Raw genomic sequence first — 72,089 nt, 5'->3', positions numbered from 1 at the left:
TCCAGTTGTGTTATGATATGTTTCTGCTTCTGATTATTGACTGCCCAATTATTTTTCAAATCCCAACATCTTTTTGGTTGTTTTAATGACCACTATTGACTCATATCACACATGTGGTCTACAATGTCTGTCCCCCACCTTTTTAGGTATTTTTCTTATTCATTAAAATTTCTTTGTCTTGACTTTGGAATTTTGAGTCTTAGATTTTTGGATGCTTATGTAATAGGACAGTGGTCATTAATATCCACATATAAGATAATAAAAGTCTAAAAATTAGTTCCTTTCCCAGACATATATAAAACTTGCTATCCTATGGATCTCTCCCAGGTACATGTAACAATTATTGCAATATGCCAGGTTTCTGACGAAGTTTAAGGAATGGAGATAAAATGTTCTGGTTCCTTAAAAAAATAGATAGAAACCTGAAAAACAAGCCAAGTTGGCAATATTATTAACTCAAGGGTCTCGATCCACATGTACCTAGCTACCCTAGAAAATGCCTATTTAAGCCATAGTGCCTCCTGGTTTCATTAAAGTCCTCTTCTTCCAAAAGTAGCTGCCTAAGAGGCTGTGGAGGGGGCTATAACTGTGAACAATGAGTCTTCCTGATTAAAATGATGGCGGAAAATTGCTCCTGGAGAGTGGAGAAGATGTGTGTGAACCACTTGCTGTCTGTATCACGTACGTGGCACTCAGGATATCTTTTTATGTGTATTTGTCTTTTCCCTTTGGCTAAAAATATACTTTCTGAGGGCAGCAAACTCAGCTCTTTGGATATCTTGTAAGATCTAGCAGAACATAATATCTCACTAGCACATTGCCTTGCCCATAGTAAACACTTGCCATAGGTTTCACAGTTCGTGATCTCCTATAGTCCAGGGAGTTGAAATCCTCAGTTATAACCTAAATGCTCAAATCTATTCACTTTCTGGAAAAATCCTAAAACAGGAGGGCATATATTCAGAAAATCTCATACCCACCACTAGGACTGAAGTTAGTCTTACTTCCCTAAGGAACTTATAAAATCATGTTCTGTGACATACCCAGGGCTCTGTACTAGGGATAAATAATGAGTTCTAACTTTAAAAACTTCAGAACTCTCATAATGTAATGTATCTTCATAAATCCCCAGCCAAACCTTAGCATAACTAGTAGTACCATGACTAGTGATATATATTATTCCAAGCCTTCCTGGCTTTTAGAGTGTGGGATGAGAAATCAGTTAAAATATGAATTAGCTAGCCTCTAAATGTGCCGTGCCATTTTTCTCTTGTGACTTTTAAAATTCTATCTATCTTTATACATTAGGCATTTTCATTAGAATGTGTCTTGGAGAGGATCTTTTTTGACCTTGCCTATTTGGGGTTCTACATAGTTGTTATATTTGGATTTCCATCTCATTCTTAAGATTTGGAAAATTTGGGGATATTATTTCATTAAAAAGATTTCACCTTACTTTAGTTTGTATTTTGGAACCTTGTTCTGCCCCAATGATTCTTAAATTTGGTCTCTTAATGTTACCCCAGATTTCTTGAGTACCCTGATATTCTCTTAACATCTCAATTTTATTTTCAAGATTATATACTTTATGTTCAAAGCTTAAGAATCTTTCTTCAAAGTGATCTAATCTATTGGTGATGTTTTCCATTGACTTTTAAATTTTTATTTGTTGATTCTTTCCTTTCCAGGATTTCTGTTTGGTTCCCTTCATAATCTCCATCTCTTTGTTGAAATGATCTTTCACCTCCTGTATATTCTCTTCAAGTTCATTCCTTACATCTTCTTTTAGCTCACTGAACATTTTAACTATGAACTTTGTAAATTCTTTCTCCATTTTCTCTGCTGTGGTGTCAATGGGAACATTTGTTGAAGTGTTGTGGGCTATTTGGTATGGCTTGTTCTCTGGATTTTTCACATTGTTCTTAGGACTACCTATTTACTAGGATGATTATCACATTTTCTTTAATTCAGGGAACTATTTAGAGAACTTATTTCTCTCAAAAGCCCCAGCTGGGCAAATATCCAAGTTTTGATAATTTCACTCAATGTTTGTTTTTGCTGTATCCAGTATCAGCACCACTTTGAGAACAGACAGTAACTCTAATTATTATAATCATGTCAGCAAAGCTACATACTAATTAACCTTAGGAAAAATTAAAACTTGTTGATATTATTCTCTATACCTGGATAATTTTATCTCTAATCCAGGTATAAACTTGTAGTAATGTTCATAATGGGTTGAAAATTGGCTAATGAAGATATAAAATTGCTAATATATCATATAAAAACTGAAAAGGAAGAGAGAAAAAATGAGTAAAATAAGAGAGAAAGAAGAAAGGGTAGAAAGGAATAATACTAACCAAGTTTTAAAAAGTAAAAAAAAAAAAAAAAAAAGAAATGATGGAGAGGGATTTGAACCAAAAATAGGAAATGTAAGAGGGAAAACGGGGGCTCAAGAGGAGAAATTTTTAAGTCTGAGCTAGGAAAACAAAGATAGAATCATTCTAATTAATGTTTTAAAACATTAGAAGAAATACAATCAAATGTGTTAAGGGCACAATATCAAATAGAGTATCAAATATCAAATCAAAATGAAGAATAATACATGCTCAAAGTTAGAGTTATTTATAGTAAACCATGCAAGGTACAGAAAATTCTTATTGAATCATCTTAGTGTGAATTTAATTAGGCTTTGGGACCTTTAGAAAATGTTTATCACTTTTCAGCTTTGGATCCCTCAGGAGGCACTAGGGCACAAGAGGCACTCCTCTGATTTCTATGGAACTCACTCCAGTGACTTCTCATTTTTTAGCCCAGGAGTCTGAGATTGGATCCTTGGAGGGTGCTATGATACATCTGTTAGCTAATTCTATAGTGTGCAGGAGCACAGAATGCAGGCTGTCGCTCTGACTGCAGGAGGACATCACACACAGGCTCCTTTCTACAAGGCCCTCTGCAAAGTGGCATAGAGCCTGATGGCTATCTGCAAGCACAAGACCACTACAGAGGTACTTCCCCTCATTTTATTTGTTGCTATGTGAAAGTGGGGAGATGCTGTGTCGATTTAATTTCTTTTAAGGAGGTTATCCAGCTGTGAACTCTACAAAGTGGCTGCCATGCCTCTCATGGTTTTCAGTCAACATTTTGTGTTAAACCACTTATTTTCCTTCACTGACTCCATTAGTTCTGTCCCATTCTAATCTTTTCTGCTCTTCTTTCCAGTTGTTGTTACGGTAGCGAGTTTATGTGATTTTTTTCTCTTTGTCTCACTCTGTTCCCCCTCCTCCTAGTCCAGGTTTGAGGTTAAGGAACTCTGTCCTTATTTTCGGCTCTGGTAACCAAACTTGAAGGCTCTCAAAGTCTCAGACTGTCAAATATTAGGTCTTATATTTATTCTCTGACCCACCTCTCTGGCCAGCTGTTTCTTCCCTGTCTCCTTTCTATACTGTGCAGAGTTCAGGGTTGCCCCCTAGCTTCCTTCTGTCATCTCCCTGAAATTTCCAGACTTTGTCCTTTTATAACAACTCTCTCATGAATCACATGAGAGTGGATCACATGATAACAAGTTTCCTCCCCCAGTGACCTAAGGACTTCCCATTACATCCCACCTCTTGAAGGTTCTACTACTTTCCAATATTTCCAAGTTTCCAACATGTTGACCTTGGCTAGAAATAAGCCATATTCAAACCCATCGTATCACCCAAAGTGGTGGTACCCAAGAGTAAAATGACTACCTAGAAACTCCTCATGTTATACCTTTCTCCTTCCCATTACAACTATGATTATTACCCTAATCATTCATTATTTCATTTTTTATTTTATTTAATAGAAATGTACTAAACACCTATTCTATGTCAGGCACTGAACAAATCTAAGGTGTTTCTATGAAATTTTTTATGTACGATATTTGATGTGGAATGTATGTAAATTAATGAAAAATAATAACAATGCACAAAATCTCAACTAAACTTAAGTAATGAAATATTATCAAAACCCTTGCATTCGCCAGTTTATTTTTCTTCTGTCCATTTCTACAATTGGTTTAGAAGTGCCATCACAAGAGCACTGGTTTGATGTAATTAGACTTGAATTCAAATCAAGGTTCTATATGTACTGTGTGCCCTAGTGCAAAACACCTCTCCTCCCTGAGCCTGAATTTAATCATCTCCTTAATGAAGATCATAATTTAAATCATACTCCTTATCCCAGTGCCAAGTAGGAAAAGATAAGAGAAGCTATTATTCAGTCTAGGTTTCTGGGCAGGAAGACATCAATTCAGTTGAGGACTAGTTAGCTGCCTCATTTTATAGTATACTAGAGTTTTAAAACCAGAAAGTGGAACCGAATTCAGGTAAATGTTCTCCTAAAGTATCTGATTTTTACTCATTGGAAAATGGATATATAAATTCATAAAATTAAATAAAAAGTTTTGATATTCGGATAAGTGTCATAGTCATGATAACCTTTCAGACATACTCATGGCCAGGCCCTGATACAAAAACTAAATTGGTAAGAAGAGACTATATACTGATAGCAGAAATCAGTAGCTCATGGGAGAGCTAATAAATTTCTGACCTAAAATAGCACCAGTGTTTATATAAGGACTGGGTTTGAGAGTCACTGTTGGTAACTGATTAAATACACTGAAATGACTGATCAGAACGAAGATCCCATGTTTGATTCTATTTATTAGGAAGGATGGTGATGTCATCTCACTAATTGTAGAATTGGAAAACATTCAAGAGAATGAACATAATTGGGATATAGAGGAGGATTATTAATTGGCTTGGAGTTTGGATTATGTTATTTTGAGAAGCTAATGGGACACCCAGGTGGAATACTCTTGTCTGTAGTTAAAATACTATACAGCCTTTAAAGGGAAGGAAATTCTGTTATTTGCAACAACATGATTAGAACTAGAGGACATTAAATTAAGTGAAACAAGTCAGGTACAGAAAGAGATGTGCCAGATATTTTTGCATATGGAATCTAGAAAAGTCAGTCCCATAGGAACAGGGAGTAAAACAGTGGTTACCAGAGGCTGGGGCAGGATGATCCTTAATGTATTCAACTAGAGAAATAAGATTTTGATCCCTTGCACTGTGTGGTGATCACAATTAATAATACAGTATTACATATTTCAAAATTGCAAAAAGAAAAGATTTAATGTTTGTTCTATAAAAAATGAAACATTGATGAGGTAATGCATATGTTAATTAGCTTCATTGGATAGAATGTACACATAGGTCAAAACATTATATAAGTACACATAATCATTATTTGTCAATTTAAAAGAAATTTTAAAATGAGAAGTTTGACCTGTAGGAAAGTGTTTGAAGTGCAGTTTGTGGAGAAGAAGGGATTCAGGAACCTACAGGTGTAGTTAAAGTCATGAGAATGAATGAGAGGAGAAGGACCTTACAAGGCCAGAACCTTGGGGAATACTGAGATTTCAGAGGATAAGCGCTAAAAGAGGTCTCAGTGAGGAAAAAAAAAAAAGAAAGAAAAACGTGATCAGAGAATTGCGAGGTTGTAGCATCATTGATACCAGGGAGACAAAGTTTATCAAAAGATTATACAGGTCAGCAAGATCAAAGTCTGTCAGAAAACAAAGGGCATTAAGTATTAAGAACAAATAAAGTTTGTACTTGGTGAATTGATCACTGGTGCTCATGGTCAGAATCAGGAAGTCAGAAGAGAGTTTGGCATGGTAATCAGATTTGCAGTACATTGAAAGCTTCCTGAGGGCAGGTACTGTTCTGATCTTATTCACTTTTGTGTATCCAAGGCCTGGTATAGTGATTTGCATACTTACTAGGTGATCTATAATTGATGAGTGAATGAATGAACAAATGAGTGAATTTGAAGGGGGGCGGGAATGCAAAGAGGAGAAACTATTTCGTCAAGGAGTTTGACAGTAAAAGGGAAGAGGGAAATTTGAGGAAGAAGCAAAAGGTAAAGGATGTTCAAGGAATAGGCAAAACTCAAGTGTGTTGTATACTCAATGAAAGTCCTAGAAACAATATTTAGGGTTCAAGATGATTGGTGAGAAATTGATGAAATCAGGTCCAGATGGAGGCCTGAGGAGTTCTGATTGAGTGGTTTCTTGATGATAATGATGATGATGATGATGATGATGATGATGATGATGATGATAGTTTATTTTGTGATGCCTTGATTTTAAAATAAAGAGATGGATGATGGATCCTACACTCAATTCTGGTGAAAGGCAATCAGTAGACTAGAAAATATTGTGAAACAGGAAAGGGAAAGGGAATAACTGACATAACTTTCATGTGCATGAATCCTTACAAAATCCTCATGATGTAAATACTATTGTCCCCAATAAATCTATGACAAAATGGAAATCTAGAAAAATAAAATGGTCTGGCCATGCTACAAAAGTACAGGGGTTTTTTGTTTGTTTGTTTTATAGTACAGAAATCACATGTTTATAAAGGTAGGAGTACAAATTAATAATAAGAGCTGACATTTATTTAGCACTTACTGTGTGCCAGCACTGGCCTTTTACATAGGATAATTCAATATTTTTATGAGACAGTATTGTTGTTATACCTGTTAAATATGAAGAAACTGAGGCAAGAAAGAGTAACTAACTTGTTCAAAGTCATGAAGCTAGTAGGCAGTAGAGGCAAGCTTAGAATCCAGTAAGTCCACTCAAAATTTAGGGAAAATCTAATAATCTGAATTATTTTAATTAAGCCAGAGGCTTAGGGTGATATATCCAGAGTGGACATTAAGGGATGATTTATGCCAATGAAGCATTAATATGTGCACACTTTTATCTAGGGTCATTATAGGGTTGTTATTTCTGCCTGGTGAGCAATGACTTTAGTGAATAGTACTTAAATCTATAAATTATTAGACACGATTTCTGATCTAGATTTTGTCACCAACATTGCAATTAGAACTTAGGCAAGTCTCTTCCTCCACATGTCAGCCTCATTTTTTCTGTCTGCACATGAAAATGTGTTTGAATCTGATTATCTCTTTGGATCTTTGTATCTGGCTGTGTAAATATTTCTGTGGTCTGAATTCTCTTTTGTGAACTCAGGGACTGTTTCAGGATAAAATTACTGCTCCTTTAAGGAAAATGTACAAGATAGTTATTGTGATCTGCAGAGTCTGTCAGAGGAATATTCTTACATTGTGGAGCACTTTTCTGCAGAGGCACCTGTAGTCTGGGGGCCGCATGATAAAGAACGACGTCATTAGTGCTGATGGTAAATCATTGAGGTGTCATGGAAACCACATAGGAGAATGAAACTTGAGATGTGTTTGTTCTTAGCTCTGCTGCTAATGAGCTACTGCATGACCTTAGAGAAAGCTTTTGGAATGTCTAATAACCTCAGTCTCCTAATCTGTAAAATGAGAATTCCATGTGGACTGTGTCTTATGTTTGTTATAATTTAAAATATTATTTTAGAGGTAAGCAAAAATCTATTGGTTAATGGAAATATTAAAACTGCCTGGAATTTCTGAGAAGATTAGGTGGATGGAGCTTTACATTTTGGTCTGAGACTTCTGGCAGATAAACATTTATTGTCCTGTGGAGACATTATTGCAGCCTGAAATTGTGATTGTCTGCACATTACGACCCTTCATGAAATGGTTTCTACTCTGGCCTTGTAGCCCTATTCCATGAATTTCATTACTATCAGTGTAGAGGTAACATTCATTCATCTAATCACTTGCTCATTTTATTCAACAAATATTTTATTGAACTTTATTGTATGCCAGGCACCATACTAGACAATGGAGGAAGCAGAAATAAATAAGAGGGGTCCTGTTGTCAAGATAATCACAGTTTAGTGAAGAAAATAACCAATTAAAATAAAAATCAGTTTAAAAGAATAAAGGCATACACCAGATAAAGTAGGAGGACAAATGAAGGGCATGAAATGCAGCAATTGGAGTAGGCACTTTGTAGAATGTGAAGCTCAAATTTCATCTTGAGAAAATTAGGATCAGGATAGGAGCTGGAGGGTATTAAGAGAAGAAGGAACAGCATGAAAAATACATAGATGAATGACATAAGCTTATTTCATTCCAAAAATTGCCACAGTTTTGCTGAAATAAGTAGAGGTCAGAGATGAGAGTGAAAAGAAAGACAGCAGTGGATAACTAAACCCATTACATTCTACTACAAGGTGTTTGACCTTTATCCCAACCAGGAAGGGGAGCCATAATAATATTCCAGGTAGGGCAGTAAAGGGATCAGAGGCCTTTGGTTTGGAGGAGGGAGTGATCGCATGTTTGGCACCAGTGTGAAGGATGGAGAAGAGAGAGGAGAACCTGGAGGCAGGCAGATCCATTAAAGAATTGCAGAATACAGATACCAGGGGATATGAGTGGCTGAATGAATTCACCAGGGTGAAAGTAGGCTTAGTGGATGTGCATTTGGGAACATTTCTGAGCAATGATGAGTGGGCAGTGTCTAATATAGTGACATGGAAATGTCTGTGTGATAACAGACAAGAGGCAATAAATGAAGACCACCCAAATGAAAATAAGAAAAGAATATTTACTAGAGCTCGCTTTAGCAAGGGAGTCAAACACCATTAAAATGTGTTTGGCAGAGACTAAAGAGCATGCAGAGGGGTTTAAAAGCTTTATAGTAGGGAACCGAAGCAAACCTTCAGGTATGCCCTGAATGGAGGCTATTGGCATGGGGAAACTGAAAAACAGATGACCAAAAGTGAGACAACTTGTGTGATTGGTTAAGGGAGAATATTTATCTAACTTTGGTTGCTCCTAAATTGAAAGCAGGAGAAAAATTAGCGAAGTTGTTGTTTACTAATTATATCCTAATAATTTTGGATGAAAGATTACAGTGGTTTGGGGTTTGGCATTGCAGGCAGGTTGCTGTTAACAGTTTGTAGATCAGTGATCCAATTTGTATATGGCCTTCCCATAATCCACTATCCATTGCATATTCAACTTCTCACATGAAAACTTGCTCTGCCACTAACTATGTAAACACAGTGAGGCAATGCTAGAGTCTTCACTAGCCTATATGAGTCATTTGTGTATCTTCTGGGCAGGCAAATAAGATACTTGGTGGCACAAATTCTGGTACAGTTCTAGGCACACAGGTTAGAGATTGAGCCACAACTCTGTGGGAAGGAAAAAAAAAACATTTTTTGCCCTTGGGTATACAGCTTGGTAAGCAGGATGCAGGATACATTTTCACACATGCTCACCCCCTCATCAGGGCACTCTTTTGCAGCAACAGCCTGCATAGCCATATGTAGACATTTAAAAAGAAATGAAATATTGAGAGAAGCCACCACATGAATAAACCTTGAAAACATTATGCCAAGTGGAAATAACAAGCCTTAAAAGACCATATTTTTATTTTCCATTTATATTAAGTTTCAGGAATAGGCAAATGTTTAGAAGCAGAAATTAGATTAGTGGTTGCCTGGGACTGCAGTGTGGGGAAGGATTAGGAGAAAACAGAAAATAAATTGCTAACTGGTAAGGGGATTTGGGGGGAGATGATGCCAATATTCTAAAATCAATTGTGGTGATGTTTATCCAACTTTTTTGTGTATGCTATAAACCATTGAATTGTTCATTTTAAATGGTGAACTTCTTGGTATATTAATATGTCTCAATATAGATGCAGTTTAAGTAATGCAGAATTCTGTATAGCTCTTATATAGCTTCTTTCAATGCAAATATCTAAGAAAATTATAATGCAGTGGTATAGCCAGAATATTGATATTGATATAATTCGCCTATGACAAATACTTTTTAAATATGGAAAAGTCCTTGGGGATGGTATTTCTTAAGAAGAGGAAATTGAAGCTATTAGAGCCTGTGTGAATCAGAATTTAATTTATCTACTTTGACTATATACCCAGGTGTGGGTTTGTTGGCCCATGTGGTAATTCTATTTTTAATTTTTTGAAGAACTTCAAAAATACACAAATGACTCATACTGTTTTCCATAATGCATATGCCAATTTACGTTCCCGCTAAAGATGTAGTGTTCTTTTCTCCCCACGTCTTCACCAACATTCATTACCTTTTGACTCTTTTTTTAAAATTATTTTTTAGTTGTAGTTGGACACAATACCTTTATTTTATTTATTTTTTTGTGGTTCTGAGGATTGAACCCAGGGCCTAGCATGTGCTAGGTGAGTGCTCTACCACTGAGCCACAACCCGAGCCCCTCCTTTTGATTCTTATAATAAGCCATCCTAACAAAGGTGAGGTGATATATAATTGTGGTTTTGATTTCCATTTCCATGGTAATGAATAGAGTCGAGCACTGTTTCTCATATACCAATTGCCATTTCTATGTCTTATTTAGAATAATGTTCTATTTGTGTCCTTTGACAATTTTTATTTGGGATTTTTTTTCTTGCTACTGAGTTGCATGAGTTTCTGATAGATTTTAGATATTAACATCTTATTGGGTATATGCTTTACAATATTTTCTCCTAATCCAGAGAGAGAAAGTATTTGAGTTGAGGGGATTGAGTCCAGGGCCTAACATATGGTAGCTAAGTGGTCTGCCATTGAGCTACATCCCCAGCCCTTTTTATTTTGAGACAGGGTCTTACTCAGTTGCCCAGGGTGGTATTTTCTTATTGCCAGTGTTTCTAATAATGTCATATCCAAAAATCATCACCAAGACTAATGTCATGGGCCTTCCCTCCTAAGTTTTTTAAATATTTTATTAGTTATTGGTGGACCTTTATTTATTTATATGTGGTGCTGAGAATTGAACCCAGTGCCTCACACATGCTAGGCAAGCACACAACCATTGAGCCACAACCCCAGCCCCCTTCTAAGTTTTATTCTAGGAAGTTTCATGATTTAAGTTATTATGTCTAAATCTTTAATCTCTTATGTTGTTTTTATATATGGAGTGTGATAAGAATTCAATTTTATTTTATTTATATTATTTTTGGTTTGTGGGTACCTAGTTTTTCCATCTCATTTATTCGGGATGCTAACCTTTTCCCATTTGTGTTCTTGGCCCTTTTCTCAAACTTCAGTTGACCATATATCCTTGAATTTATTTCTGGGCTTTCTTTTCCATTGGTTTATGTGTCTGTTTTTGCTACTAACATATCTCTTTAATTAGTATAGCATTGAAATATAATTTTAAAACAGGAGGCATAATCACTCTAACATTTAAAAAATATTTCTAGTTGTATATGGACATATACTTTAATTTTATTTAGTTTTATGTGGTGCTGAGGATTGGACCCAGTGCCTTACACATGCTAAGCAAGTGCTCTGCCACTGAGCTACATCCTCAGCCTCACTCTATCCTTTTTGCTCAAATTATTTTTATAATTTGGGGTCTTTTGTTCTTCCATATGAATTTTCTTGGATGTAAAATATGCAGTTGGGATTTTTCATAGGGATTTCAATAAATCTGTAGATCACTTTGAAGAGTGCATTCATCAGTATTCTCCAGAGAAAGGGAACCAATAAGATATATAGAGACAGAAATTATAAGTGGGGATTTATTATAGGATTATTTCACACAATTATGGAAGCTGAAAAGTCCTTGATATGCTTTCTGAAAAATTAAGACACAAAAAAGCCAATAGTGTCATTCAATATGAGTGTCATGATGTCAGAACTATTAGGAGCCACTGGTAGCACTCTCAGTCTGAAGTTAAAGACCTGAGAACCAGGGAAGTTGAAGGTGCATTAAAAGAATGCCTGAGGGACTAGGGTTGTGGCTCAAATGGTAACGTGCTCGACCTAGCATGTGTGAGGCACTGGGTTCAATCCTGAGCACCACGCAGAAATAAAATAAAGATATTGTGTCCACCTAAACTAAAAAATAAATAGAAACAAAAAGAATGCCTGAAGTCTCCCAATTCTGTGGGCCTGAGCACCTGGAATTCAAATGTTTGAGTGACAGAGAAAAAGGATATTCCAACCTCAGAAGAGAGACCATACCATATTAACTTCTCTTCTTACTTTTTGTTCTATCAGGATCCTCAGTGGATTGTATATTACCCATTAAAATTGATCAGAGTGTATCTTCTCTAGTTTGTTTACTGATTTAAATGCTATTGCTTTCCAGAAACACCTTTATAAACACACTCAGAAATAATCTTTTATGAATGGATAAAGAAAATGTAGCATATATACACAATGGAATATTACTCAGCAATAAAAGAGAATAAAATCATGGCATATGCAGGTGAAAGTATGGCAATGGAGAAGATAATGCTAAGTGAAATTAGCCAATCCCAAAAAGACAAATGCCAAATATTTTCTCTGATATAAGGAGGCTGACTCATAGTGGGGTAGGGAGGGGGAGCATGGGAGGAATAGACAAACTCTAGATAGCGCAGAGGGGTGGGAGGGGAAGGGAGGGGGCAAGGGGTTGGCAAGGATGGTGGAATGTAATGGACATCATTATCCAAAGTACATGTATGAAGACACAAATTGGAGTGAAGATACTTTCTATACAACCAGAGATATGAAAAATTGAGCTCTATATGTGTAATGAGAAATGTAATACATTCTGCTGTCATTTATTTTTAAAAATTAATATAAAAATTTTAAAAATAATATTTTAAAATTTGGCTGGGTTAAGTCCAGTGAATTTCACACATAAAGTAAATCCCTTGAAGATATAGCATCTGTATGTATCTTCTTAAGTCATATTTAATCTCCAACTAAAGAAAATAACAAGGTCATAATTCTGCCTAACATAATACAACCATCTTTTATACAACCTAAAATGTACTGATTCTTCTCCAAAAGGGAACATGAAATCATTGAGTGCTTTTTGTTCTTCTGAAATCTCATTGTTTAAATATTATGATACAAATTTAATAATACTTAAATATTGTATGAAGTCAACATATATTACATAATGAAGGAATAAAAGAAAAGAATACCTGTATATTTTATTTATATACCTAATTTTTATTTGCATATATACATATATATACATATCCACACAAATGTACTCATTATTATAATCTGTCATGGGGCTATATTCAATTTGCCTTAAACAAACACCTGAACTGGTCTTGGCTGTTTATCTGGTAAGGTGACTCAAACGTTCTTCCCTAAATGATCTGGGTCATTTGTCACCCTGCCTCAATTAGGTGTTTGTAGTTTTCCACAGACTTGGTAATACTGAGGGATGACCTAACGAATCTCCTATATTCCAAATATAATCTTCCTTACATTCATGTGGAAATACAGTTGAATTTATAAGCAGTACTCCATATAAATGACTCTAGCACAATACATTTTATTTATTTTGATGTGGTGCTGAGGATCGAACTCAGTGCCTCACAGTACTCCACCGCTGAGTCACAACCCCAGCCCCAGGTGGCAGTCTTAAATAGCAGTTCAATAGAATCCTTGTACATCCTGGTGGGAGCATTCTTTCCTCTGTAACTAAGTACTCCAAGACACCAGAGCTTAAAGTTGTAGGAACAGCAAGCAAAAATGTTGGATGTTTCACCAGGGGAATGATCAGTGATGCCACTTCCATTTCTACAACATGATTACTGGACCCACAAATACTGGCTGTTAGAGAAAAAATGCTATATTGTATAATGACGCAAAACATATATAGCATTTCAGAGAACCTTTCCACATCTCTACAAGGTTTTACCACCTACCTGGTGCTGTAACTTGAGTTTTCAAAAGGCTTTTCCATAGTCCCATCGAACTGACTGCTTTAGAATGGTAGAGAACAAAGAAAGACCAGTGATTCCTGCAAGCATGGGCCCATTGTTGTATTTCTTTGATTGTGAAGGGTTCCCTAGCCAGAAGCAATGTTGTTGAGAATACTACAACAGTAGATAAGGCCTTATATAAGTCTATGAATGTATTGGCAGAAGCACTGTGTCCAGGCAAGGTAAACCCATAGCCAGAATGAATACCTATAAGAGTAGTAACAAAACAATGTCCTTTATATGGTGGAAGAAGTCCAATGTAAAGCACCTGCCATCAGTTAAGTGACTGATCAAACTGTGGAATTGTACCATGTTGGAAGAACAGTGGTAGCCTTTGCTGTTGGCAGATTGTGTACTCAGCAGTGGCCATAATCAGGCCAGCCTTGGCTAGTGGAAGTCGATGTTATTATGCCCACTCATAACTTCCATACCCTACCACAATATCCACGTTGATCATGAGTCCATTGGATGATGACAAGGTTTTCTGGGGGAAGTGGCTCAGTGTTATCCACAAATAGAGTCACCTGATCCACTAGATTATTACAATCTTCCTCTGATGAGGTCTCCTTTTGTGAAAATTTAGATGGGACAGAAATATATTCACATTTTTGCCCACTTAGAGAGGTCTACTTATATACTAATTCCTCAAATTACATTGCCACCAATTTTCCAGTCATATCCCTTCCAAGTCCCTGGCCATATAGTTCATGATCACAGATCATGAAGTGGTATATAATTTCACCTTTGCACACTTCTACTTTCAAGGAAAGTGCACAACCTCATATACAAAATTTTGCCTACTGGGAATATTTTCTTCCACTGCTATACTTTAGGGATTTCCCAGATTGGCTGCAGTACTATAGCCATTCACATTCAGGTGATATTTGGATAGCATGCATAATCACTTGTAAACTACACCCTAGTCTTTTCTTCATCTGTCAACTGATCATAGGGAGCTCTTTATGAGACTATAGGTGCAGGTTGGTAGAGAGAAAGCAGTCTATCAGGAAGGGGGAACATGGGTATTTGAGCCACATCTTCATGGAATATGTACATATGCATATATATATACTCATCTCTTATTCAATTTATTCTGTAGTACTTTATTATTTTGATTCTATTATAAGCAAGATTGTTTAATTATTGGACAGTTTGTTAATAGTGTATAAAAATGCAACTGATTTTTATGTTGATGTTGTGTCTGAAAATTTATTGAGTTTATTAATTCTTATAGTTCTTTTTGTATTTTCTCTATAAAAGATCATGTCATGTACAAAATAATTCAAATCATGCTTTCTAATTTGAACGCATTTTATTTTTCTTGTCTATTTGCTCTGGCTATAACGGGAATTATAATAATTATTATATTAGAATAATTATTATAATAATTATAATAAGTATTATAATAATTATAATAAGTACCTCCGGTACTAGGTTGAATAGATATGATATGAATGGGAATCCTTCTTTTTTTTCTTGATTTTAGAGGGAAAGTATTCAACTGTCACCCTTGAGAATGAAGTTAGCTATGGAAATTTCATTTATGACCTTTTGTTTATATTTTTTTTCTAAAATTGTACAGACTTTTTATCAGAACTTAACTCTGTTAAATGATTTTTAGCACTCATTGTAATGCCTAATTTTTATGCCTCATTCTGTATTGCCAATATTTGCATATGTTGAATTATCATTGCATTACATGGACGAATTTAACTTGATTGCGGTAAATCATCTTTTTAATTTCTTATATTACCATTATGTGGCTTTAGGATAGTATAAAGGTGGCCATATAAAATAGGTTTAGAAGTCTTTCCTCCTGATCTGTTATTTTTTGGAAGTGCTTGTGAGACACCAACAGATCTTTAGCTTTCATTTAATAAAAAAAAATATTTACTGAACCAATGTCCATATTTATTATTGGTTTGTTCATATTTTATATTTCTTTCTAGTTCAGTCTTGGTAAGTGATTTATTTCTAGGAATTTACCCAATTTTTCTAAGTTATTCAATATTTATAATTTTTGTAGTAGACTTTTATCTTTTATGTTTTTGTAGTATTGGTTATAACTCATTTTAATTTATGGCTTTAGAAAGTCTTCCGTATTTTTTCTTAGGCACTCTAGCTAAATAATTGCCATTTTGATTTTTCTTTTCAAAAAATGTCAGTTTTATTTATCTTTCCTAATCTTTGTTATTTTCTTCCTTCTAATAATTTTGAGAATAGTTTGACTTATCTTTCAAGTTCCTTGAGGTTGATTATTTGAGATCTTCCTTTATCTTCATGTAGATCATCATTGATATGAACTTCCTTCTTGGAACCACTTTTTTCTATGTCCAGTAAATTTTAGTATGTTATGTGTCTATTTGGTCTAAAGTCTGGATAAAATATAATGCTTCCTTGTAAATTTTTCTAAATTTGAATAATCTATCCATTGTTGAAAGGGAGGTATTGATGAAGTCCTCTACCATTATACCATTATTATGTAGTGTCTGTGTACTTTTATATATATATATATATATATATATATATAAATATATATATATATATATATATATATATTCAGAATTGGGGCATTATATATATATACAATTTTTATATCCTCTCAATGATTTAACATCTTTTTCCACCATATAGTGACTATATGTGTCCCTTTTCAAGATATTTGACATAAATTCTTCTTTGCCTGAAATAAGTATAGCTACTTCTATTTCATTTGCAACGGATTTATTTTTACATTCACTCATATTCTGCCTAGATGTATTTAAAGTTGAAGCATTCTTTTGCATGCAACATACAGTTGTGTCTCATTTTTTCTTTCATTCAGCTACCCTATGTTTTTAAATTATTTCTTATTGATTTTTTTTTAAAAATTAAATGACAGTGGAATGCATTACAATTCTTATTACACATATACAGCACAATTTATCATATCTCTGTTTGTATAGAAAGTATATTGATACTAATTTGTGTCTTCATCCTTGTACTTTGGATAATGATGTCCATCACATTCCACCATATTTGCTAATCCCCTGCCCCCTCCCTTTCCCTCCCACCCTTCTGCCCTATCTAGAATTCATCTATTCTACCCATGCTCTTCCTTATATTAGAGAAAACTTTTGGCATTTTTGGGGAGGGATTGGCTAACTTCATTTAGCATTATCTTTTCCAACTCCATCCATTTACCTGCAAATGCCATGATTTTATTCTCTTTTATTGTTGAGTAAAATTCCATTGTGTATATATGTCACATATTTTTTTATCCATTCATCCACTGAAGGGCATCAAAGTTAGCTCCACAGTTCAGCTATTGTGAATTGTGCTACTATAAATATTGAAGTGGCTGTGTTTCTCTAGTATGCTATTTTTAAGTCTTTTGGGTATAAACCAAGGAGAGGGATAGCTGGGTCAAATGGTGGTTCCATTCTCAGATTTCCAAGGAATCTCCATACTGCTTTCCACATTGGCTGCACCAATTTGCAGTTCCACTGGCAATGTATGAGTGTACATTTTTCCCTACATCCTCTCCAACCCTTATTGTTGTTTGTCTTCATATAGCTGCCATTCTGACTGGAGTGAGATGATATTTTAGAGTAGATTTGATTTGCATTTCTTTCATCTGGAAAAAATAAGAGATACAGAATAGCTAAAGCAATCCTTAGCAGGAAGAGTGAAGCAGGTGGCATCACTATACCAGATCTTAATGGTAACAAAAATAGCATGGTATTGGCACCAAAACAGACCGGTAGACCAATGGTACAGAATGGAGGACACAGAGACTAACACACAAAATTACAATGATCTTATATTAGACAAAGATGCCAAAAACATGCATTGGAGAAAAGATAGCCTCTTCAACAAATGGTGTTGGGAAAATTGGAAATCCATATGCAACAAAATTAAATTAAACCCCTATGTCTCATCATGCACAAAACTCAACTCAATGTGGATCAAGGACCTAGGAATTAGACCAGAGACTCTGAATCTAATAAAACAAAAATAGGCCCCAATATTCATCATGTGGAATTAGGCTCCAACTTCGTTAATAAGACTCCTATAGTGTAAGATTTAAAACCAAGAACCAATAAATGGGATGGAGTCAAACTAAAAAGTTTCTTCTCAACAAAAGAAACAATCTTTGAAGTGAATAGAGAGACTACATCCTGGGAGCAAATTTTTACCCCTCATGCATCAGATTGAGCACTAATCTCTAGGGTATATGAAGAACTCAAAAAGCTAAGCACCAAAATAATAATAGTAGTAGTAGTAATAATAATAATAATAATAATAATAATAATCCTATCAATAAATGGGCCAAGGTTCTGAACAGACACTTCTCAGAAGAGGATATACAATCAATCAACAAATATATGGAAAAATATTCATCAACTCTATCAATTAGATAAATGTCTTTGAATTATTTAATCCATCAATGTTTAGAGTAATTTTTGAGAGTCAAGAAATTATTTTAGCTATATTGCTATTTTTTTGGCTGTCTGATAGATTCTCCATTCCTGTCTTTCTCTCTTGTTGCCCTTCTTTGCAATTTGATGCTTTTCTATAGTGGTATGCTTTTATTCACTTATCTTTATTTTTTCATGGTCATATTTTTCCTTTGTGATTACCATAAGGCTAGCATAAAACAAAATATAGCAATAATAGTTCATTCTAAGCTGATAAAATCTTCTCTTTGATTATATTTATAAAGTATAATTTACTTCCCCCAAATATTTTATGTTTTGATGTCACAATTTGCCTCTTTTTATATTACATATCAATGAACAAAATAATTATATTTTATAGCATGTTTTAATTATTATACTAAAGGTATAAATAATTTCTATGCTATTGCAATTGCATTTGAGCATTCTGAATTTGACTTTGTACTATCTTTTACCATTGGATTTTATACTTTCATTTTTGTAGTTAGAATTCTTTTGTTTTAGCTTAAAGAATTCCCTTTTATATTTCTTGTAAGACAGATCTACTGCTGAAGAACTCCATTGGTTTTTCTTTGTTTGGGAAACTCTTAACCTCTCTTTCATTTCTGAAAAATAGCTTTGTTGGAGAAAGTATTGTCCTTTGGTATTTTTTTTTCTTTTGACATTTTGATTCCATCTATTATCACATTATCTCCTGACTTGCAAGGTTTATGCTGAGATGTCTGCTTATAGACTTCTGGGAATCTCTTGACGTGTGATGAGTTGTTTTTTCTTGATTCTTGCAATTTTTTCTTTGTCTTTTGTGGGTTTTGTTTGTTTGGTTGGTTTTTTTGTGCTGGGTATCAAACCTAGCTTTTTAGAGGCATGGTAGGCAAGTGTTTTAACACTGTACTACATCCCCAGGCATCTTATATGTTTGACAGTTTAATTATAATGTGTGCTGATGAAGCATTTTTTGCTTTAAACCCAATTGGAGTTCTTTGAGCTTCCTGTATCTGGATGTCCATGTCTCTTGCCCAGTTTTTGAAAGTTTTCAGCCATTATCTCTTTAAATACACATTCTGCCCCTTATTTTCTCTTTCTTCCTCTTAAAAAAAATAGTTGTAGATGGAACAATACCTTCATTTTATTTATTTTTAATGTGGTGCTGAGGATCAAACCCAGTGCCTCACACATGCTAGGTGAGTGCTCTACCACTGAGCTATAACCCTAGCCCTTCTTCCTCTTTTTTTTTCAATATTCTTTTTTCTTACTTGTAGTTGGACACAATACCCCCATCTTATTTATTTATCTTTATGTGGTGCTGAGGATCAAACCCAGGGCCTCACACATGCTAGGCAAGCGCACTATCATTGAGCCACAATCTCAGCCCTCTTTCTTCCTCTTTATGCAAAAGTTAGCCATAGACTTTGTTCATTCTTTTTATTGTTTTTCTTTTTTCTCCAATGACTGGATACTACCCTGTTGTATATGTTTGAATTTATAAATTCTTTCTTCTGCTTGATCAAATCTGCTTCAGATTGTAATACATTTTTTCACTTCCCATCATTTGGTCTTCAGCTATAGATTGTGTGTGTATGTGTGTGTGTGTGTGTGTGTGTGTGTGTGTGTGTGTGAGAGAGAGAGAGAGAGAGAGAGAGAGAGAGAGAGAGAGAGAGAGAGAGAGAGAGAAATTTCTAACTCTTTCTTTAAATTCTCATTTTGTTCATGTATTCTTTTTCTTACATTTAGATTTGTACCTGTGTTCTCCTCTTAATTGCTACCCTTTTAAAAATAATTATTTGGAATTCTTTGATAGCAATATGTAGATTTCTATTTCTTTGGGGTTGGGTACTAAAATATTTTTGTGTTCTTTTTGTAGTGTTAATTATCCTTGATTTTTCATGTTCTTCGAGGTCCTAAGTTGTTACATTAACATTTAAAGAAATAATTTCTTCCATTATTTTTATGAAGCATTTTTTTAAATTTTTTTGTAGTTGTAGATGGACAACAAGTCTTTATTTTATTTCTTTATTTTTATGTGGTGCTGAGGATTGAACCCAGTACCTCACACATGCAAGGCAAGCACTGTACTGCTGAGCGACAACCCCGGCCCATCTTTTCCATTCTTTACTGATTAACTTTATAAGAGAAATGATTTCACCAAACAGTTCCTCTTGGTATTCTGAGGATCTTTATGACCTTTTGAATGGAAATGCTCACTCTTCACCTCTTGTTTCACTTTAAGGTGGATTCTTAACTATTTATGGCTTCTCTTGGTAACTTAAGCTAGGCTGGGAGCTGAGAGACTCTTGTATATTTTCCGGAACATGGTGCCCTGAAATGCTCAAGTTTGCTCACCTTCTCTGGGCCCTACATAGTCAAGCTGGCGGTTTGCACCATCCATGGGAGGGGCACTGAGGGGTCCAACCTGAGGGAGAGTTGGGTGAGGCATATTAAGCATTTAGTGTATATGTAGGGCAATTGGAGGGTTCCACTGTGAGTTGCCCCAAGTAGTTCATTTCTGGGTTCTTGATGGAGTCTGAAAAGGGGTTAATTGAGTCCATAGCCTCTCTACTCCTAGCTTTTACTAACTACTCAGTCATGGCATTACTTCTCTCTCTTAGTTGGGGTGAGGAAGAAAAGGACCTTCTGAGCAGTATTGCATACAATTTGGGTAACAAAATACCCATATAACATGTTCTTCTGTGGAAGAAAGAAATTATAGGTTGAAGGGGTGTTCCTGAGCATTGAGCTATACCACTTTGGGGAAAAGGTGATATAGGTAAACTGAAGCTATTCTTAACCTCATCAATGTGTCTGTTATCAGAATCATTTGCTCCAATAATGTCCTGGAAATTCTCCACTGAATTTCTGGTTTCAATACTGGCAATCTTGACTGTGGATAATTGTCAAAATGATGCTTTTGTGGAAGAATAAAGGTAGAAAATTCCTATTCTACAATGTTCTTGATATTCCTCAAACAAATGCATTTTAAAAGGGTGTGTTGTAAAAGCACCAAAGTTAATATAAGTTTACTATGCTTTATTTTAAAGTCATCGTACACAGGTATCAATAGACTATGACATGGTATGATGGCATATTGCAATATCTAGATAAACCATTAAGAAAACTATACAAAGTATATACAGTCATATACTCAAATATAACAATAGTTTGAGATGTAATCTAAAAAATGCCCAAAAACCTCACAGGAAGACAAGAAGAAAAGTGAGGATAAGTGGAACAATGGAAACAAACAGAAAAAAATAAATGGATTTGGGGGCGGGGGAGAAAGCTTGTTCATAGAAATAATAACCCAAACTTCCCAAATCTAGAAAGAATAAAAGTCTTTATTAAAGATTACTTTCGATCTGTGAATGGTAAATAAACTGTGGTTATATCCATATAATGGTACAGTAGTCAGCAATAAAAATAATCATTAAGTAATGACAACAATAAGGATCAGTATTCAATGTAATTCTGCCTATTGAAAGAAGCCAAAACCAAAGACAGTTCTTTGCATGTGTTAAAGAAAATCATAAAATGAGTTAAACATAATAAAGTCTACTTGTGCAAAAAGTTTCTAGAACTTGACAACATTTGGACCAAAGTTGGTTTAGAATCTTAGCCCCACCACATGTGTGATTTATATTTATAGACAGAGAAAAGAAAATGACTGAAAGAACATGATTGGTCACAGTAAGCCTTTGTCTTAAATGAGTCTGGTGTGATGAGTTATTTGCCTAATATGATTATGGTCTAATCAGTTGGCACCCTGTGATTGGCTGAAGCTTGATTGTTTTGATTGGTTATTTTTCAGTTGCATGGTTACAATGATATACTCTTAGGATATGTTACATCATCTTTACACATCAAGCTACTGTACAATTCACCATATACAGAAGCTAAAACAAATTTAGGCCCCACTTAACTCAGTTTAATACATGATTAAACTGTGGGAATGGTCCCACAGCATTCTAGAAAATGCAGTAAATATTTTTTTTGGTTCTATTTTCTGAAGAACTCTGATTGATATAATTGGTGATGTTTATATATAGTCTGTTCATGGTTTGCAAAGAAAATTCTCATATAGAGAATATATTAATTCTTAAAAGTTTAACATAGGCTATATTCTGGCCTTTACCAATGTATATGTTAGTGACTTTAAATGTTTTGAGAATCATTCAAATATATATGTGCTATTCCTTCCCACTCCCCTCCTACAGAGGATAAAAAAACCCCACATTTTTCCAAGTAGACAATATGATTTGGTTTTTCCAATCTAAGAGTAGACTCAATAGACAATTGATTCTATTTTTTATCCATTGTCAGACAGATTGGCTTAGTACTAGCTACTATAAAATACAAATCATTTTTGGCAGCTGTCTTCCCAAATGTAATTGGCTTTATTCAATAAGTCTGTAGCGGTCAGCTCATGTGTTTTATTAGGGGCACATTTCACAATTAATTTATCCTTGTCTGTTTACTGGAAAATTAAGGTTCTTAAAATTATATACTATATGAGTGAATTATTGTAGTTTTCTAAGATATGTCTGCTTTAAACTACTCCTGGGCTGAAATAATTTTGGTCATATTCTATGTGGTGTAAATTTGTAATTTTTAGAACCTAGGCCACAGATGCTAAAAAAGAAAAAAAAGAGAAAGAAAATTGGTATTTTAAGTAGAGAAAGGAAGGTTAATTCCTGGGAAGAGGAGACACAAGAAGGCAGAGAGAGAAGGGCAGTAATATTTGTAGGCAATAGCCTTAGTTAGGAAAATTTTCATTCAAAAACATCACCTTTAACTAATGTGGCTAAAATTGAGGTGAAGATATTTATTTTTCAACTATAAAATGATATATATTTGTTGTATACCATTTATAAAATATAGAAAACCATAAAGAGAAATATTTAAAAACACATGTAATTCCAAAGAAAACAATTATTTCACAATTATTTTAGTGAATGACCTTTCAAATTTAGAAGATGAGTGATAAAGAGGAGTGATCAATAATATTTTCAATACAAAATTGAGATCCTACTTTATTTTGAGGCTTTTTTTTTGGTCATTTCCTTTTACATATAGTCTTTTGCTTATGTGGATTTTATTTCCCTTGTTTTTGTTCTTTTAATTTTTGACCTACAAAAAGTTATTTCTCATAAGAAGTTGATGTTTTATCAACCTCTAAAAATAAAAAGATTATCAAATATGGTGGTGCATGCCTGTAATCCCATTGAAATATTGAGTCAGGAGGTTTACAAGTTCAAGACCCATCTCAGAAATTTAATGTAAAACTTAACAGCTTAGTGAGACCCAGTTTCAAATTTTTGAAAATAAAATATAGGACTGGAGATATGGTTCAGAGCATTTTCCTGGCATGCATGAGAACCTATGTTCCAGGCCCAACACCACAAGTAAAAAAAAATACCAATAATAATATAAAAGGAGTGAAGATGTAGCTCAGTGGTGAAGTGACCCTGTGTCCAATCCCCACTACAAAATAAATAAATAAATTTAATTTAAGTCATGATACTATTAAAACTGGATGCCAAAAAATAAATTTTTAAAAAATTTCTTTTAGTTGTTGATGGAAATTTTTTAAAATTTATATGTGGGTGCTGAGAATTGAACCCAATCCCTCACACATGCTAGACAAGCGCTCCGCCCCAGCCCAAAAATCAAATATTTTTACTACTTATTGATTTAATGCTATCAATAAACTCTCTTTTATTTTAAGCCTCCCTATAACCTCTTTAACATAAATGGCTCTCCTCCTCCTTATGTGCTAGGAGCCACAGCAAAGTATCATGATGCCTGGCACCTTTGGTTAAGGTGACTGCAGCCATTGAGATGATATGATTATGTTAAGATTTACATTCATATGGAAATTGGACTCCTGCTGTTCACCTTGGCCTGCTATGGGACTCATGTTACGGGACTCCTGGAGAGTTCCCATTGGTTGGGGAAGGATAGTAGGCGGGAATTCAGGGGGAAGTCCGGCCCCGGTTCCGGTAGACGCACACACGTGTGTGGACCAGCTTGCTAGCCGGGCACGCACGGGGCATTGGCAGCCTTTTTAAAAATAAAATTTTGTTCCTGCTTGAGTGGCTTGTGATTCTGTGCCCAGCCATTATGGGTATATATATATATATATATATATATATATATATATATATATGACATATATATGATATATAAAGATGGATATTTTTCTCAGAATTGTTTTGTAATCTATTTTCAGTTTTATAGTTACAATTATATTGAGATCAATATTTTTTGGTACCAGGGATTGAACCCAGAGGTGCATAATCACTGAATTACATCCAGAGCACTTTTTTTTTTTTTGAGACAGGGTCCTATTAAGTAGCTTAGGACCTAGTTAAGTTACTAAGGCTGGTTGATGAATTTGTGATCCTCCTGCCTCAGTCTCCCTAGCCACTGGCATTGCATGTGATACCAAGTTTACATTAACATCTTAAAGAATAGAGCTTCATCTCTAAGCAAAAGAATTTATTTCCTGTGTTGGTCTTTAAAAGCAAGAGATAACAGGACACGATCCCCATGATTTATCCAACAGACCATCTAATAGAAACAATTCCCCCCACAAAGTTTCTGATTTCTGTACCTTCTAATTCCACAGTAATTTTCATCTTTGTTGATGTGCCTTATCTTCTGTCTCCTCTTCCATTTTAGAGTGTCAGAAGTCCACTGGGATCTTCAACATTTTTTTTATGGACAGTTTACTCTTACACTAAGTCAGCATTTCCTCTGTTTTGATTTTTCCTATACTAGTATCTTGCAAAACTAGACTGAAGCTTCAGGAACTGCTGGATTCTCTAGTTTTTAGATTTGATGTAGAATTTTCCTTCTTTTCATATTTTTTCTGGTAACTTCTACATAAATCTACTTAAAATTAAAACCCACATTGCTCATGTACTAAAAACCATTCTTGGAACTTACAAAAACAGTTGCATATGTTCATACTAAAAATGCAAAATACTGGTCTGAGTCAGTAGCTCAATGGTAGTGTGCTTACCTAGCATGTGTGAGGCCCTGGGTTCAAATCCTTAGCACTGAAAAATTTAAAAATAAATAAATAAAATTCCAAATGCTGCTAAAGTATTTAAATAAAATGTTAATCACTCTCTCCTTGGCACCTTTCCCAAAAATAGACAATGGAAAGAAATTATTATGTACATTTCCAGACAATTTCTGAGCATATAAAAGAATATGTACATTATATATCATATGTGTATTTTACATATATATTAATATACTTTTAATAGGATCATATGGCAAATTGTATTTTCTGGTCCAGCATATAAGGAGGCTGGAAGTCACCTAACAACCTCTAAAAAGAACAACAAACTAAAAAGTCAATCATAAGGGTGCATTAGAGTGATATAAACAATGCCCCCTGAAACTGTACAGCCTAACAGATGAAAATAGAAGATCCCAACTTCTGAGAGCAGAAGTCAAAAGTAGAAACCTCATTGGGAACCAGTATTGGCATAGCAAAACCTGAAGTGTACATGATGAATTCCTGGAAGTTCAGTGTGGATAAATCTCTGAGTTGACATCTCTGTGAAGGACCCCACACTTCTTTATTACTCCCCAATAGCTCTACCAGGTACTGATAATGAAGATTAGAGCAAAATATCCTCATGCATCTGTCAGTGGGAGGGAAAAAACTGATCATTTTAAATATACCAGAATATTCTAATTATAAGAAGGATTACTCTCAAGAGAAAGTGTTTTACCTTATCCTAACTTAATGTGTTTTCTTTGTTTGAGAGCTTAAAATAAGAAGGGAATTACATCCAGTCTGCTCTAACCTTCCTTGCGGTGGATGGAAAACATATAATTTCAGCCCCCTTCAGCCATACTGTCCTACTCTAAATAGAAAGAAAACTGAGGTATATATGTTGTTCATCGATAAAGGTCACAATCTCACTAATAATCTGAGACCTAATAAGAGAAAACCAGAATGTTTCTTCTCCCATTACAACTTAACCATTACATCACTAAGTGCCTATTTACCAGAGAGTTCTTTTCAACCAGTATATCATGTCTGGCTTTCATCAGAAAAATACAAAGCATACTAAAGGGAGGAAAAGTGTTGTAGAAGATAAAAGAAGCATCATGACCAAACCTAGAATGCAGATCAGATTAACATAAAGGTTGAAATGCCCTCCAAATCTCTGGCAGGACTGATTGGTGAGGGCCTTTTCCAATGTAAGGCCAATCCATGAAAACTGAGAGGTAGCTGCTTTCTCTAATAGGCAGAAACCAATATACAAAGTGAAAGGAAATGAAAACATGGAAATATGACCCAAAGTAAATAAACCAAATGAACAAATATTTTTTGTTTAAAAAAAGTCCTTCTTCCTTAGCCTTCCAAGGCGCTAAGGTAGAAGGATTGCAAATTTGAGACCAGTTTTGGCAACTTAGTGAGAACCTGTCTCAAATTTTTTTTAAAAAAATTAATTAATTAAAAGAACTGGGGTGTATCTCAAAGGTAGATTAACCTTGGATTTAATTCCCAGTACCATCAAACATGTCAAGAAATAAATAAATAAAAGAAAAAAGTCTGTTAAAATTCACACAAGAAGATAAGAATGTATCTATTAGGGAAACTTATTCAATATTCTCAAACCAGAAAGCACCTAATCTAGATGGTTCACTTGTAAATTCTATGAAAGTATTAAGGAAGAAATTGTATTCATACTATCCAATCTTCCAGGGACAGAAGCAGGATAACACTTCCTAACTCATTTTATGAGAACAGCATTACCCTAATAAGAAAATCTAAGACATCAAAAAAAAAAAACCCTGTAGATCATGTTCTTGATGAACTTAGATAGAATAATCCTTAAAAATATATTTGCAAATCAAATCTAACAATGTATAAGAATCTAAGAATGTATAAAAACAAGTGGATTTATCCTATGTATGAAAGGCTTGTTCAACACTAAGACAAACAATTCCTTTAGTTTGTTTAATTAACAATCTAAAGAATATATATTACATAGTCATAACAATTGATGCAGAGAAAGCACTTAATGAAATCCAACATGCAATCAATAATAAAAACTCCCAGAAAACTAAAAATAGAGTTAACTTCCTTGCCCAGAAAAAGAATATCTACAAAAACCTACAACTGACATCATACTTAATGGTGAAACTAGGAGTTTCTCTACTAAGATCAGGAGAAGATGAAGGATGTTTCCTCCCATCACATTGTTTCAACATAGTACTGGAAGTCCTAGTTAATGCAATATGACAGGAAAAGAGAAATAAAAGTATATACATGTATGGAAGAAAGAAATAAACCTGTACTTGTTTGCACATGACATAATTTTATGTAAAAAATCTAAAAGAACTGAAAAACAAAGTCTCCTGAACTAATTTGTGATTACAGCAAGGTGACAGAATGCAAGGCTAATATATAAAATTCTAATGTTTTTCTATATATGAACAATGCACAAAAAGAATTTGAAAATAAAAATTAAGTGTGCAATACCATGTAAAATTAGCACACCCTAAAATGAAATATTAGGGTATATAATTAGCAAAATATGAGCAGGGTCTATATCAATAATACTACAATACTCTCATAAAATGAACTTATATGAGATTAATTAATTAAAGGTTCATAAAAAGTAGACTCAATATTATAAAGATAGAAGTTCTTCCTAAATTTATCTGTAGGTTCAATGCAATTCCACTAAAAATTCCAGCAGTTTTCTTTTTGGATATTAATTTACCAATTGTAAAATTTATATAGAGAGGCAAAAAACTAGTAATATTCAATACAACATTAAGTTAGAAGAAAGTCTGAGGAGTGATATTACCTAATTTGAGACTTTCCTAGAAGAAAGTCTGAGGAGTGATATTACCTAATTTGAGACTTTCCACAAAGCTATTGTAGTCAAGACAGTACAGTATTGGTGAGAAAGCAAATAGACCAATGGAGCAAAATAGGAAGGCCAGAAATAGATACACATAAATAGAGTAAATTGAATATTGACAGAGGACCACAGATAATACATTTGAAAAATGTTGTCTTTTCAGTGAATGGTTATGGAACAACTAGACATCCATACGCAAAACAAAAGTATAGACACAGACTTCACTTCCTTAACAATAATTATGTTAAAATGGATCGTAGACCTAAATGTAAAGCATAAAATTGTAAAACTCCTAGACGATAATATAGGAGAAAAATATGATGGCCTCAAGTATGGCAAAGAATTTTTAGATGTTGCACTGAAGTCAAGATCCATGAAAGAAAGAACTGATAAGATGGACTCCATTAAAATTTTAAAACTTTGATCTACAAAAGTCACTGAAAAGAGAATGAGAAGAAAATCATGAGATTGGGAAAAAATATTTACAAAAGAGATATTTGACAAATGTCTGTTGCTCAACATGAATGAAAAACTCCTATAACTTAGCAATATATCTGATTATGGTGTATCATTCCTATAATCCCAACTATCCTGGAAACAGATGCAGGCGGATCCCAATTTAGAGGCTAGCCCAGGCAACTTACAAGATCTTGGATCTAAATAAATAGATAGATAGATAGATAGATAGATAGATAGATAGATAGATAGATAGATAGATAAACAAATAAATGGGACATAACTCAGGAATAGAGCACCCCTGGGTTCAATACCCAATACAAACAAACAAAAACGTATAAAAGAAGAAAATTAACAAACTGATTTTTAAAATGATAAAAAATCTCAGTTGAGAAGATACATGTGTGTTAAATAAGCATGTAAAGAAATGTTTCACCTCATATGTCAGTGGGAAAATGCAAATCAAAACAAGGTTCTGCCGCATGCCTACTAGAATAGACAAAATCCAAAATACTGACAATACAAAATGCTTGTTAGGATATAGAACAATAACTCTAATTCATTGCTGGCGAGATTGCAAAATGCTACAGCCACTTTGGAAATCATTTTGGCAGTTTCTTTTAAAAAGTCAACATATTCTTACCATGTTAGTAGAAATTGAGTTCCTTCCTATTTTATCCAATTAAATCAAAATCTTAGGCCCATAAACAATTTGCACATCAATATTTATAAATTTAAATTACAATGTTTTATTTAAATGTTTAGACTAGCTTATCCCTAATTGACACAACATGATATCTTTCATAGGTAAATGGAAAAATAAGTTGTGGTATATGTAGACAATGGAATTCAGCATTGAAAAAAATGAACAATCAAGCTATAAAACATGTGATGACATTCAGTGATTACCACAAAGTGAAAGAATCCAATCTGAAAAGGCTCTATGATTTCTACAATATGACATTCTCTAAGATGCAAAACTATGCATTTTAGACAGTGAAAGATATAGGTGGTTTCCAGATATTAGAGGAATGAGGAATAAAAAGGTGAAACATTGATGTCCTTAAGGTAGTAAAAAGTTCTGTTTGATACTACAAGAGTGGTTACATGCCATTATACATTTTCAAAATTCATACAATGCACAGCACCTAATGTAAACTATGTAATTTGGGTGATAATGAATTGCTAATGTGATTTCATTAACTGTTATAAATGTTGCCATCTGGTGTAGTAGTACATTGGTAGTGGGAGATGCTGTGTGGGTGAAGGGGAGCATAAAGGAATCTGTACTTTCTACTCATTTTTACTGTGAATCTAAAGATTCTCTAAAAAACTCTATTTAAAATGTATTGAAAAATGTGATCATACTGTGAGTACTTATTTGCACACTTTCAATATATTTGATATCTTTGCATGTCAATATGTTTTAAAATATGGTACAGCTATATGGAACATTATTCAGCTTATAAAGAGAATGAGTCAAAGGTACGGGTCAAATCTGTGAACATCTTTGTAAAGTAATGTACATAATATGCTAACAGAGAACATTGGCATCTTGTATTCCATTTTTATCAAAGATATAGTTTCTCAAAATGAGTATGTATTCATGACTTCTAAATTACATTCCATAATATCAACATATATGTTATATTAAACCACTCTCTGATAAATGAACACTTGTTTCATTTGTTTTGATGCTTATGAAGCTAGAATAAATACTGTATACTAGGAATTACAAGTTTGAGTTACAATGTTATAGATGGATCCCTTGTTCTCAAATTTTTTCTCACTTTCCACATTGAACATTTTTTTCAATAGGAATTTTAAGATATACCAAAATTAAATGTTTTAAAAATGTCTTTGTTTTTAAATTGGAATAATAGCTGTACACTTTCTTTTTGTAAGAAGAAAGCAGTTTGGTGCAAGTGTGTGTATGGTGAGATTTCTATGGAAGAATATATTTTTCAAAAAATTGCTACCCGAAGATCTTGTTGTGGCAGATACACTTGATTCCAATGGTGGACTGCTGGAATGTAACATAGTACTAGGAAGTGAATGGGAGCTAGATTCTGAATGTTCCTGTGGATTTTATTAAGGGATTTTAACTTGAAATAGTCAGAAGCATTGAGCTTTAATGAAAGATAATTTCAGTACTATGTTTGGTTTGAGGTATCTGAGGTATAACCATTTTTAAACAAGGATGTCTGGAAACATTTGGAAATTCAACTAGAGCTCAAGTAGGAAGATATAGATATAGATTTTTTAAAACCATTGACTAACCATCCATCCCATCAACAATTTTCTACTGACCACTGATTATATATGTCAGACATTGATTGGCATGGGGGCATAGGAGAGAATGAGAACAGATACTAGCACAATTGTCTTGGAGATTGTTGTTAAATGGGGGAGATTTAAGCAATGGAAGTGATGAGGTTTCCTAGATGATTATATATAGAGAGAAAAGCTATGGTCTGAGAATGAAAATCTGGGGAATAACAAGAGTTGAGGAAAAGGAGGAAAAGCATATATCAAAGGAAACTGAACATGACCTAGAGTCAGTAAATCTAGAGATAGGACATGTATTGATGATTGACAAGGGATATGGAAGTGGGAGAATGATAAGCAACTGCTAAATGGATACAAGGTTTTCCAAAATATTTTGGAAATAGAGGTAATGGTTGCAAAACATTGTGAATATGTCAAGTGGTATTAAATTATTACCTTTATAAGCTAAATATCGTGGTTATATGAAATTAATCTCATTAAATTGTTAGGTCAAACTATATTTATGATGTCTTTTGTAATATGGTTATTAGTTGTTATTGATCAAGTACATTTTCTGTAAATTTTTGTGGCTTCTAGGTTTTCTGTGTTTCATAGGAAGGTCATTTCCATCTCAATTATATTAAATATTTTCCTAATCTGTAATCCCAGCTACTTTAGAGGCAAAAGTTAAAGGATTGAAAGATCACAGCCAGCCTGGAAAATTTAGCAGGACCGTTCCTCAATAAAAAACTGAAAAGAGGACTGGGTAGGACTGGGGCTGTAGCTCATTGTAGAGCACTTGCCCAGCATGTGTGTGGCACAGTGTTTCTCAGTACCACATAAAAAAATAAATAAATAAAATAAAGGCATTGTGTCTATCTAAAACTTAAAAACAATTAAAAAGTGTGGGGATATACCTCATTGATACAGTGCTTGCCCAGAATATTTAAGGCCCTGGGTTCAAAGAAAGAGAGAGAGAAAAAGAAGGAAATGGAAGGCAAGAGAAGAAGGAATGAAGAAAGTAAGGAAAACAAAAGAAAGAAAGGAAGGAAGGAGAGAGAGAGTGGCAGAGGAAGAGAGAGAAATAAGAAAAAAGAAAGAAAAATTATCCCACTGAATAGGGAATAAATCATTTTTCTGATTAGGGTATAGTATCCAGAATATAAAAAGTTCTGTTAAAAATCAACAAAAAGGACAAATAACCCAATTTTCAAAATAAGTAAAGCCTTTGATCTGACATTTTACTTACAAAATCCCCTGAAATAAACAACCTAAATTTCCACAAACTGATGAGTTGGAGTACAAAATGCCATAGCCCTACAGTGGAATATTATGCAGCCATATAATGAATGAAGTACTAATACGATGTACAACATGTATGAAAATTTAAAATGTTATGGCAAGAGAGAGAAAACACAAAAAAGGCCATGGAAATAGAAAGTAGATATATGACTATCAGTGTTTAAGGGGAATGCATAATCTGGAGTAATTGATAATAGGTCCCAAATTTCTCTGATGTTGTAAATGTTCTGGGAATAGATAGTAGTGATGCAAAACCTTGTGAATGCACTGTAGACCACTTGATCATATACTGTAACATGGTGTTTTAGTCAGCCTTTTTACCACTATGATCAAAAGACCCAACCAGAACAAGTTTAGAGGAAGAAAGGTTTGTTTGAGGTCTCATGGTTTGAGAGGTCTCAGTTCATGGACAGCCGGGTTCATTCCTCATGCTTGAGGTGAGGCAGGACATCATGGCAGAAGAGTGTGGCAGAGGGAAGCAGTTCACATGATCATCAGAGAGCAGAGAGAGACTCTACTTCCTAGATACAATCTTGAGTTGTCTCAGACATGAGCTTTGGGGGAACATCTCACATTCAAACCCTAACACATGGTAAATTTTATCTTAGCTTTTTCTCAGTAAAAATAATTGATACAAGTCGGTGGGGACTTTGTTCTAGTAAAAGCTTCCAAAAATATGGAGGTTTCAGGACCTAGGTAAGAGGGATGATCACCAGTATATATGGATAGTTTGATTTTGAGGAAATTGCCATAAGATGCATGAGATAGGAGACGTGGGTCCTCTGTCAACCCAACAATAATATAATCTCTGCCTTTAGGCCTTGATTTCATCATCAAGAAAATCAAGAAATCAGCATATTGTACTTAAACTTTCCTTCATACTAATATTCAGTAGGTTGTTGAAAATATTTGGGAGCTTGGAGCCTATGGCAGGGAAGCATTAAAACTATCTAATTGAGAATGTTATCAGTGAAAATATTGTGATTTCCAAGAGACCTTGCAAAAGAGGTCTCAATCTTGCACTGTGTGGCAAAACATTGCCAAAGAAAGTGCCACTGAACTGTGTTTATGTAATGGATTATGTAAACCTGAGAATGTTACTTTTCATTTCAGAATCACAGCCTTTTTAATATTAAGTAAATTTGTTAGACATGATAATTTCTAGGACCACATCATCTCTAAATTTGTCTTAGAACAATTATTCATTCAATTATTTATTCACTCAACCAGTAATTATTGCGTGGGTACTATGTTTCAAGCATTGTAAGAAACAAAGTAATAATAATACTATATGGTCTCTGCCTTCAAGCACTCTCCATTATAATAGGAAATACAAGAATAAATAGCTATTATACTTAATAATGACAGGAATTATATAGTTACCATAAAATAAAGAAGGAAGTTGTCAGTTTTACTTAAGGGAATCAAAAAGGCTTTAATAGAAGAACTAAATGATGAGTAGCTATTCCCCAGGAAGAGGGGAAAAAACAGGAAGTTATTCAGACAGAGAATTCTAGCAAAGTTGCACAGGCATGAACAAATGGCATAGCACTGAAAACAGTTTGGCATGAGAGGAAAATAAGATAGGTGGTGGTAGGTCATAAAAATTGCATAAAGGGGCTAGTTGAGAGAAGGCCTTTTATGCTATGTACACAGATTCAAATTCATTTTGTAGGCCATGGGAGGGGGACAAATAAAGAGATTTAAGGAAGATATTGATGTGATTACATCTGTATTTTAGAGTGGTTACTGTGGTCTCAGTGTAAGGATTAACTAGTGTGGATATGGAGAAGACTGGATCCAAATAAATTGGTTTGGAGGACTACTGAAATTTTCTAGGTGAGAGATAACCATATAAGAATCATTATCATCTCATAAAACTTTCTGAAGTGATAGAAATATTCTATATATGCATTGCCTAATATAGTGCTTTCTGTGGTTATTTAGCACTTGAAATATGGCTACCATGACTAAGAAATGAAATCTGAAATTTTATTTAATTATAGATAAGCTAAATAGAAAGAGCCACATGCATAGTTACTGCCTACCAAACAGCACAGACTATTTAGGAAAGTAGAATTGAAATGACTGTTTTCTATAGAGAATGAAGGCAGGAGAAATCCAATATGGCTCTAAGTTTTCTGTCTCGAAAAACTAGGTAAAAGATAGTACAGTTTGCCAGATATTAATTTAATGAATTTAATTTTAAACATGTTTACTTGAAGGTAGATGAAAACACCTAGATAAGATTCATTCAGGAAGCAATTAGCTATATTGTTCTGGAACCCTAGAGATATAGATTTAGAAAACAATAACACATAGTCCAGTATTTCAGGCATTGAAATTGGATAGTCATCTAGGAATGAATCACAGAGCAGGAAAACAATGCAGTTATATTGTGAGAATTTACCAATGGCTATAAAAAGAATGAAGAGCAAGCCATTGCTCAGGAACCTAGGAAAATTAGAGTTAGAAAAAAATTATTAACAGTTAATTCTGAAGAAAATTGAAACTATGGCGTTTGCTGGAAAATGAACAGAACTAGAGATAATCAAGTTAAGCAAAATAAGTCAAACTCAGAAGATTAAAGCTCCTATATTTTCTCTCATATGCAGAAGCTAGGAAGGAAAAAGGAAATGAAGGCAGGAGTGAATTTCCTAAAAATTAAAGGGAGATCAGTAGAGGAAAGGGGCCAAGGGGTAGGAGGCAGGGAGTGCTGGGGGTGACTTTGGCTAAGTTATTTTGTTGTTTTGTGTGCTACATGAATGTGTAACAACAAATCTCATCAATATGTACAAGTATAATACACCAATAAAAATGTGGGAAAAACAGTTAATAGGGAGAAAGTTCAAATTAAATAGAAAATTAAAAAATAATTGATCTAGCAATTAGAAGGTCAATTAGAGCATTTGTTAAGCCAAAAAAAAAAAAAAAAAAAAAAGAAGGAGGAAGCCATTTTGCAGGGGGTTGAGAATGTAATGATGTAAAGAGAGTGACTATAAATTGCTATTTCATAGAACTTGGGATCATAGAACAAAGTAATTCATTTTATTTTATATAATTATTATTAAAATAATAAAGGCCAGAGCATGTTTACATTTAGAGCGGAAGAATTCTGTAGAAAAGGAAAAGTGAAAATATAGGAAATTTGAAATTAGTTGAAGCTAGTTTCCAGATGAATAAGTAAAAGTAAGAATAAGTGTAGAAAGGTTAACCTTTGAACTGGAGGAGTTATAATATGTTCATTTGAAAGTGGAGGAATGACTGACCATTGTGATTTATGCTTGTAATCCCAACAGCTTAGGGGGCTGAGACAAGAGGATAGCAAGTTCAAGGCCAGCCTCAGCAATTTAGTGAGACCCTGTCTCAAAATTTAAAAAATAAAATAGAAAAGGGCAGAGATTGTGTTTCAGTGGTTAAAAACTCCTGGGTTCAATACTGGGTACCAAATAAATAAATAAACAGTGGAGGTAATGGAGATAAGGTGACAGGATTTTGTTTTCTTTCACTAATACATTGCTCATTGTTTTGAACTATCACTTAGGAATAAATTATTGTTTTCTGTGAGCTGGTCTATAAGGATATAACTATAGTTATCTATGCTACCAAGTGTCATGAAATCAAGAAACTCTATTTACTGTGACATAAGATAAGAGACCAGTTCTGCTATTATATGACCCTCTGTCCTTAGGTAAGTAAGCTCATTTGGATTTTAGTTCACTTCACTGTAAAATGAAGCAAGGGATTATCTTGATGATCTATAAGATTATGTAGCTCAAAAATTCCATGCTTACGTTCATCTTCATGGCAAATAGTCTCTGTTGGATTGATTTGATTTTTCTGTGGGCTCTTTCTCTGTGGGAGATCCATGATTTCCAGACCAAGTTCAAATATCAATACCAGGTATCATTTAAAAGTTCTAGGTCATTAGTTAGGGAACCTGAATCTGGTTTTGCCTCTGCTAAAAAACAGTTCTTTATATGTAAACTCTAAAGTCTCACATTTCAAAGGCTATGAATGTGTGTGTGCTCACACAACAACTCCACACTCTTTCCTCTTGGTAAAATGAATATTATAAACATTTACAGAAGTAATGTGACAGGCAACTTCTCAGATAAAGATTCATAGTGAATTCTAGATAAGGAAGAGTGGTGGGAGGGAAAGGGAGTAGGAAGGGGATTAGCAAGGATGGTGGAATGTGATGGTCATCATTATACAAAGTACATGTATGAAAACTTGGATTGGGTGTCAACATAGCTTATAAACAGAGATATGAAAAATTGTGGTATATATTTGTATTAAGAATTGTAATGCAAAAAGGTACATGTATAATGGCATAAATTGACGTGAACTTACTTTATATACAGAGATACAAAAAATTGTGCTCTATATGTGTAACAAGGATTGTAATGCATTCCACTGTTGTCATGTATTTAAAAAACAATAAAATCAATAAAGAAAAAGAAAAAAAGAATCACAGTGAAGTATTTATGGATGAAATGATAGTATGTCTGGGATTTGCTTGCCTGTACTCCATCCAAGACAACAAGCATTGGAGAGATATAAGTAAAACAAAACCGGAAAATTATTGATGACAGTACAGTAAATTGTATTGAAACTGCATCATAGAACTTGGTGGATATTATATTGTAATATATTCTTGTATGTTTAAAATGAATTACAGTAGATGGGGTAGAGAGAGAAGATGGGAGGGGAGGGGAGGGGGCATAGTAGAGGATAGGAAAGGCAGCAGAATACAACAGACACTAGTATGGCAGTATGTAAAAACGTGGATGTGATTCTGCAATCTGTATATGGGGTAAAAATGGGAGTTCATAACCCACTTGAATCAAATGTATGATATATGATGTGTCAAGAGCTTTGTAATGTTTTGAATAACTAATAATAATAAAAAATCAAAAAAGTAAAATGCATATAGTGTGAAGGCTTTTTACAATATTTTTAATTATGCATGGACATGATATCATTGTGTATTTTTACGTGGTGCTGAGGATCAAACCCAGTGCCTCACATGTGCGAAGCAAGCACTCTGGCACTAAGCCACAACCCCAGCCCTTAGTGTGGCGTTTTAACATTATAAAAGGCTATATGTAGATTTGATTTATTCACAATATTTTCTTCGCTTTGTTCATACACTTGTCAATAGCTGTGAGTTGGCTGAGATTATCAGCTAAACATAAAGTATGTTTTCATGGAAAAATCTTTAAAAATATGAGTAACACTATCTCTGTGCTATGGTTTGGATCTTGTGTTCATGAAGGGTCCGTGTGTTATAGACTTGATCCCCAGCTTGACTAATGGGAGTTGGTGGAAACTTTTAGAGGTGGGCCTATTAGGAGATCTTTTAGTCACTGGGGGATGTTTAGTCAGAGGAGATTGTTGAACCCTGGTCTCTTCCTTTGTCCCTTTCAGTTTCTGGTCATGATGTGAATGGCTTTGTTCTGCTATGTCCTCCCCATCATGAATGTAGTGTCTTATCACAGGCATAAAAACAAATGGAGCCAAATGACTATGGCTGAAACCTTCAAATCTGGAACCAAAATAAGCCTTTTTTTCTTTATAAGTTATCTCAGGTGTTTTGTTATAATTATGGAAAGGTGATTAAAACACTGTTGCGTATGGTCCCAGATGCTTAGGAAGTAATACTTCTGAATGGGTGAACATGATAGTCAGTTGGTATGTGTTGGCCTGATAATACCAATTAAAATATTAAATGCTTCATTTCTGATTTAGTAAAGAAGACTCTGTATATCCTAGGGTTTTTCAACCCAGGCTTCAGCCCCACTGTCTAAATTACCCTGCCTTTCCATAATCTATCAACTGATATGTTGATGCCAGGCACTATAGGGAGTCTCTGAGACCCCTCTCTAGTCCTCGTGCCCTTCATTACAGTCCTGATTGATTATTACCCAGGCCACACATTTTTAAATATGTTGTATAACCCCCTGTGGAATGATGATTATTGCATGGTGTTTTATAGGTACATCAAGTTTGAGAGACAGCAAGGTGGCCCTGCCAACTCTCAAAGTTTGACAGCTTTAATTGCTTAGATTACAGATCACTGTCTCTTTATATCCATTTACAAATTAATTTTCTTCACATGTCCCCTGGCAAGAAATGGTCATAATTAATAGGGTTCATAAGTACACTATAACTTCTGAGACATCCTCCTGCCCATTTCCTTCCTGGGGCATTCCCTACTCAGTGCTCCTACCTCCTGGAAGGTCACCCTCTGCTGAGCTTGACATTTAAGAGAAACCCCCAGCCTCCAGAGCACTTTTTATTCATCACATGTTTCTTTCAGCATCAAATATCTGAGAATTCCAATCAGAGGCTCAGGGTAATCAAGTGTCATTCACAGGCCATTTCTTCTAAAATCTGTATATCTCTTGTCAGGTTAGTAACTACCAAGTTGCTTTTTGTAGCTAGCAATAGCAGAGAAGGTTTGCATTGATGAAATATATCACTCCCATCCACTTCAGCTTAAAAGGCAAACTTTATTTATTTTTAATTGAACACATACACAGTCACAAAGTATTCACAAAGGGATACAGTTTGAAGCACTTGAAAAGTCACCCTAGCCAAAATACTCTTTAAGTACAAAAAGCAACAGACGTAGTACAATCACAGTCATTCTACTCCAGTCCCTTCATCTATCTACTCCCCTCTGAAGAGAATCACTGGGGAGAGTTTGGGCTTGGAGCACTAGAACTTCACATTTCATACTTGCTGGTTGTCAGGTAGAATATGATTTCAGAAGCAGTCTCTTAAGTCCAGGTAAAGGCTCTCCAGAAGGCACAACCTACTTCATATGCATTTGAGGGTAGTACACTGTCCAAAAGTCCACCATCAGATTTCAATCTTTTGGGGCTTCTCAGTGTTCCCCATAAGCAGGAATACATAAATAACACTATGGGGGCATTATGGAAGGTTTGGGGTTTGTTGTTGTTGTTTTATTTGTTTCTTTGTGAGCTATTTTGACAGAGAAATAGTTAAATGTTAACACCATAATACGCTTGAAGCACACTTTAGAAGAGCACCGTAATTTAGCACTGTTACAACTGATATTTTACTATTACATCTAAAACATCAATAAATATAAATATACACTAGAGTTATAGAGAATTAAATTTAATCATAGGTAAATGGGATTTTGAGAAAAGAAATGAGGATTCAGAATAGGGCTCTTGTACTATCTCTGTACTTATGTTCTAATTGTCACCACCTAATATATCTCAAGTTTGTTTCCTGTCTGATGTCTTCACTGCTAAGATACTGGAAAACCCACCAGAGGAGTTAACTCAAAAATATACATTTGACTATGAGTTGGCCTGTGCTTCTCTCATTCAATTGTCTCGAAATCTACCATTCAACTAGTGTTTCCCTACTCAAGCTGGCTTTCTAAGTCTACAAGTGTTTTTGCCTTCAATGATATAAGCAGGCAGTGGAAGCTTTTCTTTTTTTTTCCCCATTGAGGTATCTCAAGCAGTCTGTTCTTAAATACCTCTACTGCCCTCTAAAAGATCTAAAGAAAGTTTAGCATGTAGAGGGGAATATAACTACATTAGTATTAACAACAACAATCATACTCATAATTAAGAGTACAATAGTAATAACAAGAAAGTGAAAGTATTAACAGTGATGATAATAACAATACCTTGCATTTGAGAAGGCGTTAAGATGTTAAAACGCTTCCAAATGTGTCATCTGTTTTCACAGATAACCCTCACAACAGCCCTGTAAGGTAGGTAGGTATTATTATCCTCATTTTACAGATGAGGAAACTGAGTCACATCAAGGTCAAGTGACTTGTCCAATATCATGCAAATGGTTGAGTCAAGTAAAAACCCTGTTCTAATCATTCTTAAGTTCCTGGATTTTTCCATTATTCACACTATCCTGCATCTACATGTAAATCAAAACTCAAGTCTTTTACTTGTACAGATGTTGTTTCCATCATAGGAATTGAGTATGTACCAGGTTTCTTTCTGTTGGAAGGACAGGTTGTGTTGGGCCATCCACTCTCAGTTTAAGTCTTTTAGGTCAGCAAAAGCCCCATATTTGGGGCAGAGTTTGTGGCCTTCAATAAAGCTGTCCTCTGTGTCAAGTAAATTGGAATCACTTCATAGCTTGACTTTACTGTGACCATGGTTTGTTACCTACATTTATAAACAGATACTAAACTGTAACTAATCTATAAGAACATAGAACCAAACAGTTTGGCTAGAAAGAACAATCTCATTAAAGAATGCTGAGATCTCAAGGAAACTGCCACTCTTCTTAGTACCCTTGTGCATGGTGCCCTCTGATGGATGTTCTAAGCCAACATAATTTAGGAGGGCAGAGATATTTTGTATTCTAAAGGGCAAGGAGGAAAGATCTGTCACAAACAAGATGCATGAAACAGAAACATTGATCATGTTCCTTGTCATCAATGCCATCATAAAGACAGGCTCCCTTAAAGGTCCAAATGTTGTGTCCTCTCATGGAACTTCTGATACTTCTCAGCTGATGAAAGGCCACACATTCTTCAAAGATTCCTCACTGTGTCCTGGTTTTGCTACTCATCCTTATTCTGCTTCAAAGACAAGAGAAATATCGAGAATTGGTGGCAAAAAGAGTAAATAAATGTTCGGGTATGTGATTGGGTGCATGCGTGCACGTGAATTTGTGCATGTGGGTGGCAGTGGCTGAAAGAAGGAGGTCTGTACAGGGAAAATATAGAACAGGGACAGTGAAATATCAGATGTAGCTAAACACTACAGAGGAAGTTAACAACTCAGGAGGTAAGCAGAAAGCAGTGAGAAAGACAAAAGTGAGAGAGAGAGAGAGAGAGAGAGAGAGAGAGAGAGAGAGAGAGAGAGAGAGAGAGGGAGGACAGGAAGAAGGAAAGTATTCAAAGATAAGGAAAGGACTAGAACCTAGAGTGGAACAAAGCACCAGAAATGGATATAGACCTTGTTTACTGAGGAGATGATGAGCCTCAGCCCAGGAGTTGTAAACCTCTGGTTAAGGCAGCAACCAAAACCTAGGTGTGAGCAACCCAGAGCAAACAGGTATGGAAAAGTGAGCACCGGGGTGAAATGTTGGAAGGAGAGAGAAGCAGTTTTGTACCTTAGGAGGGTGCTTATGAATGTATGTGTACGACAATGCCTGGGGGTGTCATAGCAGAAATGTAAAATGAGGAAAGGAGATTGTTAAAGTTCACAAAATGTGTGACAGGGCATATAAGGTATGCATTAAAGTGGTTGACTTGAAGGGGGTGTGAGAGAAAGGTAAAAAATTAGAACCTTTAAACTTGAGATAGTTGGGGTGGAAGCATAGAATTAGCACTGGAAGAGAATTAGCACAGAGCAACAGAAGACCTTAGGATAGGGATCTATAGAATTGTCACAGGGAAGTACACAACATAAAATAAAGTTAGGGGAAGGGTGAGTGAAGCACCAGCAGTAAAAAAAAATTAAAATTAAAAATAAAAAATAAAGACAAAACAAAACAAAAACCCTGATTCCTAGGGCAAAAAATTGCCACAATCTGAGAACCTCCAAGACTTCATTTTAAGGCATGAAATCACATCCAGGCTCAGTTAGCATGAAAATTACAAGTAGAAAAAAGTGAGAGCACCAGGCAAGAGGATAGCATGAGAGGTCACAAGAGGCAGTATATACAGCTGGTACTTGTGTGAATATAAAAATGTGTGAGTGTGTGTGCACGCACGCATCTGTTTGTGTATTGATTCCAATTTAGGATGCAACAGATTATAGTTGGTGGGGAGTAAATGGATTTGGAAAAGTTGACTTAATTGTCATGCAAATATTGGGAGAAGAGCATGGCTGTGAATAAGCTTAATAATAGCCAACTAGGATAGGGGCTTTGCATGGGAAAATTCACAAGAAACCAGATATGCAGGTATGCACTAATTAAACACAAATACCAATGAGTTCCTCCAGATGATAAAGCCCAATTCTGGATTACAAGATGGGGTATCTAAAACCCAGGAAAGCAGTCTACAACCAGAACTGCAATGACTGAGTTTAGGGAGTTGCATTTGAGAATATGAGGAAAACAAATGTCTGGAGTCATTTGCCAGTATTTCTTTTCCCTTAAAATGATCTTTTGCTTCAGGTTAAGTTGAGCTAGAAGGCAAAAGTATGAGAATATTAAGCCGGTGCTCAGGGGTACACTGAAGAAAAAGAAGGCATTCCTACTGTTGAGAACCGGTTATTAGTCTTTCCTGTGATGCTTTACTTACTCCCTCTTTCACTCTCAATTCCTCCATCTTTCTATCACCACCCACTAATGGTAATCACTGATCAAAGTAGAGTCAAAATGATTATTAGAGAATCTAGCTCTTTCCCTTCCCATCTCCAAAGTAAGTTGGGTGAGTCAATAGACTCCTATAGGATGTGTGGTGATAGCAGTTGTCCCTATAGTGGCAGAGACCCCATCAGATATAGTGTGAATACCCTTTTGATTCCAGGACTCAGAATCATCAACCACAAAAGGGAAATGGTGATGGACCTGTAGGAAAGTCCATGATATTAAATCACTAGGTCTCTGCATCTGGCTTAAGGGTTATTCCATCTCTAGCTGATTTGTTGTTACAATATTGAACATGAACATCTGACCTGGGCTAAATGGGTGGGCCAAATTTCCCTTGGAGGAGCATGGAATGGTCATGACCAGGGCCTCAGTGATGCTTTCAGCTGGTGCATCAGAAACATGTGCCCAGGTACTATTTTGAACAAAATTCCAAGGGATCAGGAGGTCTTTGTATATGGGTACCCATCTAGATTTTAACTGAATGAACACGGATACAGAAAAAAGGACGCAGGATTGAAAAACGCTGCCTTCGACTCACAGAGGCATTTGGATTTTCCTTTTCCATCTGGGCAGAAATTTGGGCATCCCCCTCCCCTGTAGCCACACAGGGATCCTCTAATACCTGAGGCTCTGGAATGGCCACAGGCACCTGTGGCAGCGCAGATGCCTGGAGTTCCTGGAGCTCATGACTCTCCTGCACTTGTGCTTGCTGCTGAACCTGGGAGCTCTTGCACAACAGATATTTTGTGCACCAAGATGCTATAGATCTAAGTTTGGCACGGAAGCTCCTGTTGAGCCAGCAGTAGATAAAAGGGTTGTAGCACGTACTACTCATGGCAAACCAGTGGAAGGCATAGAAAAGCACACTCTCAGTTTCTACATCTGCACTGGAAATAAGAACCACGTAGCAATTGAGAGGAAACCAACATATCGCAAAGACCATTACAATAAGAATCAGCATTCGGATGCTCTTCTTCCGCTTCTGGTAGTGTGCCATAAGTTGACGAGCAGATGCATCACCAACAGAATTTTGGATCCACAGCCTCTTCCCCAGGTGAGAGTATGTTATAACAATCACCAGCAGTGGCAGGATGTACAGCAAGCCAAATGTCCCAAGATCCACATACTTTCCAACTAGCTTGCTGGGTCCTGGAAACGCAGGAAGGCAGTGGCTCCTGACAACTCCATCCCTGGAGCAGAAGATAATGGAGGTTATGATAACAAGACCAGTGAAATGGATCTCAGGAAGCTAAGGTTCTAGTCCCAGCTTTGCCACAGTATGTCCTTAAGTAAACCCACCCAGCTCCCTATTTATAGCTCTTAGTTTCTTCAATTTAAAAATTAAGGTATGGAGCTATAATATCCTCTCTTATAGGTCTTGATCCAGACAGAGAACAAATTGAGACTTACCTGATTCCTAACCACCAATGTCCCTAACCTGGAGGCCCATCATATTGGTTTAATTAATAAAAGTTAGAGATATATTGAGGCTTCATTTCCACTATTGAGGAAAATTGGAGGAGGACAAACATGCAGTTAAAAACTTTTCAAAAGTCAATTTCCTCAGTGTGTCTGGAAAGAGGAAGACAAAATTACCATTAAGTAACTAGTCTGACTTACTTGCTGATGACATAGAACAGATTTTGATAGATTGCATGAGGAAGAGCAAGGAACACTGCAAGACTCCAGATCAGAACAACAGTCAGTATGCTTTGGGAGTGTGTTAGCCTTGGTTTCGTTGGATGCAGAATTACCTGAAACAAAAAGATCTATGTCATTTGTGTGGGCAAATGCTGAAGAGTCTCTACATACATAATTTTCCTATTAATACTATTTACCTTATTCCAGTAAAAACATGATTGGATTGAAAATAGTTTAGAAGGAAAATAGATTAAAATATATTATGGTTCTGAAAATACTGGAACTCTGATTGGTATCCAATTGAAGGAGGAGGAAGTGTGAAAGTGGCCCCATCCTGAGGAGTTTTGAGAGGTGTCTAATCTGTGGGCACTGCCAATTTTCTTCCCTTTTATTAACAAGGACCCTCCAGAGGTCTTACCCGATGTCGGTCCATGGCAACTGCCATCAGTGTTAAAGTTGAAACATGAAGGGAGCAGTACTGAGCAAAGCGACTGACATGGCACATGATCCTGCCAAATACCCACTGTCCACTCAGGAATCGGGCCTGAAGGAGGGAAGCAAAATAGAGATTGGTTATACACTCAGATAATCCCCTCAGGACTTACAGAGAAGGTAGGTTCTAGAATGGGGGCTTAAGGCAGGCTTATGTCCCTTTTTCGTCTTAGTCCTATCATCCATCCCTGGATTGGAGCAACATCTCCACTCCAAACCAACCCTATATACTCACTCACCAGAGCAAATGGACTGTTGAGCAGAATTATCAAAATGTCAGATATCGCCAGATTGAAGATGAGAAGGCCTGTTGATTTGTTGATTTCCTTGTGCTTGATGAAAACTTGGCACACCAGTGAGTTGCCAAAGAGGGATACCATTATGATGACTGCATATGCCACAGACAGAATTATCTTCGCTGCAATGTGGGGTTTGCCCCCCAGCCATTTCCAGCCCATTCCTGTTGGCCCTTCCAATTCTGGGCTGGAGACACTGGATCCATTTAGATCTGTATGATTACAGCTTTGATCTTCGATTGGTGGAACCTCAGTGAAATTTTGGTGGAGCCAATCAACGGCACGTTCCATTTGTAATTGAAAAGGGGATGTCCCATTTCCATTAAATGAATAGTTCATTTTTGTTTGGGGTGACAATTTAAGCAGGCCCCTAGAGAATAAAAAAGGAGATAGATGAGGAACCTTCTCCAAAGGCTGAAAACTCCCAAATCCACTATATATTATATATACTGGGAATTGAACCCAGGGTTGCTCAACCACTAAGCCACATCCCCAGTCTGTTTTTAATTTTTTTTTTAATTTTTTAAATAGAAAACTAATTGCATTTTATTACTGTTACTTTTGAAAGACTAACAAAATTTGATAAACTAAACCACTCTTAAAAACCATGCATGGAAACTAATTTTACCAGAACCAACTATGAATGTCATCTTTTTAAATTTTTTTTTATTTTTTTCTGATTAGTCATACATTATAGTAGAATGTATTTTGACATATTACACATATATGAAGTATAACTTCTCATTTTTCTGGTTGTACATGATGTAGAATTACATTGGTTGTGTAATCATATATGCACATTGGATAGTAATGTCTGATGCATTCTACTATCTTTCCTATTCCCATTCCCCCTTCCTTACCTTCATTCACCTTTGTCTAATCCAAAGTACTTCTATTCTTATGTACTCGCCCCCTTATTTTGAGTTAGCATCCACACATCAAAGAAATGAGTCGGACTTTGTTTTTTGGGGGGTTTGTCCAGCCTTTTATATATTTTATTTGGAGACAGGGTCTTGCTGAGTTACATAGGACCTCCCTAAATTGCTGAGGCTGGCTCTGAACTCGCAATCCTCCTGCCTTAGCCTCCTGAGCCTCTGGGATTACAGGTGTGCACCAATGTGCCTGGCTCCACCTTAGATTTGAAGAATCACAGACATCACTGTTTCACAGAAGAATGGGTTAGCTTTTCAAAATTTGTTATAAAAAGTGGGATCCTCAGGAACCAGGTCTTCACTTCTCCTATAGGAGGAGGGAAGCCAGGAGTCCTGCTGATCAATTCACTTCACTAGGATGAAAGAGTCCTATGGAGCCAATGAGAGCAATTATTTACCCATAGGGCTCAGTTATTACTCCCCATCCTCATTTCCTTCAGTAAGTATGAAATTTCTGGTCATTTGTGGGCAATATCAATCAAGTATATTAAAAGCATATTTGATTTATTTTCAATTATTATTGTGTAATGGGGCAAATGATAACCAAGGTTTCTCTCTCAAATAAGTTTAGAGAAAATAAAGGATAAAGACAGTATAAAATAATACATATTTTATACTGTCTTTATAGGCTCAAATCTGACTGAGAGTGAAGTTTATCTGTTATTGTGAGAAAAGATCAGCTATCTATAAGCAGGCTCAGGACCCTATGCTGTCCTTAGGTGCCTGTTTTCAGTCTCCAGATCAGGTTGTAGGGTAGCAGAAGAGTGGAGAAAAGTGTTGAATTCAAGAAATACAGTGAAGTGCATTCACATTCTGTGTGTACTGAATATTTAAGAATTTCAAACATTTTTTACCTATAATTTCATCTCTGAAGTATTTATCTTAATTTCTAAGTAATCTTCAAATAGCAGTGGAAATTGCCAAAGGAACCTTGTAGCAAATCATTTTTAAAAGCAAATAATCATCATTCTAATTTAATTTGATCCAGTTTTTCTTAGCTCTATATTTTTAAAAATGGATTTCCAGAAAGGTACACCTATATGAAAAATTAAAGTGATTTCTTTCCTGCTCCAGGTAGAGCCAGAGACAATATTTCATCAGTCAATGAGAATGACACTCAGAAAAACACCACTGTAACAAGGTAACAACCAATTTGCATACACCATCCCAATGAATACTGCCATCACTAATTTAAATCATTTAAGTTGGAAATAGTATGCATTAATTCATTTCTAGTGCTTTTGGGTTAAAGCCATCTTAATCTCCACTCTCTTCCATTATAAACTTAGCCCCAAACAGCAGGTTGTGATTTTTAAAATACTCAACTGTGCATTAGGCAGTATATATAGGATCTACTATGTGTTACTCCCTGGCCAGGCAATACTGAGCAAATGCATCCAGTTAATTCCTACACACTGTCTCTTTTCTAATTTAATTCTTTGGAGACATGACTCATTTCATTACATCAAAATCTACCTATATAAGTTCACAATCAATCAATCCATCAGCAAGCTTGTCCAGAAATCCCTGATATTTGTCTAGGCCAGCTATCTGATGAAAAAAGAAGTTGCTTACAGCCAAGTCATAGAGACAAATCTGAAACCAAATAATTAAATAATGATCCAAGCTGGAAAAAATATACACTATATTAAGAGTGAAATGCAGATTATTTAAGTGCATTAGGTGTTGAGAAAAGAAAGCTATCCATAAAAACTGAATTAGAGAAGTTTGAAAGAGAGTAGAATCAGATCTATATTTTGTTGTAATGCTGGAAGACACACAATTCTATATTCTTGGAAGTATAGCTTAGTGTAAGAGCTCCCTATACCCTGGGTTTGATTACCTGACCCCCCCACACACACACACAAAAAAAGGGATTCTCATCACCATGCAGTTCACCAAGCATGCCCTAGTCTACCCTAGAAAGGTTACTGCATCTAATGTATATTACATTAATTAATTAATTAGTTACTAACTGAATTCCTTATGAGAGTTGGGGTATCAGGGCCTAGTAGGCTAGATAACTCTGGTTTCTGGCCCTACAGGCATCCTGGAGTAGGGCACAGGACCTTTCTACCTTGTGTTATGAAAAGAAAGGTCAGTTCTAAGATGCTCTTTCTTGTGCTAGGGGACATAAATAAAAAATCAAGCCAGAAGAAATGGGTTTTTAAATAGATGACCAATCTTTAACTCCAGGAGGTGGTAGCTAGTTAATAAAGAATGTGGTAAGTAATATGTATGTTTGTATGTGTGTGGGAGAGCTGTTTTCAGAGTATTACAGAATTTTAAAAACCTTTGTTTTTAACTTCCACCCCACCTCCCTGCTGTCACTAACCTGCAGCATACCTGTTGGCAAATAAATTTTCTGTACTCTCAGTAGGATAACTATGATTCACAACAACTAATTGCATATTTCAAAAAAGTCAATACAAAGAATCTTGAATGTTCCCAAAACAAGAAAACTTATAAATGTCTGAGGTTATGTATATGCAAATTACCTTGCCCTGATAATGACCCATCATATACATGTACTGAAGTGGTATACTGTACTCCATAGATACGTGCAATCACTGTGTGTCAACTTCTGTGCCTTAACTTCCCTAATTGGACTTGAAATGTTATTTACCTCATAATCTGGTGGTGAAGATCAAACTAACATTTTGGGAATATGCAGAAAAATATATACTACTGATATAAAAGTTTCATCATAATCCTATTGGTTTCTTTTCTTGACATCCCCCCATCACTGTGATCATCTCCTAAACTGTGGAAAATCACTCAGTCTATCATTTTCTCTCTATGGCTACCTACATTTTCCCCCCCAGGGATTGAACCCAGAGGAACTTTACCACTGAACCACATCCCCAGCCCATTTATTCATTTTATTTTATTTTATTTTGAGAGAGGGTCTCAGAGTTGCTTAGGGTCTCACTAAATTGCTGAGGTTGCCTTTGAACTTGTGATCCTCCTGCCTCAGCCTCCCAAGCTGCTGGAATTGTAGGCATGAGCCACTTTGACTATCCTTTTTGTTGTTTTTAAACCTATAAGCTCATTTTGAAAGGAAGCAAAGGGAATATTTTTTGTGTGAGTATATGTGGAGTGTCTGTGTGGTAGAGTCTGTTCATGGGGTTTGTGTGTGTATATTTGTGATACATGTGTTTTGAGTGATTTGTGTTTGGAAGTTGTGCTATATTTGCTGTGTGGACTTGTGTGGAGCACAAAATTTGTTGTGTTTTGCACAATGTAGATTTGTATGTTGTATATTTATCTAATATAGTGTATGCTTTGTGTGCTATGCTTGCGTGCTGTAATTATGTGGTTTCTCTGACATACATGCTATTGTAGTGTGTGGGTTGCATGTTTCTATCTGGTTAGTTTGTGTGGTGTACATTAGTGTGGTGATGTTTTACATTCTACACTACAGGAAAAGGAGTTAAAGATTTTCCTTGATTTATCTCTCTGTTTTCCACCTCTACCTGCTCCCTCCCCAAAAATAAATGTGATGAGGACAACTGGATTAGTCAGCTCCTAGGGCTGGGATCTGTGGTCCCTCAGGGCCAAATTAAATCACACCAGGCTTAGTCCTCCTTTATGTTGCAAAATGCCACCATTTCTGATTGAAACATCTCACCGCAGGTGTCACTAAGTCTGTGTGTAGTGGGAGGGGGCTGGGGGGAGGAATTATTGCTTGCTGTGTAGTGCCAGAAATTGTGCTAGATTCTCTGGTGAAGACTGTTTCATCTATTTTTTTTTTTTGCGGGGGGAGGGGGGAGAAAGGATCACAATCACACAAGTGTTCCAATTAAAGCTCTGCCCATCCCCCCACCTCACCAAAAAGACCCTTTAATACCCAAGGTGAAGATAAAAGATAACAACTCAAATTCAAAGCTAAGACACTCTTCCAAATGTCCAAGTCTTGGAAGGTCTGAGGATGAAGTTGTGGTTTGGTATTTTCGCTGTACACTAGGGAAGAACAATAATAGACAGCAAGGAGGGGTGCATCCTCTTCTGTGGACCCTTCCCCTTACCACCTGAATTACCCCCATGCCAGGGGCTGCGGTTGTGTCGCATCTCTGAGCGACAGCAGCCCCAGCGCTGCATCAAAGGTAACCAAGGTCCATAAAGGTTTGAGCCTCAGCCTTTTCCAGTGTTCCTTTGGAATCTGGGCTGGGAAAGGGAGCGCCGCACATTTTCTGGCGTTTTTCCAGATCCCCAGGTGGAGACAAGGCTCCTGAACTTCAGTTCACCTAGTTGGTGAGGATTCGCTTCTCTGCATTAGGGCTTCTCTTTAGCCAAATAGGCAGAAGAGGGCAGTGGAGAGTGCTCACTCGCAGCCCCTTCCCCAAATTTCAGGAGGGCGGGACTTTAAAGAAACCACGTCACCAAAAGACCTCCTAACGCTGCGTTTGCAGGGATCCACCGGCTTGTACCCACCCACCCACCTCCCGCAAAGCCAGGCTATGAGCGAGGTGGGAGGGAGTTCTAATTACAGAGATTTGTTCTTTTATGTCTCGTGGGCAGGAGGAATACTGAAGACGGATTAATCCCCATCTCAGGCTAGAGCCCTCTCCCCAGTTACCGAGCAAGTGATTCTAGTGAGGAAGCGGCTTCGATGCCAAGAGCCTTAGCTCAGACGCAAGTCCTTTCCAGCCCACCGCGGCACTAGCGAGCGAAGTGGGGAGGGGGCTGAGGAGACCCGGGTGTGGGAGGGGATGAGGAGAAGACGTAAAGGCTCCAGCTCCAGGGCTGACCACTGGCTTTTGGAGACCTCGGTAGCTGGTGCAAGCTAACAGTTTGTATGTACTTCGGTGGGAAAAATTTTTGTTTTAATTGTGAAAGCTCAAGGGCTGGAGAAGCAGCCAGAAGCCGCCTCTAGACTCTACGAGGACACTAATAGGGTGTAGGGAATGGGAGAATGGGCTGTCAAGCCGGCTTGGGGGCATAGGCATACATCCCGACTTTTCAGGAATGCCAGATCCCTGCTGACCATGACAGACAAAAATAGGAGAGAATTTCTAGAGATTCGTGATTTAGCACACCCAGTTAACCTTTGGAAGAAATGAAGCCTCTGGAATTGCGAGCGCCAGGTGGACCTGGAGCTGCCTTTGACCTGAGCCCCTTCCACTGGGTGGGCAGTCTTACCCAAAGGTAAATGTAAAGGTGGAGGGTTCTTAGTCTGCCTACCAGTCTGTTTACCTGGTGCCAGTCGCAGCGGCGGCGGCTCCCTCGCAGATTTCTCCCGCCTTTCCTGCAAACGTGAAGACTTACCTTAGAGAGCTTTAGCCAAATGACTAAAAAAGCCAGGAACCTTCCAGCCTCAGTTTGCCGGTCAGGGAGAAAGGGGAGGCGATGGCTCGCTGCTGCCCCCTTCTTCGAACCTGGAGTGCTTCACAGCCAGAGGAGTGTGTCTCTGGGGCTCTGCGCACCACAGTGGACTGCTGCAGCTAAGGTGGCGTGCGCACTCCCGGGCGCCAGAGGGACTGGGCAATGACCCTCGCCAGAGAGGGGCGGGGCCCCGAGCGGGCAGGCAGAGCTTTGCGCGAGACTTTGCCTCTACCACGAGATGCTGTCTGGGTCCGCAACGCAGAGGGGGGCATGGGTGGCTCTCGCAGAAATGAGGGCGAGTGAATTTTCCAGATGCCAACTGTGTAACTGGGGCTCTGGTCTTTCCCATCAAGGCACAGGCAGTTTGGGGGCTGGACCAGATGGAGCATTAGAATTTGGGGACTGGTGGGCACATTTATCAAATATTAACCCCACAGAAATGAGTGTGCCCAATACAACCAAACAGGTAGTTAACATATATCCCCTATTTACATTCTTTCATTCCTTACTTCATGCACCCTCCTCCCCAACTCATATTGACATTCGGGATTTTTTTCCCCCTGACCTGCTGCCGGTGGGGACACTCAAGCAGTGGTGGAGCCCTCAAGTCAGTGGGAGCATAGAATCCAGAAATGAGAAGTGATAGGTGGAATGGGGAAAAGAAACAGTTTAGGAAAAGGGGGTCTTTTGAAATCTATCTATGACTGTGCTATCAGTCGTGTAAAACAACATGTTTTTAAGTCAGAAGCACAAAACAACTTTTGTTTAAATGATGTGATCAATATTTTCCATGGTTCACATTTTCTCCTTAAAAAAAGAAACAACACAGGAAAATAGAGGTGGCAAAACATGAGGAAGAAGGGAAAGAGGGGAAAACAATCTTATTTCTTGAAAACTTTGAGACGTGGGGTTTGGTTAAATTTCTAGAAATTTCCTGTGTGTGTGTGTGTGTGTGTGTGTGTGTGTGTGTGTTTGACTGTCCATAGGTAGAAAATAGTCTCCAAGTGAGCCTTTGAGCTTCCTGAATGGATTCCTCATTTCCCCAGCACCCCGAATCTTCTAGAAGGAATGAATAAACACTCCAAAACTCCTATGCGCAGAAGCACTGACGCACTTGAGTTCTCCCTAGGTAGCACAGGGGCATAGTTAATCTTTGTTTGCACATTTAATTTTCCCTTATTAGTACACAAGCACTGCGGATTTCTTCTTTAAAACCCATTTTTTTTCCTCCCAACAGTGCAAGAATTCCATTTTCCCCTTGCAACTTATATTCCTGCTAGAAAGTATGGAAACACCATGCATCTTCCACATTCACCAGATTTCCCCCAGAAAGATGAAAATCACCAATTATTTCCCCCCATATGTTCTGGATTTCCTCTGGAGAGTGCAGGAGAACCATAAGCCTCAGCTTTCTATACGTTTGTGTGGCAGTCCCTCCCCCCTCAGTTATCTCTGCATAACTTAAAATTAACTAAATTTGGGGTGGAAACACCTCATAATTTTGCTTCACCCCAACTTCTGCCTAGGAGTTTTGGAAATATCTTAAAATCTCCGTTGAACAGAAAATTTTGCAGCCTCACCTAGTATTTACCCAAGTCAGGGAGGGAGCACACACATCTTTCCAGCACCCAGGTTCCCCCCTGGTGTTCAATGCGGCAATGTTGCGCTGTCTGCCACGCACATTAAATTTACCACAAACAGGGCCAAGAGAGGCTATTTTCCCTAGACAACCAAAGGGCGTCCTGCATTTCTCCTACAGCCAAAATTTACCCCCAGGTAATTCTGGATCTGTACTTTCACCCACGTTCCTCAAATTGTTCCGAAATCATAAAACAACCAGCATCTTCCCTTGGTTCTACATTTCCTCTTTGAAAGAACCTAGACGGTCTTCTCCAGACCCGATAAGAGGCCAAGAGCCCTGGAGAAATTACCAACCACCTTTCCATTTTGCTACATCTTAACATCTTGAGTCATTCGCCTAGCCCTGACAGGCAGAAAGAAACCCCTACAGGCCCAGGACTCTTCCGAAAACTCCAAGCCCTCTGTCCCCAACAGACAATGTAGGACCTTCATTCTGCCACCAAAAACCAGTAGCTGGAGTCAGAGCTGCTTACATTTGCAAACTGCAATCAGTTATTTGTAGTGTCTGAGGGCAAAGATTCTGAATTCCAGAGCCAGAATGCAGACATTTGTATAAGAAAAACTAGCTCTACACCTTTCAATAGTCTAGAAGCCAGAGCCTTCACTCAGCCCTCCCAGCGCGCCAGGAGGCTACAGGGCTCAATCTACCCACATTCCTACCAACAAGATCCATTCCTTCCCCCCATCTACACCAAGGCTTGCAGCCCCACTACCAACCTGGCACAACCCTCAGTCTCTAGCCCGCCAGGCTTCAGCACCGCAAGTGCAGAGCGCCCTACCTCTTTATGGGTCCGCGATTCCGCTCCCGATCCTCCGATTGTTTCTGGAACCAAGCTTTTCTGCACTGCTTGGTATTCTTTCGAAGTCGCCTTCCTCTTAAGAACTGCAGCGTCTGCACGTGGGATTCCCGGAGAGTTAGCAAAAGCTAGCCAATCAAGGGCCCAGGCGAGACAGCACCAGCTCACCAGCAGCCAGACACTGGTAGACGGCTCCAAAGCCCCCAGATAACCAATTTATAGGATTCCACATAGAGGGAGGAAGAGGGCGGCGCTCAAGCCGATTGGTTCAGAGTGCAGCGGGGGTTGGGGAGGAGGGGATAGCGGGGGAGGACTGTTCAGGGCTGAGGGCTCAGTATCACCTCCCCCACCTTCGCTTCTCACGCAGTGGGGAAAGCTTCAAGATGGCACTCAGTTTGCAATCACTGTCTCCCCAAATTCAGGTTCAAATCAGTTGTTGCGTTCCTCTCCTCCCCCTCCGCCACTTACTCTCTGAGGCATGACCCCTGCCCACCAAAAGAGCAATGTAAAGGTTTTTTTTTTTTTTTTTGGTTGCCCAGAACACTCCTGGCGCCTAATCTCATGCCTAGTGAGATCTAAAGAAAAATCCAGCTAGTGCTGTGATAAGAAAAAAAAAAAAAAAAATATATATATATATATATATATATATATATATATATATATATATAATGTGAAAGTGTTGATACATGTAGACTTGTTTTTTTCATCGTGCAGGAGGTTCTTTCGCAACCATTAGCCTCTTTATGTTTTGGATTTTTTTTTAATATTAAGCCCAACATAACAAGAATAAATTCTTGTTTTCAGATGATGAGATTTTCTCTTTTTTTCAGAGGGATAAACACACAGGCAAATAATTTCTTTGAGATGAACATATTAATGGCTGAGCCAGATAACTATCCTGCGTGGTCTAACTCCAGGTATTTCCCTGGTGCCTCAGTATAAATTGTCTGAATTGACACTGTAAGATTAAGTGTGTTCATTTTCGTTTTGTGCTGTTATGTTGTTCATGCAATACATTGCATTTGAGGGCTTGGGTGCATTGTGTTCAAGATAGTTTTGTAACATGTGCATTTAAGCAATTAAGTAAATGATATGTAGCCTACTCCAGAGATAATATGGCAAATCAAAATCTTTCACCTCAGATATTTAATTGTTCGATAGCTTGGTACTTCTTGTTTCCTAATCAATCACCTAACACTGTCCATTCTTCCTTCCACAAATGTCTCTTCTATATTTATATTAACTCTATTTTCAGTGTCTTCACACTATTATTTTAAAAGCCTATTTCCTTTTCCTTATGCCCACTGATATCCATGACTCTGAGTCAACAAAGGCAGATTAATCTAAAGGCAATTTTATCATCTCTGATCAATACATATGAGGCTGAAAAGTTTGTTTCCTTCATAAACTCCTCTTTGTATAGAGACTTCTCTGAAATTAGCCCCTACATCTTGCAATTACTTTCCAAATCTTCAACCCAAATCCTATTTTCCATTTTCAACTCCAGTTCCACTTCCCATCAAAGTCTTCCTTGACTTTATTAATGAGTTTATTAAGATGTAATTCACATAACATATAATTTACATATTTAAAGCATACACTTCATTGGTTGTACAATATTCACAGACTTGTGTAGCCATCAGTGTATGCATAAAATTGATGACATTTTCATTACCTCAAAAAGAAACTTTACGCCCATTGCCCTCTATCTTCCTAAGCATCTACCTACAAACCCTGGACAAACACTAATATACTTTCTGAATCTATGGATTTGCCTATTGTGATCATAACATATAAATGCAATCACATAATATATGGCCTTTTATGATTGGCTTCTTTCATGTAGTATGATTTCAAGCTTCATTCATCCTGTACTATGTCATCTGTTCTTTATTTTTTATTGTTGAATATTATTCCATTGGTTGGGATTGTGGCTCAGAGGAAAAGCGCTCACCTAGCATGCGTGAGGTCCTGAGTTCGATCCTCAGCACCACATAAAGATTAAATAAAGGAATTGTGTCCACCTACAACTAGAGAATAAATATATAAAAAAAAAAAAAAAAAAAAAAAAAAAAAAAAAAAAGAATATTATTCCATTGTACAGATATGCTACATTTTACTTATCCATTAATCAATTATGGACATTTGGATTGTTTCCACCTTTTGACTCTCATGAACATTGCTGCTATTTACGTTTATGTACAAATTTTTGTATGGTTGTATATCTAGAGTACATATTGAAAGTGGAATCGTTAGGTCCAATGGTAACTCCATGTGAAACTTTGAGAGAGTGCCAAAGTGTTTTGGAAAGCAGGTGCATCATTTTCTATTTCTCCATATCCTCAACTAAACTTGTTATTATCTGTTTAGAGCCATCCTATGATTGTTAAGGAGTATCTCATTGGGGTATTGATTTACTTTTCTCTAATGACAAACAGTGTACAACATCTTTTCATGTGAAGAGTGGCCATGTGTACGTCTTCTTTGGAGAAGGTTCTATTTGTGTATTTTGTACATTTTAATTGATTTGTTTGATTTTTTATTTATCAAATTGTTGTAAGGTCTTTATATATTCTGAGTATAAGTTCTTTATCACATGTATGATTCTGAATATTTCCTATAATTCTGTGGGACATCTTTTCACTTTGTTAATTATGTTATTTAAAGCACAAAATATTCTAACGGTGGTGATGTCTATTTTATCTATTTATCTATTTTAGCCTTTGCTTATTATGCTTTAAGTGTTATATTTAAGAACCATTGTTTAATCTAATGTCATGCAGATTTTACTCCTTTTTTTTCTTTTAAGACTATTATAGGATTAGCTTTGATATCTAGATTTTTGTTCCTTTATAAGTGAATTTTTGTATATGGTGTGAAGTGTGGGCCCTATTTTTTTTTTTTTTTTGCATGTGAACATCTATTTGGTCCAGTACCATTTTTTGAAAATACTGATTTTTTTCTCCGTTGAAAAATCTTGGCATCTTTGTTGAAAGTCAGTTCATAGAAAATATGATGGCTAATATCTGTACTCTTAATTCTACTCCATTAATTTTTCTGTATATTGTTATGCCATTGCCACATTGTCTTGATTACTGTAGCTTTGTAGTCAATTTTGAAATAAGGCTCTGTGAGTCTTTCTAATTTTTTCTTCTTTGTCAGGCATGTTTTAGATTATAGATTCTTTGCAATTTCATATGAAAGAATTAGCTTGTCAATTTGGGGGAAAAAGGAAGCTTAGAAGTTGATAAGGATTGCATCAAATGTGTAAACCATTTTGTAGAATATTGCAATTTTAACAATAGTATGTCTTCCAATCAATGAACATGGAATGCATCGGTGTTTTTTCTTTCATCTGGATCTCCCTTAATTTTTTTCTTCAATGATTTTCAGTTTTCAGGGCACAACTTTTCCACTCACTTTGCTAAATTTACCTAATATTTCTTATAAGATAGATCTGCTAGAAGTGAATTCTCTCAGTATTTGTTCATAAAGCAATATCTTTGCTTGACAGATTTTAACATGTTTCATATTTGCTTTGCCTTAATTTAAAAAAAAACTAGTGTTTAGCTGGATATAAGATTCTAGGTTGACAGGCTTCAGAACTTTGAATTATGGTCCCCTGGCTTCCTTCATTTCTGATGAGATATCTTCAAGTTCCCCCTATACATGGAGAGCTGTGTCTTTTGTGCATATTTCAAGATGTTCTATTTTTATTTGATTTTCGAAATTCTGATTGTGTGTGTTTGTTTATGAATTTCTTAAAGTTTTTCCTGCTTTGAATTTATTAATGATGCCCCATGTATTTCTGCAGTTCTGTACATCTTCCTTCATTATTTTTCTCTCTGAAATCACATAATCTCTATTGATCTATTTTCAACTAAATGTTTCTATCAGTTAAATCTACTATTGCGCTGTTCAGGGAAATTCTTGTTCATTTTTGTAATTCTTACCTTCAAAATTTTCATTTGACTCTTTTTGTTATTTCTATTTTTAATGATAGTCTCTATGTGACAAGACCTTGTCATATTTTTATTTATTTAAGTGTGGTTTCCTTTAGTTATTTGGACAGTTTAAAATAACTAATTTAAACCTGATGTCTTTTAAATTAAGTATATGTGGCTTTTCAAAAGAAGTTTTCATTGCCTGCTGTTTCCCCTGTGGATGTGACACTTTCTGTTTCTTTGCATATCTTATAATTTTGGTTGAAACGTGAATATTTTGGATGATTTATTGTAGCATCTCTGCAACTAAAAAAATAAACTGTAGAGATTTTCTTGTTTGCTTATTGATTGATTGATTGAATTGTGGATAGGCTGGACTATTTTACTGAAATATATTTCCCCTAGTTTGTGCAGCTTCTGATGTTGCTCTTCAGTGAATTCAGCTTCAGGTATTGCACAGTCATTCTAGAATGACAGTGATTTTAACAGAAATATCTTTGATGGACTCTTTCCCTCATCTCTCTGTTTTTGTCCTGATAATATCTTACCCAGATATTAGCCACCAGTAATTAATTGCTGGATGATTACAATTTAGTTTTCAACAATGCCCTGTAGCTTAAATTACTCTACAGTGGTACAATTAAATTTGAACTTTTCTTTTTTTGCAAGGTTAATCTTTTACACCAGTCTTTGAGGCCTTCTCCAATCCCAGGTAGAAGACTCTTATCTATATATCTTTCCCTGTTTCTTGCTGTTAATCTTCTAGCTATTCTAAGGTTTAAATTGTTCTCATTGAGCTACCAGCCTCACTTTCATTGTTTACTACCTAAATCTCCATTATTTTCAATAGCACCCTAAGGCTTGAGCTTTCCCATGCTGAAAAAAAGTCAGTTCCAGAGAAAGTCAGTTATCTTTCGGAGAGCTATTGAAATTCTATTCTTATGTCCTATCTCCCCCTGTGATTAAATCCTCTGCACCACTGTTACAGAGCCCAGGGCAGATACTGTGGCCTGCTTCTCTTTGACAGACATCCTTGCTTTATGAGAAGAATACTAGGCAGGGTGGTAACCCTTGATGTATGCTCACTTCTTCTGATTTGGAATCTCTTCCTTACAGGCACACTAGGATAAAAAAGATAGAGATTCAGTATTCTTGGCCTGCCCTACGTGGCTTATAGCTTTTACTCCATGTGTAGGGGCTGGAAGGAGCCCTAAATTTCTCAGCTATTCTTTTTTTTTCTTTTTATATGATTTTTTTTTCTAAATTTTCATACTTTTAAGTTATACCTGACAGTAGAGTATAATTTGACTTATTTACACAAATACAGAGTACTGCTTATTTTAATTAGGATCCCAGTCTTATGTTTCTACATAATGTAGAGATTCACTGAGGTACATAAATATAAGAATATAGGAAGGGCTGGCAATATATCTCAGTTGGTAGAGTGCTTGCCTCACACGGACAAAGCCCTGAGTTCAATCCTCAGCACTACACACACAAACACAAAAATATAGGAAAGTTATGTCAGATCCATTCCACTATAAATCCTATTCCCATCCCCCCTCCCTTCATTGCATTCTCTGTTGAATTTACTGAACTTCTATTCTTCCCTCCTTACTTTGTTGTGTGTTAGCATCCACATAGTAGAGAAAACATTTGAGTTTCTGAAACACCTATCTTAGGGGAAAGAGAAGCACTGTAGGGCCTCCCTCATATGGGAAGATATTTTACATATAGACTGAAACCTTGAGGGAAGATACCTGTTTTTATCTGCACCTGTCCATTATAAAGTTTATATTAAACTGAGCCAGGAGTGGGAGAATAGAGCAGGCCATGGTTTAAACCCAATAGGTTTTCACTTTCTTATTAATTTTCTTGAAAAAATGTCTCTTCATTTGCTGCTAGTCCTTAGGACAATTTTTAGGGATAATAATGTGTTGCTTGCTTGTTTGTAATTTTTAGCAGTATAATTGTTCAGCTAGGGTAGGTGTTAATGGATCTCTTCACATCACCACTCTAGAGGTCATTCCATCTTCCTTGACGTCTTAAATCTATACTCAGCAAAATGTAGTCTGTAATTTTATATGCTCTAAGTTGGCTGTTTCCTCTCTCTATTAATCACAGTTCCTTCCAAGACAGAAAAACTAGGTATTCTTCCAATGTCTCTCTATCAATCAAGCTACTACTATAGCTATTTACTGAGTGCCTACTCTGTTCTGTGGTTGGGAATGAGAGTAAGGAGAATAATTCAGTGATGAATCACATGTAGCTCCCACCCTGTGGTACATGAAAGAAGACAGATATGTATATTACTTAAAAACAAGGCAGAACATGATCACTGCCAGAAGAGAAACATAAACAAAATTGTTCTGGAGGCAATCTGGCTTTTTTTCCCCCTCTTCTTTTTTCCCCCTTTTTGATGGAGAGAAGATTTCTGCATTACTTAATATTCTGATTCCAGAAGGTGGCATTTAATCTGGACCTTGATAGATAGGCCAAGTTCTGATAGATGGAGATGGGAGAAGGGACATTCAAGGCAGAGGAAAATGAGCCCAGTCATGAATATATTACACAGAAAAATGTATGTTTTCAGCATCTGAATTAGGCAGCTTAGAAAAAGGGCCCTGGGCCAAATTATGAAAGGCCATTGAAACCACACTCTGGAGTAGAGATTTCATTCTGTTGACAGCAGAGTATCATAACATGTTTTCAAGTAGGACAGTGACATGATTAATTGAGAAAGAGAAGATGTCTAATGGCAGAATGAAGTATGTATTTTCAGGAGTGATACCGAGGACAAGGAGACCAGTGAGAAAGGAAGCTGTTGCTACCATCTAAGGGGAAAATGACAAAAATTTGATTTTCAGCAGTGAAAAACATGGGAGAAAATGGCAAAGATAAGATCTTTGGGAAGTGGCGAATAGAGGCTTTGGGGAGTTACTAGATGACTCCTAATAAACTTAGAATAAATTTATAAATTTCATGTTCTTCTGAGAGATGATAGAGATGTCCACAGATTATAAATGTTAAGAGGCTATTCATTCTAGTATCTGAAATACTAAGTGTCACTTAGCAGTCTGTATCTACTTAACACTTCCTGGGAAGGTTCCAGTATTGCAGAGGTGGATGTCAAATCTTGATTACTTGGTGGCATAGAGAGGTAGGAATTTATGAAAATTTAGCCCCTGCTTTCAAGAAAAATAGTTTTGGAAAGACAATCTATAAAATAATTTAAAAACTTAAGAATATAACCACCTTCCTCTTATCCCAGCACCTGACAGAAAATGTAACATGAAAATGCTTCATGAACAGTTGAATTGAATATAATCAGATATTAGACTAGAATGTTCAGTACAGCCTCCTAAAAAATATGAATTAGCAGACTACGAAGCCATTCAAAGCTTTCTAAAAGTGATAAGAATTAAAAGTATTTTTGAAAGAATACAGAATTCAGGCAGGCTTACTGAAGGAGAGAAAAGATGGGGTAGAGTAAGGAATAGCAGGATAAAAACACTTGATATGAAGAGACAATTAAATATATTAAGTAGTTGTATTAATTCTGAGAGCCTCTAAGTCTTGCTAGAGTAGATGTTGATGTGGGGTTTTGAGGCAGAATTATGTTGGAAAGGTAGTTAGATACTCATTAACATGACAAAGATTATTGCATTAGTTTGTTCACTAGGCCTACCACTGGACGGTAATCACTGAACACCTACTATGTATTAGGCATTGTATTTAGATATATATGAGACCACCAGATTCAGAAGAAAACCAAAATATAAGAGAACCAGAGAACATCATTTGTAAACTGAGCTGCCAATTTTTGGTCTCCAGATGTGAGCAGACAGAGGAAGGAAAGGGATGACTTCCCATGAGAATGAGTTAATTCTATAGGTTTTGCAGTCCTCCTACTCTCCATTTGTCACTTGAAGATTCAGTGATAGATTAGGTGTAAGTCCTCCTATGGTCTCAGTAATCCCTTAGTGAAGTTAAGCAGCATGAAGCCATCCAAACCCATTACTTCTGTGGGCTGGCAAAACACTTGTGGATTTTGGAAAGGTTTGGGAGGGGGTTGGTAGAACTTTATGGTGAGGACTGGGAGGATGACATCTATTTTTAATTACTAGCAAGCTTGAATTGCTTACCTAGCCCTGGGAAAGTATCACAGTGGGTTTGCTGATGAGGGCAGATGACAGTAACACTATTTTTTCTCATTCTTGATATCTTTATGGGGATTTGAAATCCTATACCATTGAAACTGGCAATGCAAATAGCAAAAGACTTAAGCATTAGATGAGTAGTACTGACTGTAGGGACTACAGGCATTCAGAAGAAAGAGAGTCATCAGTATAGGATGGAACTAGTTGGAACAACACTCTAGAGAAGATGAGACCTGAGAGTACCCTTGAAGGCTAGGTATTGTTTGGGAATTGGTGGCAATAAATATTGAGGATGCAAGTTGAGCTCATTCCTGGAGGTGTCATGATGATATGAAGAAGTAAAGTGAAATTATGAGGTTGATGTTGTAAAATTATGTCAGATAACTGGTAAGAATGAGGCAAGAATAGCAATTTGATGTCAGTTTCAGATGAGCCTTGAATGCCAATTCAAAAATAAGATTTCCCTGCAAAGCAGTGAACTTTGTTTTGATTGTTGGAGGTCAGCTATGTGTCAGGCACTGTGCTTGCCTGGTTGTAAAACTCTTAGATATTTCCCGTTTTACTGGCATTTGGATATCCCCTGTGATTACCAGCAGTCCTGTTTTGTCCAGGACTGAGAGATGTCTTGGGAAATGGGACATTCAGTGCTAAAATTAAGAATGTCTTAGGCAAAATAACACAATTTGGTCATGCTGATATTTCCTTTCTCTATCTCTCTCACTTTGATTTTCTTTTCTTGCCTCTCTCTATGAATTGTTTTTCTCTGTTCTATCTTTATTGCAAATATATCCTTCACATGATCTAATACCTTCAGTTCCTTTCTTTATTGTAAATCACTTCTAATTGTGTAGCCTCCCCCAGGAGGTACTTTAAGATTTAGGATCTATATAACTTTATTAATGTAAATGGTGACATAAGGAAACCCCCAAACTCAGAGTTTGAACTTCAGCAAGAGTGTAAATTTCAGCATTGACTCAGGAAGTATTATCTTAGTAAACCCTTGTCAAGAGCTCACATGAGTAACCTCAAGAAAGGATGAAGCAAACAACCTCAGTATGGTACTTTTCCAGCATTGATTTCAAACTGGTGCTACTTAGTGTTTCTTAATAATTAAATGTCTTTTGAAGATGATCCTTAACAATGTTTGCATTTGATATTTACATACACACATAAATGATGCACAAATACTTATCTACCTCAATGCTCACATTGTCATTTTAATATAAAATAAACTGATAAATCTGAATTTATCCAACAGATGATTTTCCTGCCTCAGAATTTAACAGAGTACTATTTGGGAGAGCTGCATGCTAGGCATATTAATGAAATTAATTTGATAACATTTGGTCTTTATTTGGGTATCTCTGCAAAGAGAGTAGAACCTACCTGGTTTGTCCTTTCAAACCCAAAGGGAGGGAGGGAGAGAGAGAGAGACAGAGAATTTTCTTTATTTTCTGGCCTGAGAGAATGAGCAATTGGGAGCTGGCTCATGCATGTTAAATAAAAGCAATTTGATTATCAAGAGCCTGCATGGATTTTATGAGCCAGGGAGGTGGAAAGGTCAGACAATAGATGAAAGCAGAACATGGACAATTATGTTTGTGAGAATGAGAATAGGACTAGAAAATGTAACTTTGTGGGGGACTCTGGATCTAGAAGAGAGACTGGGGACCTAGATACAAATCAGCCTCATCTCAGGGCTGGTGTCAAACAGATCATGTGTAGTTCCTTTTCTCTGAGGTTGTAGGCAATGTTGTTCAGGAAATTTGTATTTTGAACTGGAGGATGGAATCAAGGATGATAAGATAGAAAACATACTTTGAGTATGAAAATCTGTGAAGTGAGAAAAGACTTGGACTGAAAGACCAAGGTTTTGATTCAGGAATCTTGAAGTGAAAAGAAAACAAAAACCGGTTGACCTTTCCTTAAATACAGTAGCATTCATACCACAGAGACACCTCTTTATGTCTTAATTCTCTATGGAGTCATATTTTGATCTAGATGCAGATTGGGTTTGCTCTGTGATCCTGAAATAGTCACTTATTATCTCTGAACCTCAATTTTCATATCCTCTCAATTGAGGTAAGTAATAAATCTGCTTCCTAGGGCTTTATGGACTTTAGTTAAAATAATTGAGAAAAAAGTGTAAACTAAGGGGGTATACAAATATAAAATGTCATTATTTCCCCTATGAAAAGATCTCCAAGGGGTTTGATCTCTGTTTCCCATAGTACCTAGCATAGTGCCATATACTCATAACTGAATGAATAGCCTGCTGAACTGAATATGGCTAGAATCTTTATTCTTCTATATTAGCCATAATTCAAGAATTTCAGTATGGTAGAGACACCTAAATCCATCAATTCACACTCTTCACTCTCTGTTCAGAAATTCCATCATTTTAATATCCAGCTTCTGTTTCAATATTTGCATACTTCATAGCATGTATGCAGGTTTATGTTATCCCATCCCTGAGAAAATTTCCAACAGATTTTTCTCTCTCAAAAAAAAAAAAAAGATAAGAAAGAAAAAGAAAGAAAGAAATGAAAAGGAAAAGGGGGGGGAGAAACAAGAGAAAACCATCCTATTCTCTGCAAACCTATTCAGACCAATATGCTGAAGAGTGCTTGAATTGGCTTTGATTGCCAGAGCCTCTGGGTAGGATATCTTTTGTGTAATCAGGTTGGTGTTGCCTGCTGCCTATGTGAATGTGGTAAAGGCCACCAAAATGCCTGACCAAATGCCTGTCTGTCTCCTGCAGTTAAAAGGGACCAAATGACTTTGGGGTTCATAAGTTATATGTTTTAAGGATCTTGGGCTTCAATGCAAATAAAAAACTAAATCAAACAAGATGAGCAAAAAAAAGAAACAAAACAAAAAACAAAAAACAAAAAAACAAACACCACCTCAGACTACTAGAACTTTCTCTCCTCATCCAGAGGTAACTTAAGGACCCTGTGTTAGGGGGAGATGAGGACTTCTTAGCTTAACCACAAATTAGCTCAGTCAAGCCGCAGGCTCATAATGATTAAGCCACAGAAGGCAGAATTCTTGAGGTAACCAGGCTGAGGATGATGCATGGATGCATTCTATGCTAGGGATACCTGCTGCAAGCTTTCCTACTCCATATATACAACCTGAGAACATGATGTAACTATGACTCATTCATAAAAGGAACTGGAAAGCACAGAAGACAAGGATGAGGCTTCATTACTCTGGTTGCAGACACTGAAAGTATCTTTCACACTTGTAATAATTTCATGATCAGTCAGGGACTTTTCTGAGGTTCTCTTAGGACACTGAATGTCCTCTTCAGAAGATAAACTAAGTACTCCTGATATTTCTAATATGCTTTTAATTTATTCAAATGAATTCAATAAGCAGTCACTAAATGGAAATTTTAGGTAAGTGTTATGTTATACACATAAGTCTGACTTGGTGAAGTCTGAGTTACAGAGCATTGAGAAAAACATATGCTACTTTTTTACTTATACTCAGTATCTAAAAATTGCTACAATAAATTTCCTTAGGGAAATTCCTAAATGAGTGGACAAGAATGGGTTGTAATTAGCATACCAATTGTTTGTTTGCAACTCAGTTCTTCATAATGCTTGAAAACAATTCTATTTAGTCCTTTAATTATCTCCTTGCAATTTGGTTGACACTATCACCTTTAAAAGAAACTATTTTAATACAAAATGAAGAAAGAAATAAGTCCAGTTCCCATGCAAAATATCACTCAGGGTAGATGAATGAGATATGAATTCATGACATTTTACCTTGCAGACAATAGTCAAGAGATCTTCTGTGATTTAAAGAATGACCTCGAATAATAATAAATCATTTTCTTTGGTATAAGAGTGTGTTCTTTGAATTAGAGGAGGAGAAACTTTAACTGCAGAATTCTGTTTGCTTTTTCCAACTCAGATTGGTGGCAGTATATGGCATATGCATTGTAGAGAAGAGTTGGGGTAGGATTAAAACTTCACTATGGATAATTGACAAAGTAAATGATTCATGGGGGTAAATGAGTATGCTAATAATTGTAACACTGCCTGTAATTCTGCTTTCAATATTCTAAATTTATGTGTTCCCAAAGTGAAGGTGCAAGAAAGAGGCCCCATTACTCTTTATTTTATCTTTATTTTTTTATTGTTCCTATGTAGAATCATGGAGAACCCAGCCTATAGGGTTTGACCAAGCAAGGTGCAAGTGCCAGCTCCTCCACTCGAAGTGTACCTTGGGAAATTACCTTGACCTCTTAGAAGCTACATTTCCTCATCTGGAAAATGGGATCGCCATTTTCCTCAGAGAGTTAGTGAGAGGGTCAAACAAAATAATGTATACATGAAATAGTATAGAAAATAGTTATGTACCCTGTGTACATCATGTGTGTGTTTTAATTGCTATTCTATTCATTAACCTGGAATCTTTCTGCATAGGCCTATTATATTTGTACCTTTTCTGACCCCAAGTATCAACTTACCTTGTATTGCTTTTTTTTTTTAAAGAGAGAGTGAGAGAGGGGAGAGAGAGAATTTTTAATATTTATTTTTCAGTTCTCAGCGGACACAACATCTTTGTTGGTATGTGGTGCTGAGGATCGAACCCGGGCCATACGCATGCCAGGCGAGCGCACTACTGCTTGAGCCACATCCCCAGCCTTGTATTGCTTTCTTGCCATTGCTGTTCTTTACTTTCAAACTGACAGTCAGGTCTTCTTCAGTAATAAATACAGGCCACCTGTGTCATTTACCCCCTCTCTCACCTAACACATGGGTATTTGTGGGTTTTCTTATAAAGATAATGCTGTCTTCCAGACTAATGACTTTCTGGGACCATTCGGTCTAGGGCACCTCTCAAATATTTTACTTTGAAGGAAACAAGCTACATAACTAGCTCCTCAACTTGTAAGAAGTCATCAAGGAAAGTGAGCTAGCTTGCCAGCTAGGCTTCTTCCAGGGTCACAGGAAACCTGTCAATTATATTTGAATAACCTGCTCTTTGCTAATAACATATTAAATGGCTCATAAGCTCAGTTTAGTGTACCTTAGCAATATATTTTCTGTTTGCCTATGGTACAGAGTGAACTCCAGGCAAATGGGTCCCCTTATACTCACTCTCTATACTGCCAATGTCTTATTCATAGGTCTCTCATTACAGGATGCATCTGTGAGCCTAATAATTTCCCACTCCCTCTTGCACATTTCTTCTTCTTTGTAGTGCTACTGTTTAGTTTTAAGGGCAAGATTACTAATCAGTAGACGTGACTGAATGTTGCTGGCTACTTGAGGTTTCCTCAGTACTACTTTTGTTTTACAAAAGCCAGGTTTCATGGTCCCAATAACTCAGTGCCTGGGATTTCTGTGACAAATCAATTATAGCAAGGACAATGGTCTGGACCAGGTTGGTGGTCAGAAAAGACAAAACAACCACCTGAAAGGAAAAACAAGATTGTATATTTTGAATATGTATGGGTTATCCAGAGGCCTAGATGCCTCAATCACTAGTTGGTTGTGTGATTTTAGACCAATTAACTTTGTGTGTGTGTGTGTGTGTATGTGTGTTTGTGCGTGCGCAATATGTAGTCATACTGGAGGATGAGAAGTAGAATTATAGTTTTGAAAGCCTTTACAATTCTGATAACTCAAATTAAAAGATCAAGTCATCTCTCTATGGATGTGACATTTGAGAAGTTATTTAACCTATTTTTCCATTTCCTCATCTAGAAAAATAGCATAATAATAGAAGTTGCACTAAAGAGATGTGAGAATTAAAGAAGTTAATAAATGTTAAATGGAGATTGTTAAAGAGTGATAAATTATTAGCATTGTTATTTGTAGTAGTATTTTAAATGAGGGTGGACTATTATAAATGTGGAGTATTATAAATGAGTAGTATAAATGACTAATATGAATGATGATATTTTACCACTAAGCTACATGCCCAATCATTTTACTTTTCATTTTGAGACATGGTCTTGCTAAGTTGCCAGAGGGTCTGCTATATTGCTGAGGCTGACCTTGAACTTGCAATCCTCCTGCTTCAGCCTCCTGAGTTGTTAGGAAAGCAACTAGGTGAGCACCACCACACCTGACATCACTATATGATTTCTAAGGGATCTTCAAGTCATAACATTTCTTGAGTTGAAATCCATCTATTTTTGTATGTTAAATAAGCTCACAGGTCTTAAAATAAGGACAGGCCTTGTTTAAATTTTTAGAAACTGTGAGAAGCAAAGGGAAAAGCCCATACTTGAGCTAGAAAGTTCTAAGTCCAAGGCAATATTGGATAGCATTTTTTACTCTAGGCATAATGCAACAAATTCCAGGAAATATTTGTATTACTCAGGGTTCTTCGGAGGAACAGAGATAACAGGATATACAGAGATATTTAAGAGGATATTTATTTTGAAAACTGGCTCATGTGACTGTAGAGGTTGAGAAATATCATGACATGCCATCTGTAAGCTGGAGAACCAGTAAAATTATTGGTGTAAATCAGTCTAAGATTGAAGGTCTGAGGGAAAGATGCTGATTTAAGTTCCATAATCTAAGGCCTGAGAAATAGGAGTTTCATGGTCTGAAGGAAGGAGAAGTTTAATGTATCAGCTCAAGAAGAGAGATTTTTTTTTCACCCTTTCTCCACCTTTTTGTTCTCTTGGGGCATTTGAGTGATTGGATCTTCTTTACTCAGTCTACTTATTCAAATGCTTTTTCCTTCTGGCATGTCTAGCCTCACACATACACTTAGAAGAAATGTTTAATAAGGTATCTGGGATCCTTAACCTACTGAAGATGACACAAAATTAGACATCACAACATTCTTGGTTTGAACTGAACAGCAACATAAAAGAAGAAATATGAGTTTCAGACTAAGTTATTGCTGAATTCATGAGAGCTATTCCATCCAGACAACTGTCTGAGTGTGTTCTTTGTCTGAATCATTAATTAATTAATCCAATCATAGAATGGCAGGTACTCTTCTATGTAGATATTAACAGCATTTCTTGCCTTTAGAGATCTTGGTCTATAATTAGAGCTATAAGATAAACCTATTTGAAAAAGCTTATTCTCACTTAACAAGGTCAGAATTTGCCAACAGTTTTCTCCAGGCAACATTGTGTTTTAAGTAGGTAAAGAGACTGCTGATAGACAAAATAAACTGGATAAACTTTGTTGTCTATATAAAAACAGGCATATTTCTCTGAACCTCTGTGCATAATAAACATGTAATAAATACTAATACATAGTTGAAAGCAAAATTAGACTGTAAGCATTTTGGTATAATTCAGTATCTTCCCAGTAATTGTCAGGTATCAATAGTTGCTAATATAATCCCAATGTTCCCCTTAGTATTAAAGTGTAATTTTCTGAACAGTTACTTTAAGCTTGTCTGAGCTTGTCAGGACATGAGAATGGCTCTGCACACCCTACTATGCTTTTCCAGGTGTTAAAACTCCTGCAGCTTTCTGGTACAGGCTGTAACTTCTTTAGAAAGTGAATCTTTTGATTACTCTAGTGTTTTTTCTCACTCCATCGGTAGTGCATAGCACTTTCACCAGACAACTGTTCAATCACTTCTTATCCCTAATGAAAAGAAAATCTGTTTCATTTTTCTATACACTGAACAAAGTGCAGAAAGGTCTTGTCCATATCTAATGTATGCCTCTTGCATGAGTGAATCCTGATGATTTCTTAGGTAAGAGTAAAGAAATTTTATAGTCACATTCATGCACTCTTAAAATATATGATTGATAGTTACTTCTCATCTATTCATTCAACACTAATTGAATATCAACTACGTATTAGGCATTTTTTCTTGTGACCAGGAATATATAGATTCAAAGATGTATAATCTTTGCCCTTTGGGAACTCCAAATATGGTGGGGATTCATAGCTTCTAAACACCTCTCCTCCATCCCCTAATAGTGATGAATCATTGTATATAGTAAAGGACAATAGGTATTATAGAAGTAAAAGGAGTTAGAAGATGAGCTAGTTAAGGATTAGATCACAGAGATTCTTGAATGCCACAGAAACAATGGAAAAACCATAGATTTTTAAATGGGAGAATGACAGAATACATGTTGTTGAATGTGTCTGTCATTGGGTAGGGGACAATAGATGAGAGTGAAAATTGTATAAAAGCAGGGTAATCAGTTTGGAGATTATTGCAGAAATCCAAGGAATAGGTAAGGAATTGTGGTGTTTCAGAAAGTGTTCAGAGATCCTTATCTCATAGCCACTCAGAGGCAGCCTCCTAGATCCTCTTTATGTATAAAGCATTGAAAATAACATTGTCTTGGTTTCGATTATCACTGAACACATTTTTGTAGAAAAATTAAGAAGTAAGTAGAATTGTCACATGATGAAATTGAGGACCCAGGATTTTAAAAGAGTCTTATGGAGAAAGAAGAGAGGGAGATATGAGTAGAATACATTTTGATTTCCTAAGAACTGTAAAAGAATCCATACACTTATGTGAGTTCCAACATATGTGGCAAGAGGCATTATAGGATAGTGAGTTCAACGGGAAGTATGAGAGGCTACCTGGGCCCAAATGTTGCCTATGTCACTTTTTAACTGTGCAATTTGGTGGATATTACTTAACCTCTCTGTTCTTCAATTTTCTTATTTATAAAATGAAAACAGTTATTGATTTTCAGGAAATAGTAAGTGACCCAAGAACTTTACAGATATTGGCTTATTTGATTCTCACAACAATTTTGTAAAGTATTGTTATTATATCCTCATTTATAGATAAACTAAGACAAAGAATAATTATATGACTTGACCAATGTCAGAAGGTACTACATAATAGAGTCAATATTTGTCAGAAGCCATGCTATTAACCAATATAAAATACTGCCTCTCATAAATAGTATTAATAATAGGAACCAATTTTATAGGAGTGTTATGAAAATTAAATGAGCTATTAATTTAAAAGCACTTAGGTCAGTGCCTATCACTGGAGAATAAGTTCAATGTTAATAGTAATAGTAATGGTTGTTATACAATTGATGTAGTTGTGTAGTAGTAGTAGTAGTAGCAGCAGCAGGAATAGTATCTGAAATGATTCATATTGAGCCCAAGCAGGATCATAATATGTTAAAAGCATTTTCATTCATTTATGTATTTGTTCAACAATATCGGTACTTACTATGCACTAGACACAATGCTAGTTCTGAGGACGCTCTGGTAAATTAGACAAATAATATTCCTTGCATGGGGATGACTTTTCTCCTCAGTCCACTCTGTCAGATGCATGTTTCTAAGCATCTCTTTGCTCAGATGAAGCTATTCATAAGACTTCCTTTAATCTGAACTCTTTCTCACCTCAAGCATAGCCTAGTCACCCCTTCTTCTCTGCTCTCCTTCTCACTTTTGTTTCTTCCTCTCTTGACACTTGTTCTCCTTTCCCTCACCTATCCTTCTGCATGTGCTGCTAGAACGAATCCCCCCACTTCCTAGTTCTCCAAAAACTATCTTCCCGTGCCTCTTTTATCTTTCATCTCTTCTCCCCTCATGTGGCCTCAAGAGCCTGAAGAGGTCACACCAGATCCTAAGAATGGACTAAGGAAATAAGGACCAGGATGGCCAACACCTCCAGGCAGGTCTGGTGATGGTTAATCTAGATCATTCATGGGGAAACATCCAGTTCTCTGGCTCTCCAGTCCTTAACTTTGCAGAAAATGATTTTTTTTAACCAGGAATATTAGAACTTTTTCTAAGTGGCCATATGTGTGAGTTTGTGTCTGTGTGGTGGTGGCTGTGGCAGAATGGAGTGCAATGTAGTCAAAGCATAGACAGTCTTCATAGCTTGCCTTGATCTGACAAATGCAATTTTATCCTGTCATGAAGCTGCCACCCCTGCCTGGCCAGCCCCAAGGGAGCCTGTGAGGGATTTGCCACCAAATTGAAGTTTTTAATAATGTCACAGCTCTTAGGCTAGAAGAGGGGAACGCCTTTGGAATCAATTACACTTTGCCCCTTTCCCTGAAGCAATATGCTCTATTACCACCCTTCCCCACTCCCATGCACTGTTTCTCCTTTTCCCACCCTTCATATTACTTAGACAAGCTCTCTTTTCTGCAGATTCTAGTTCTAGTTCCAAACTGACCTGTCAACTGAATTCCACCAATATGTTAACAGTTAATTTTAAAAAAATTACAAACACAACTCCTGAAAATTTCTTTTAAACTAAACAGTATAAACTGTAATTTCCAGACAGGATAATGAAACTGAAGTGGCTCTCCCCAACACCTGAAGCACAGAAGAAGTAATAATGCATTTGGAATAAGAAAAGGTGTTTTTCCTGGCCTCTATTTCCTGGCAATCCATGATTCTGAACATCTTTCTTAATTTTGCTGAAATTCCCTTTGTGTCTTTAAAATGTAGTGAAGTATTCCTCCATGCCTACCTTATAAGCAGTATCATGTTGATTAATAAGCTAG

The 72,089-nt window shown here is 36.4% G+C and overlaps 1 protein-coding gene across 1 annotated transcript; it reads right to left on the bottom strand.

Moving 5' to 3' along the window:
* Positions 1-38,559: 38,559 nt before the first annotated feature.
* LOC101977951 (G-protein coupled receptor 83-like) lies at positions 38,560-53,697 on the bottom strand. The gene is made up of 5 exons (XM_040282167.2): positions 53,512-53,697; positions 44,778-45,204; positions 44,465-44,590; positions 44,026-44,159; positions 38,560-43,595 (listed from the first exon to the last, which is right to left on the bottom strand). Exons 2-5 carry the CDS (start codon positions 45,171-45,173, stop codon positions 42,872-42,874), a joined length of 1,380 nt encoding a protein of 459 aa, XP_040138101.2. The 5' UTR covers positions 45,174-45,204; positions 53,512-53,697; the 3' UTR covers positions 38,560-42,871.
* Between the last annotated feature and the right edge of the window lie 18,392 nt (positions 53,698-72,089).

This window comes from Ictidomys tridecemlineatus, chromosome X (genome assembly GCF_052094955.1).
Source record: "Ictidomys tridecemlineatus isolate mIctTri1 chromosome X, mIctTri1.hap1, whole genome shotgun sequence".
NCBI lineage: Eukaryota > Metazoa > Chordata > Mammalia > Rodentia > Sciuridae > Ictidomys > Ictidomys tridecemlineatus.
Note: the sequence above shows the minus strand (reverse complement) of the source record. Positions and strands in the feature narration are given on the sequence as shown.

Coding starts and splice junctions, on each gene's coding strand:
- LOC101977951 (XM_040282167.2), bottom strand. CDS start 45,173: ATGAACTATTCATTTAATGGAAATGGGACATCCCCTTTTCAATTACAA. Junction 44,160..44,464: donor TTGCCATGGACCGACATCGG/GTAAGACCTCTG, acceptor TTTTTGTTTCAG/GTAATTCTGCATCCAACGAA. Junction 43,596..44,025: donor CTGTTCTATGTCATCAGCAA/GTAAGTCAGACT, acceptor CTTCTGCTCCAG/GGATGGAGTTGTCAGGAGCC.